The sequence below is a fragment of the Vombatus ursinus genome, unplaced genomic scaffold (assembly GCF_900497805.2).
Source record: "Vombatus ursinus unplaced genomic scaffold, bare-nosed wombat genome assembly UNPS02009205.1, whole genome shotgun sequence".
Taxonomy (NCBI): domain Eukaryota; kingdom Metazoa; phylum Chordata; class Mammalia; order Diprotodontia; family Vombatidae; genus Vombatus; species Vombatus ursinus.
In genome coordinates, this window is record NW_020948983.1 from 2,803,910 (window position 1) to 2,875,998 (window position 72,089).

At 39.6% G+C, this 72,089-nt stretch overlaps 1 long non-coding RNA gene across 1 annotated transcript; it reads left to right on the plus strand.

The window, feature by feature from the left end:
- Window positions 1-1,304: 1,304 nt before the first annotated feature.
- LOC114035494 lies at window positions 1,305-58,757 on the plus strand. The gene is made up of 3 exons (XR_003568227.1): window positions 1,305-1,437; window positions 10,752-10,970; window positions 58,345-58,757. It is a non-coding gene; the product is annotated as an uncharacterized LOC114035494 (long non-coding RNA).
- Window positions 58,758-72,089: the final 13,332 nt, after the last annotated feature.

The window sequence follows — 72,089 nt, forward strand, 5'->3', positions numbered from 1 at the left end:
AGAATTCTCCAGCTACCCTCCTCCACCGACAATTTAAAAAAATTGTCCAGTTTAAAAAAAAAAGAATGTAAACTTTTTTAAAGCAAGAACTGTCTCTTAAAATCATGCTTTTTCATTCAAATGTCACAGGCAGAAGTCGAACCTGAGTCTTCTAATTCCAGAGTCAGTGCTTTTCCTGTTCTTCTAGCCAATCCTGACATGGCATGCTTTTGAGTCCTCTCAGCATATTGACCCCCTTCCTCTAGGTTGTCAATATTTTTCCTACAGTGTGGGATGCCAAATGAAGCCTAGCCAGTCCAGAGCCCAGCACAACATGGAACTCCCTTGTGCTGGACACTAGGCCTCTATTAATGCAACCTAATACAACCTACCTTTCTTTGACTGACGCATTGCATTGTTGACTTACATTGAGACTAATGTCCATTAGAATTGTCACATCTCTTTCACATGAATTATTGTTTAGTTAGACAGCACAGTGGATAAAAATCAGGCCTAAAGTCCAATAATCCAATCCAATAAACATTTATTAAGCACCTACTATGTGGTACTGTGCTGAACAAGGGTGATATGATAATAAAGAAGAAAGACAGTCCCTGCCCTCAAGGAGCTTACAACCTAATGGAGTGAGGGAGACCTGAGTTTAAGCTGTGTGACCCTGGGCAAATCATTTAACCTCTATCTGCTTCAGTTTCTTCAAATGTAAAATGGGGATAATAATAGCACCTACCACACACAGTTGTTGTAAAGATAAAATGTGGGTAGCTAGGTAGTGCAGTGGATAGAATGTCAGGCCTGGAGTCAGAAAGACTCAGCTTCCTGAGTTAAAATCTGGTCTCAGATACTTACTAGCTGTGTGACCCTGGGCAAGTCACTTAATCCTGTTTGCTTCAATTACTCCATCTGTAAAATGAGCTGGAGAAGGAAATAGCAAACTATTCCATTATCTTTGCCAAGAAAAACCCCAAATGGAGTCATGAAGAGTTGGATTTGACTGAAAATAAATGTTTGTTCCCTTCCTCTCCCCCTTGTATTTGTTGCAGATGATTTCTTGAAGGCCAACATAAGACTTTACATAAATTTATCTTTATTAAATTCTTTCTTATTAGTTTCAGTCCATCTTTCTAGGGCTTGTTGAAATCTTTTTGGATTATGACTTGGCTATCCATCCCAGTTTGTGTCATCTGATGATTTGATGAATAGGAGGTGGCCTCCCAAAAGAACATTCTGTCCACACTTACAGAGCTTTTGCTGCCCTCTTAAAGAAGCCTCATTCCCCTTCTTTTCTTTCATATGAAACACTGGCGCTACTTATCATTTCTCAGTAATTCTAGGGCAGCATTTTAAGAGGCATCGTAGGACATTGGAATAAGTGCTGGATTTGTGGTCAAAAGACCTGAATCTTACTAGCCTTAGATCTTGATAGCCATTTGACCACAGGTAAGTCACTTAACTTCTCTCAGACTCAGTTTCCTTATCCTCAAAACAGAGATAATATTTGCACTACTACTTAAGTCACAGAGTTGTTTTCAGGGAAAGTGCTTTGTAAACTGTAAAACACTATGTGGATTTGATAAATATAATAATAATAATAATATTAAGAACATACTTACTGGCATTGCAAAAATCTAAGGAAAATAGGGGAAGCCAGTTTTCTTCCCTTTCTCTTCCTCCTCTGTCTTCTCATATAGTACTAGGCAAATATATTATACTTTTGATGAGTTCATCAGAACTCAAAGGAGTTAAATAATCTTCAAAAATGGTTGCTTGGAATTTCCCTCCTTTCAATAGAGAGGTGGGGGTCTACAGGTGCAAAATGATACATATATTGTCAGATAAAGTCACTATATCTTAAAGAGTTTTTCGTTTTTGTTTTGTTATTGTTGTTTTATAATGGAGGGCTCATTTGGGGCAAGGAAGAGGTATACCTTGAAAAGACTATGTAAAAACAAATGGCATGAATAAAAGTTTTTTTTAAGAAAAAATGTTTGCTTGGGATCTTTAGTTTAAATTTCTTTCACATTTGTTTACATTTCTCATACTGGTCATTTTAATAAAGAGATGGGGGTAGTAAGAGATGATTACTCTTTTCTGTAATGTTATTTGGATGTGTCTGTTTCTAGATAGGGCCCCCTTGGGATTGTGAATAGTGGGAGAAATGTTCCTGAACCGATCAAGTTCTTTCTTCACACAGCTACCATCCTTCACTCAATGGCATTATTAGTCCCTCTTTCAAGTCTCTCCCCTTTCTAGTCTCTCTTCCACTCAGCTGCCAAAGATATTTTTCTCAGGCATTGGTCTGACTATATCATCCCCTCCCTTCCCCACTCATTAATCTCTAGTGGTTCCCTATCACCTCTAGAATCAACTATAAAGCCCTCTCCTTGCCACTTAAAGCCTTTTAGAACATGTCTCCTTCCTACCTTTCCAGTCTTCTTAGATTTTACTTCCCTCCACACACTCTGTGATCGAGCTTTGTCCCCTAGGCCTGCCCCCTCCCTCACCTGCACATCCTTGTTTCCCTGGCTCCCTTCAAGACTGAGCTCAAACCCTACCTTCTGCAGAAAGCCTTTTCTGTTTCCTCAGCTCTTAGTGCCTTCCCCTCTGAGAGTGCTCTCCATCTGCTCTGTGTATATCGTTTTTTTATATATTCCAATACTTTTATTCAACTTTTAAAAGCGATTATTTAGTCCATAACTAATAATCTGTGGTATATTAACCATAAAATAATAATATTTAGGTAAATACCAGTCCTAGAAATACTTCTTTTTGGGTTCTTTTTTTTAAAATTTTTTTGTAAATGTGTATATCTTTTATGTACTTAGTTATTGACGGGTTGTCTCTTCTATTAGAATGTCAACTCTTCAAGGGCAGGGACTGTTTTTACCTTTCTTTATATCCACAGCACTTAGCACAGTATCTGGCACACAGCAATAATTTGTAAATGCTTGTTGACTTACTGGAAGTCAAGAGATCTGGCTTTAAATCTTGGTTTTGCTAGTATCTCATTTTCTGATCTTGGACAAGTCATTTAATTTCTCTGAGCCTCAGCTTCCTTATCTGTAAAATTAAAGGGCTTTACTAGATTACTGTTAACCAGGATATTGGGGCCACAGAAAATCATGGGGTTTAAAATGTGTTGAATGAATCCATAAGCATTGGCCCAAGGACTCTAAAAGTGTGGAGTCATCCTAGAACAGAAAGTGTAAAATACTATTAAGTGAGAAAAAAATAGAAGCCTTCCTTGGCCCTCCTTAATGCTAGTGCCTTCTTTCCAAGATTGTATGCAATTTATTCTGCATACTTTTGGTCTGTATGTAGTTGTTTGCATGATGTCCCCTTCATTAGGTTGTCAGCTCTTGGGCAGAAATTGCTTTCGCCTTTCTCTGTATCCCCAGGGCTTAGCACAATGCTTAATGCATAACAAATGCTTGTTGACTTGACCTGACTTGAGGAAAACATTCCCCCAAGAAAGGTATTGGGGCTATGGGATTCTGGGTGAGGAGGGAGAGGCTGAGAGATAGTAGTTGCACTGCCCAGCAGACCATTGTATAGCCAACTGTGGAATAAAATTCAAGCATGTCAGTAGCCATGGGGATAGAAGTGCTCACCTAGGAAGGAACCCCCATCCTGGATTCTGGAGCCCTGGACAAAGCCTAGTCTTCTAGTTATAGCTGTGATGAACTCTTACTGGGGGCTCATTAGGTGTGAGCGACACAGAGATGAATATGGTGCCATTACAGCCTTTACAAAGTACACAATCTAACATTCATTTTTTGGACATGGCTAATGAAGGAGTCTGTTTTGTAACTGTGGTTTGAGTTTTCCTTCTTTCTCAATAGGGTCAGGGAAAAGTGGTAGGAAGGGATTTTCATTGATAGGAAAAAAATATAAACTTAATTTTAAAAAGTTTATAGCCTAATAGCTGCAGTGTGCTGTCAGATTATTTGAATTTTCCTCCTTCTTTCTGCCAGTAAGAGTATGGGAAATTCCAGCATGATTTGTGCTGAAGAGGAGAAGCAACATCTTCAAGTTCAGGCTGAATCCCAGTTTACCAGCTGTGTGACCTCTGGCAAGTCTCTCTTGCCTTCAATTTGTTCATTTGTAAAGTAGGGATAATACCACACTTTTAGTGAGAAGAATAATTTGGATGTGACTATAAGAATGTATGAATGAATGAATAAACCAACGAATGAAAAGGCATTTATTCAACGCAAAAGGGCAGCTAGGTGACTCAGTAGATAAAGTGTGGGGCCTGAAGTCAGGAAGTTTCATCTTCCTGAGCTCAAATCTGGCCTCAGATACTTACTACCTGTGTGACCCTGGGCAAGTCATTCAACCCTGAATGCTTCACTTCTTCATCTGTAAAGTGAGCTGGAGAAGGAAATGCCAAACCACTCCAGTATCTTTGCCAAGAAAATCCCAAATGGGGTCACAAAGAATCAACCATTACTGAAATGATCGAACAACATATACAAAACATTGTGCTTGTAACAACACGTGACAGAGATTACCAGCCCCATCACGCCCTCTCTAGTCTTGCTAAGTGAAGTTCCAGGATAATGCGCTTGGATCTAGACTAGTAGACAGGCATGATGGGAGCTGAAAGTGATTTACAGACTCCCATTCAGATATCAGGATTCCTTAAAAGGAATGGCTGCTAGAAAGAAACAAAGGGAATTCAAGTAACAAATTTGCCCAGAGGAGACTCTCACTGGTTAGGTTCAGCTATGTCTAATAAAAAGGCTAAAAAAGCTCTGAGAGCAGTGGCAACACCTCTGAAGAGGGGACAGAAGATTGCATTGAAGCTACAATTCAGCCAAGAACCTGGGCGATCACGGGGCAACTCAATGGGAAACCACTAGATGGCAGAGCAAGAGTAGCCTAGCTGATGACATTAGCAAGTCACAGATGGCCGGGATTAAGCTGACTAGCAAATGACATCAGCAGCTCAGTGGAGAAGCAGCAAGTTGCGACTTCAGAACCAGCGAGGTGTTCCAGCTAGGACCCACGCCCTCGGAACACGGTTTATCCAGGGTAAGTGTGTTCCTTCTGTCATCAGTGATATAGGAGAATGTGCCTCTGTATGCAGAGGAGAGATTTTCCTTGTTATTCGCCTTGCTTTTGTTGTTGTTGTTGTGCAGCCTTTCAGTCGTATCTGACTCTTTGTGACCCCATTCGGAGTTTCCTTGGCAGAGATACTGGAATGGTTTGCCATTCTTCCTCCAGCTCATTTTATAGATGAGGAAACTGAGGCAAACAGGATTAAGTGACTTGCCCAGGGTCACACAGCTAGTGTCTGAGGTCAGATTTGAACTCATGAAGATGACTCCAAGCCACCTAGCTGCCCCCTATATCTTGCTATTCTGCTTCAATAAATGCCTTTGCTTTGAGGAAATGTCTTTTCATTTCATCTGGTCAAAAGAAGCATTGGACAAAGGTTTGTGAACTATTGTTCTGTATAGATACTTATCCAGTCTTTAATCTGGGTACAAATTTCAGGGACCTACAGTTAAGGAGGGTCCAGGCTACACACAATTTGTTTTACAGGATTTGTTGTCCAGAAACCTTATCATGCTAAACACCATACTCTGCTCTTCAAGGCATTTTCCTCTACCCAGTAAATTAGCAGGTAGACAAATATTATCCCCATTCTACAAATTAGGATATTAGACCCACAGGAATGAGAGGACTTAACCAGGGTCACAAAGCTGGCATCAAAACTGGACCTCGCACCTGGATCTTCCAATTGTAAGACAGGTTTTTTCAACACTGCCTTTGTATTCACCCCTCTTCTTTTTCCCTGGCAAGTTGCAGAGATGGGATATCTGACAGAGACTTTCTTTCAACCAAGCTAGGGTGTGGCTGAGTTTTGGAGAAAAGGTTGGTGTGTGGATGGAGGAAGTTGATCTGATGTAAGATGTCAGTTCCCAGTGGAAAAAAATCAGACTAGGACCTAGGGATTTGGGGCCTACCCCAGCGGGCCACTGTCACTGACTTGGTAAGTCATTTGATGTTGCTAAGCCACAGTTACTTCCTCTATAAAATGAAGGAGTTGGACTAGAGGATTCAAGGTGCTTTTCTATCTCTAAGATTCTATGGTTCTGGGATTTGGCAGCTACAGTCTCTTACTGAGCTGCTCATTTACAATTGTACTTCTGTTTGTTCTCCTTGGCATCTGTGCACACCCATTCCCTCTGCCAGGTCAAATTAACTTCTGCTGAAACTTTACCTATGGTTTGTCTGTGGATCAGGGAGGTGACCCCGCCCAGCCTGTGACTGGAGACGGAAGAACTTCAGGGTTTGCAAAATTTCTGAGCAAGTCTTACTGATAGGTCAGGCAACATACAAGGTGAGCTGAGGGACCCTGGGAAGGTGTTCTGGCTCCAAACGGTCCTTCACTGCTAGGAGTGGGGCCAAGAATGCCACCATTCAAAATTTATTACTTTAGGTTAGGGCACTGCTGCCTGTCATCTATTTCTGAATCAGGGTAAAATGGTCCACTTAAGAGGCATGACAAGGAGCAGAAGGAGGAGAATATTGTACACAATAAAAGCAATACTGTACAATGATCCACTGTATAGCTATTCTCAGTAATACAATGATCCAATAAAATTCTGAAGGATTTATAATGAAAAATGCTACCCACCTCCAGAGAAAGAACTGATAGAATGTGAATGCAGATCAAAACATACTTAAAAAAAAAAACTTGATTTATTCTTTTTTGTCTGTGTTTTTTTGCAACATAGCTAATATGGAAATGTTTTATATGACTACACATGTATAATCTATATCAAATTGCTTGCCTTCTCAAGGAGTGGGGAGGGGAGGGAAGGAGAGTGAATTTGGAACTCAAAAAATTTTTAAAAGAATGTTAAAATGTTTTTGTTTACATGTAATTGAGAAAAAATAAAATAAAAATTAAATTTAAAAAGAGGTATGAAAGGCATACCTGGCACAGACAAATAATGGAAGAGGCACTTAAATGGATGCCAATGTATTATGAGCTGCATGGCCTGATGGTCAGGATTTATTTAGGAGGGAACATGGCAGACCCTATCTATGACCATGTGAAGCTGTCACCATATCAGGGAAGGTAATGTCAGCAGCTACCAGAGACACATAAAAGCTCTGGGAGAAAAGGTTGAACAGGCAGTGTTAGGGACAGCTAGGTGGCACATTGGATTGAGTACTGGGCCTAGAATCAAAAAGACTTGAGTTCAAATCTAGCCTCAGACACTTAGTAACTGGGTGACCCTGGACAAGTCACTTAACCTTTGCCTCAGTCTCCTCAACTATAAAATGGGAATAATAATAGCACCTACTTTCCAGGCTTATTGTGAGGATCAAATGAAATAATAATTGTAAAGAACTTAGCACAATGTCTGGTATATAGAAGGTGCTTCATAAATGCTTATTTTCTTTTCTCTCCTTTCCTTCCCTCATACTACATATATCCCGGCACCTGATCTGGTCTTAGTCTGAATAGGTTTTCCCATTCATCTCAGTTCCTTGCATTTTGGTACTTAGAATAATGGCAACTCATATGTTTATAGTACCTTAGACAGATGAGAACAGGAACTGTGATTTCATTGCTATAGAAAACTCCCCCCACCAATGTGGCTTACAGTCTTAAAGAGTTGCCTAGAGCATTGAGAGGTCAAGTGACTTGCCCAGGGTTATGAAGCCAGCATGTGCCAAAGACAGAACATAAACTCAGAGATTCCTGTTTCCAAGGCTGACTCTCTATCCACTATGCCACATTACCTCACATAGCACCTTCAGACTTATAAATTAATTTCTCCACATCCCTATAAAGTATCTAGTGCAGGACCTACTTTTCTCATTTTTCCCAGAAGAAGAAAATGAAACCCAGAATGGTTAAGTTGTCTCAGGTCACTAAGCTGAAAAGTATTAGAATTAGGAATCAAACCCAGGTGTCCAGACTCCAAGCCCATCAGTGTTCCCATTACCCCAGGCTATCCCTTTTAAAAGACATTTTGGTCCCAGCCAGCCTAGCTTTTCCCTCTGTGTAGGTTTATCTCAGGGGTATGCTGGAGCCAGCTCAAACAGCCCAGAGACAGCAGATTGTTAAATGTTCAATGTGAGCATTTACATCTCAGAAATAAAATGCTGCAAAAGAGAGCTTGATTTATTGTTCTGTTGATTATCTAGACTTAAGAAAAGGTTAATAACAAAGATTAAACTTAAAAATATGCCTGGTCCTTGTTAAATATTTACCAGCTCACCCCTGGCTTTTCTTCCTTCTCTGGACCTCTCCTCCAGGACTCACAGATCAGAAGTGCCTTCTCTTCATACCATCCATTGCTAGCCTAACAACCAGCATGAATGGGACCTGCTTCTGATGGGATATAACAGTCTATCTCGCTCTCCTCAGCCCTCTGGAATTTCACTGTATAGTTGGTTTTCATTCCTAGGATATGATCTTGGTTTATAGACACCTTCATTTTTCCATCTCATTCTTAATTATCCCTGGCTGCCTTTCTTGACCTTTCAGCCCACCTTTGATATTGATGGCATCTATTCCTTGTACTATTTAGGCATTGGCATTCTCAATACTCAATGGTGGCTATGTCTGTGGCTCCTGCTGTCCCGGCCTTCTCCCTCATTCCAGAACTACCTGACAATACCTGAGGAAAATGGGAGGAGTACAGACCCATCCTTAGGTCTTGGCCTTGGCAATGGGGCCATTGACTCCCTACCACCTAATGAAAGGAAGTTTTACAGGTAGTGAATACTCAGGCAGTGACATGCCATATTAACTCAGTTTTGAGCACCTTAGTATGAATTACTTTATTATTTTGCAAAGACAGAGCTGAAGTTTTGACAGGCCTAGCTGAATTCAATGAACATTTATTAAATACTTCTGTGCAAGGTACTATGCTGGCTCTGGGAAAGATCTGACCACCTTACTCTCTCACTCTATAAACTCCAATGGCTTCCTATTACCTACAGTTTCAAATAGAAAGTCCTCTGTTTGATATTTAAAGGACTTCATCCTACTTTTCCAATGTTCTTATACTTTATTCTGCCCCATGAACTCTGTAATCCATCTCTACTGGCGTACTTGCCATTCCTTGAACCCAGCACACCCTCCTTTGTTTCTGTACCTTTTACTGGCTGTCCCCCAATATTCTCCCTCCTCACCTCTGCCTCTGGCTTCATTCATGACTCATTTATAGGCGTTTCTCAGCCCTTCTTAGCTTCTAGAGTCTTCCCCTTTCAGATTACCCTCCATCTACTCTCTATATACCTTGTATGTACCTAGTCATTGACATGTTATTTCCTCCATTAGAATGTGAGCTTCTTGAGGACAGGGATTATTTGTGCTTTTCTACAGCATTTAGCACAGTGCCTGGCACACAGGAAGCACTTAAATGTTAACTAACAATAACAACAACAACAACAAAAGGAATTTATCTTCTACTGGAAGAATCAACACATCCACAGATAAGTACATGCAAAGCAGTTTCAAGAGGGAAATGCATTAAGGCCTGGAGGGAATGAGAGAAAGCCTTGGGAATTGAAATGGGAAAGACAAATAATCAATACCTTGAGTGCTTTGTTTTATAGCTATTTATCAGCTATAATTATCTTGACAGAATAAGAAATAACTATGTGATTTATAGTAAGAATATAGACCCGGGAAAACCTGTGTAACCAAAACTATGATGTAGTCCCAGGGAAATTCCTGTGTTAGTTGACCTAAGGAATGTAACTATAATCACTATAAAGTGTGTGACCATATTAATCATCTTTATATTAAGATGTAATGAGCTGCCCTAAGCTTATGATGTAAAAAGGCCCTTGAGCCAAGAGCCTGCTTGAGTCAAAGGAAATGGACCATTTTCACCATAACTAGCTTGCTTGTACCATACATGAATCAAGAGACCTATAAATAACTGTGAATTTTGTATCTCCGGGTCTCAGACCGTAACTGGGCAGACTGTAGACCTTACCTTTGTTTCTCTTAATAAAAATCGGTTTCTTTGCCCTGAAAGGCTTCCCAGTTTCTTTTTTACAGTAGGAAGTAGCATCTAGGCTGTAGTTGGAAGGAAGCCAGGAATGCTACACATGCTAGAGGTAAGGTGAGAATGCATCCCAGACCTCTGGGAACACTCATGCAAAGTTATGAGGTGGAAGGTAGGAGGTGGGATATGTCAGGCAACTCTGGAACCAGAGCTGATTGTTAAATTTTCAGTGTGAACATTTATACTTTGGAAATCAGCAAATGCTATACATCAGAGCTCCATTTGTCGTTTTGTTGATTGTTTAGACTTAAGAAAGGGGTGAAGAAAATGTTAATAATATAGATTAATCTTAAAAATGTGTCAAGCAGGTTTTTTTTTTTCCTCAGAAAGTCATTTACCAGTACCTCATTGCATAAAAGGAAAAGCTGGCAAGCCAATTTGAATAGCATAGAAAATGTGATCAAATGTCATAGTAGTCCAGGAACTATGTCTCTAAGACCAGGAAGAGCAGTCTCAGGGGTGGGGTTTAAAGAAGGGTGTAGAAACATTAACTGTTATCACCTGAGCTGCTGAAAGCCACTGATGGGGAATTAAACCAACATGAGAAAGGAAAGAAGTACTTGCCTAATTTACTATTCCTCAGATTTCTGTAGATTATTTGAAACCAATCCAAACAGCCTATTCTTTTCGATGTTGTGTTCTTTAAAAAACAAAAACAAAAACAAAAACAAAAACCTGCCTATCTTTTTATTTTTTTTGAAGGAAAAAAATTCATCTACACAGAAGATGGAAAGGCAGACATCATCACCCACCAAAATTGGATTTATAATGGAAACAGAAACTTATTATGGTAGTGAACCCTGCCATTATGAAGTATTCTAAAATAAAATAACTCCATGCAAGAATAGTCAGCTGACATCTCATAAAGGAGTGAATCTATCTACCTCGACATCTTTTCAAACATGAAAACTCCATTTCAAGGTAAGGCAAGCTTAAGCTTGTTGCTCCAAATGAACACCAACAGCCCTTGCTGACCACTTGCTGCCTATAGTTTCAATCATCCCATCAGCAAATTGACACAACATCCTTCCCCCAGCATGGCCACGTGGCTTTTTAGGAAATTCAACAGAAATGTATTCGACCACTGGAATAAAATTCTCCAGGAATTGCAGGAAGAAGCCCAAAATGTCATCCTATTTCACATGGGTTTTCTGATCACTGAGGGCAAGAAACAGATGGCCAGAACCTTGCCACTTATGAGAATTAATGCCTCTCCCCACCAACTTGATATTTTAAGCCTCCTTTGCCTGTTCTCATCACCTTCCTTGCCGCCCCCCCAATAATACACTGATTCAAGACAATATCACATTAAACAATCTGGATGAAAGAGAAGCTGGGTCTAGGTAAGACAAAGAAGCAGGGAACTGAGCAATTCAACAAATTGATTTGCCTACCTCTGCTATCTCCCCTCCCAATCCATTTTATATACCATTGCTTGAGTAAATGTCCAAAAATAGTTACAATCATGACAATCAAAGGATAATGTATGTAACATGCTTTGCACACCTTGAATCCCCCTCATAAGAGGCAGGTGGCTTAAGTTGCCATTATTAAGAAAAGTGCTAGAAAAATTTTATTATTATTAGTGCCATCATTTATTACTTTACATCATCATAATAGCAGTAACTCACAGTCATATATGGCTTTATGATTTACATACATTTTCTCTTTTGATTTTCACAACAGCCCTAGGAGATCAGTAGTTCAAGTCATATTATTCCTATTTTATAAATGAGTAAACAGAGACTTGGAGAAGCCAAATAATTTGCCCAAAGTCATACAACTTGGGGAGAGAATTGAGTTCAAGCCCAGAACTCTTTCAAGTCCCTTACATTGCCTCCCATACTTAGCTTTTACATCTTGAGTTCAACCAACCAATAAGTATGTATTGAGCAACTTCTATTGGCCAGGCCCTCTACTGGGGAGTCACTGTGGCAGATTGCAAAGAAGTGTAAGTCTCAGCAATCAATCCATCAAAAAAATAAACATTTATTAAGCCCCTACTATGTGCCAGGCACTGTGCTAAGCTCTGCTGATACAAAAAGAGGAAAAAGATAGTCCCTGGCCTTGAGAAACTTACAGTCTAGTGGGGGAGACAACACGCAAGTAAATATATACAAAGCAAGCTATTTATAGGACAAATAAGAGATAATTAACAGAAGGAAGGCACTGTAATTAAGAGGGATTGGGGATGGCTTTCTGTAGAAGGTGGGATTTTAACAGCACTTAAAGGAAGCCAGGGAGGTCAACAGAGGCATAAGTAGGAATTTTTGTGCCCAGAAAGTACTGCAAACAAGCTAACAGCATGAAGTCCACCTTTGATTGAGAAGTGGCAGATGGAACACCATTCCACTGTTAGGAGGTGGAGACTCCTGGAATGAGGCTGCTTCTGCGAAGGCAAATTTTGAAAACTAATGGGAGATGAGATTGACCAGGTAAGGAGAGGTGGCAGATTATGGAGGTCCCTGAAAGCCAGCATGAGAAGTTGGGATTTGATATAGAAGGCAGGAGGGAACTATTGTAGCAAAGAGAGAAATTATGAGTAAGGGAGACATTTGAAAGTTTCAGTCAATAAACATTCATTAAGTACTTACTATGTGCCAAGCGCTGTGCTAAGGATTGGGGGGACAAAGAAAGGTAAAAGACAGTCCCTGCCCTGCTCACAATCTAATAATAGGGAAGGCACCATGCAAATAATTATGCACAAATAAGCTATGAATACTCTGAATTATAGAACACTGGTGCGTGCAGGATGGATTGAATAGGAGAGGCTGCAGGCAGAGAGAGCAATTAGGAAGCTGTGGAAGTCATCTGGACGTGAAATGAAGGGAGACATTACATACTGATGTTTAACTGTTAAATAGAGTTTTATGTCTTGTTCTCAATGTGTTAAGCTCTATAACTATAGCTCTCCTTCCTCACTCCACCTATTTCATATACTTGACTCTCAACCCTACCATCCTCTGTTAATAATTATAGCAGTTAGACAATGCTGTTGGTAGGGTTCTAAGTGTTTCCCTTGAGATGGTGGTGAAATCAGATGAGTGAGCAGCATCTCTTTGCAAATGCTAGTCATTTACCCAAATTGAGCTTATGTCATAAACAGGGGCTATAATTTGTGACCAGGAGATTGTCTCATTAAAAGATAAAAGTAATTGCTCCCTCCCTATGGAACCTGTCCACCATATTACCAACTACTTCCCTGCAGTAGCTTCTGCTGTTGTTTTACAAGGGGTCCGGGTATCTGAGCGGGTCAAAGAGAAGAGAACATCTGGAAATTAGCTGATTGACTAGAATAATGTAGACAGTCAAAGTTTTGTGCTCTAAAATCCACTTAGTATGGACTCATAGAATTTGAGACCTGGAAGTGACCTTAGAGATGATGGTGATGATGATGATTGCTAAAATGTCTATATCTGTTTAAGGTTTGCAAAGTATTTTACATATAGTATCTCATATGATCCACTCTGAGGGCAAGAGAGGGTTAGTGACTTGCCCAGGGTCACACAGATATTACGTGTCTTCGTCACTCCTAGCTCCAACATTCTATCACAATACCTTGCAGCCTCCAATAATGATGAATTCTTGATGATTATGATGAAATTAACAACTTATAGATTATATTTTATGATTATGAGCTATCTTACATATATTATTTTTTCAGAAATAACACCCTTAAAAGGAGAGTAAAGAAAACAGCATAATCCCACCACCACAATTTTTTTTTACACCTGCCTCCACTAACATTCAAATCTGATGCCTCATTAAGAAGTGACCTTGGGATCTCAAAAGCTATTCAGTCTCTGGTAGGGCTTTTTGAACAGGCCCTAAAAATAAGTTGTATGCCTGCCATTTGAATTCCAGCCCAGATAAGTTCAGAGAGGCTAATTACTGGATCAGTTTCAGGGTGATGAATTTTTCAGCCACATCATCTCTCAAAGACTAAATACTTAAATCACTGAGAAGTTGAGATTTGTGTTGATGGAGGAGGTACCAACTCAGGCATAGTATCTGGTGAAATCTTGGCTCCTCAAAGAATATTTTAGAGATAAAGAAACTAAGAGAAGTAATGACTCCCTGGGTCACCCAGATAGTTATGGGAGAAAAAAGAACCTAGGTCTTCTGACTCAAAGCCCATGGCTCTTTCTACTGGCCAGTGCCTTCTCTTAATCGTCTCACTTTCTAGATGAGAACACTGTCTTCTGTCTACCCAGTTAGGTGGAATACTGACAGATCTTCTCATTTTGTGTTATACAGCTGTCCCCTAAAGGACATCTAAACTTGACCTATTCTCTCTGCCAGTTTTTGCCACTTATCACTAACACAAGTTACAAGAGAAGTGGGATAGGTATCATTTGAATTTGACCATGTCAGAATTTTAATTAAAGAAGTAAGCATTAGTCTATTCCCTTCATAAGCACTGGGTATGTTTTGAAGAACAAGGAATCATAAGGCTTTACTCTTTTATCTTTTATGGGCCTCTTATCTAAGAATCTTGGTACTTTCCAAATAGTCATTAAGAAAGCTAGCAATCATTTTAGCACCAGTGATGTAGACACTTTGAAGCAAAGAAGTCAGATGCATTGGTCAAAGTTACCCAATGAACCAGTTTCTATGAAAACGTATTTCGTACCAATGCTAAAGTTGCTTTTAGCACCCTGCAGATTCCCTGGTACCTGCCCAACCTGGCTTTCCAGTTTAAGTTTGTTCAGCTCTCTTTGGACATTTCCCCTTCAACTCTTAAGCAGGGATGCCCTTCCCTTAATGTTTTTCTTATCACCCGAATCCATTGGCCTAACCTCAGAGCTAAGTGTCTGTGAATCTCCTGTATGTTAAACCTGTAGCCACCACCTAAATGTCTCTAGTTTCAGCATCTACCCTGTCTTGAAATGACAGGGTCAGCTAGATAGAGAGTGGATAGAGAGCTGGATTGACTTGGATTTGAATCTCACCTCAGAGTAGCTATGTGACTCAGAGAAAGTCACCCTTACCTCTCTAAGCCCAAGTTTCTTCCCCTCTGAAATGGGAGTAATAATAGCACTTACATCATTGGGTTATTGTGAATGTCAGGCAAGATAATATACATAAAGTGCTCTGGAAAACCTTAAAATGACCCATAAAAGTGAGGTATAATTATTCTCTCAATACCTCTGACACATTCAAGGCCAATATGAGTTTTAAAAGGATTCATTTACAAGGGAGGAGTAAAATTACAACATGCACAGCTAATCAGGATACAAGCATACTCAGCATGTTTCCAAAAATACCTGCCCTGTGTTGTCTGGCTGGACAGCTCTAATCTTTCTAACTCTAAGCAGGATTCATAGGAATCAAGGCTGGAAGGGACCTGAGAAATCATCTGATCCAACTTTGTCCTTTTATAGCTGAAGAAACTCAGGCCCAGACAGGTTGTTAGTTGCCCAGTGTTAGACGGGTAATAGTAAATAGCAGATCTGGGGTTTGATCCCAGGCCCTGATGACTCCACAGCTGGCTGTGCTTTCCATTATCCAACACTGCATCTCCTAAGGAGCCTCACCTTGGATTTGGGTCTGTCTCTCTAGGGTCATGGAATAACTTCACTGGGAACCAGAGTGTTTCCAAACCTGTTCTCCCTCTTGCACAGTCAACTTATAATGGCATCAGTCCCTCGTCAGAACCTGCTGACCCTGGCTATGCCCATCTTCTGTCTCACTAGAAGGCTATTGGTAGATTTAGAATCAACATTATACCCTTCAGCCAATCAGGAAGCCACTCTTCCTCTAGCCTGATTCTCAACTGTCTCATTTCCACAAGTGATCCCTGCCTCAGTCATATGTCATCAACTTCTTGCTCATCTAGGGGACATCACAGAAATAGGTATGTATCATTCCTCTACTTTAAACAATAGACCTCTTTTTAAAGTATCCCCAAAGCTCAAAAGGACTCTCCATTTCTAGTTGCTAAACTGCAACTAGAACCTCAACTTCTATTTCCTTAGGGTGATCTAGGAATGCCTCCCATGTCAAAAGTTCAAGAATAAATGTTAGTAAAGCTGAATTGAATTGCTGCTGATTTATTAGATTCTAGTCTTGACTTTACCACTATCTTGCTATGTCGATACCCCTTTTTTGAGGTTCATTCATCTGTACCTGAGTCAGGAAGACTCATTTTCCTGAGTTCAAGTTCAGCTTCAGACACTTCCTAGTTATGTGGCCCTGGGCAAGTCACTTCACCCTGTAAGCCTCAGTTTTCTCATCGATAAAATGAGCTGAAGAAGGAAATGACAAACCACTCCAGTATCTTTGACAAGAAAACCCCAAATGGGATCAATCCCCCAGTGCTCCTTTGGGAAAGTCAATACTCCTTTCTGGGCCTTAACTTTTGTCTCTATCACAGGCGAGGGTTGGTAAGGTCCCTTCCAGTTCTAACATGCCTCCTGTCCCTGAACTCCTTTAGTCAGCCAACTGTTGTTTCCTATCACCTGTTCCTACTTACACATGCCTTCTAGACCAGCATGGCTGACTTTGCCTCCAATTACACGGATACCCCCAGGAAATATCATGAGTGGGGGAAGGAAGGTGCTTCAGGGACCAAGCCTCCTTGAGTTCAGTCTCTTTTTGTTTACTATCATATTGCTCTTTTCATTCCCACAGACCCCCTAGCTCCTGACTTATTGCCTTGAATTTGAAATTGCTGTTGGACTTGACCCAACTATTATTATGCTTCAGGTTCCTAGTATCCTGCTGTTTGCTAGTCTATTCCACTGTTTCTCCTTGGAACACTCTTTAATGGATCTGGAATTTTTATGAATTTATGAAATGTTTTGGAGGTGATTATTTTTTCTGGTAATAAGAACACTTGCCTATATTTTATCCTGGAGCATGAAAATTAGGATTATTCCTTTTGTCCCCTTCCCTCTTGCTGAGTGCATAAAAATCACACTGTAATCAGGTGAAATGGTTGTTCTTGATTGGCTGAGGACATGACACAAATGTTTAAATCTCCAGTAGGATCATTTGAGGCAGAAGGAAATTGGTTGGAGCTAGCCTAGCACACAGATGGGGAGACGAGATAGTTAGAACAGAAAGAAAGATACACTATTTGAGCATCTTTCTGAAAGAAGGGCAACTGTACCACATGGTACAGGTATTCTGTTGTTGCTATTTAGCCATTTTCAGTCATGTCTGACTCTTCGTGACCCCATTTGGGGTTTTCTTGGCAAAGACATTGGAGTGGTTTGCCATTCCTTCTCCAGCTCATTTTACAGATGAGGAAACTGAGGCAAACAGGGTTAAGTGATTTACCAGGGTCACATAGATAGTAAGTGTCTGAGGCTGAATTTGAACTCAGGAAGATGAATCTTCCTGACTCAGGAACAGGTGAATGAACCTTAGATGAAAAGGACATGCTATACAGGTGAATCTTGCTGAATAGTGTTAGATAAAATGCTGCACAGGACAATTAATACAATAGGAATATTATTTTTAATGGACAATCCATAGAATTACATAATATCAAGGTATTGTGACTTTATCATATGGTTTGGTTATAATTATGAAAGGTGGCTGATCTGGAGAACTCTTGATTAAACTGAGAGGTTCCCCAATCAACTTGATGAAGCTACTGAGTGCAAGCCATGATTAGTTCCTGATCAAAATGATGGTTTTCCTCAATCCAACTACTGAGTTTGTAAGGTGCAAGCCACTGTTTGAAGCCAATTGACAAGTTCAGCTTCCTCTGCTCATAGATTATAAGAGCAAGCTGATCTCACTCTCTGTGGCTTTAAGCTTTTAAAGATTTTCTCCGCCTTTTCCCAATGTACGGCAAGGCGGAGGCAGAGGGGGAAAGAGTTTACCACCCTTTCTGCTCCCATCACCATGAGGTGACCAGGTAATGGTTGACTAACAGAAGCTCATAGCAGTAGGAAACATATATTCCCAGGCAGCCTGGGGGGAGTTCAAGGTCATTTCCTGATCTTCTATCACGGGCATAGAGGAAGGGGATTATGAATTCCCTAGGCAGCACAGTGCTGAAATCTAGGCTTCTAGTAGAGAGAATGGATTTCCTAGGTAGCACCAGCTTTGAGAATTGCCTGGTGGGTACTGCCAAATTTGAATTCCTGAGTTTGAGAAATAGGGCATGAGACCTTCTAGAGAGATTTCCTGATTCATCCTGCTTCTTGGAAAATGAAGAAAACAGTCCACATTGTTCCTACAGCATCCTACTTGAAGAGCTGAGCCAGTGTTACTCAGACGTTGCAGGTCATATAAACATCAGCATAAGGGGGAAAAAAAACATGATGGTAAGGTACATGAGGTATTTAAAATTTTGATTTGGGGGTGGGGAATCTCAACCATATGGTTTGAGTCTAGGGAAGATTGTGTATTTTTCTGTAGGAAGAAGACACTCACCTATAGGACAGAAAGTTGCCCTGATTGTAAGCCCAAGTTCAGTCCTCTTCTAGTAGGAGCGGGGGGTGGGCTCTTTGAGTATTTGATTTTTCTGTATCTGCTTAGTCTCTTGTGAGTCTTTAGAGTTTTAAGCATTTTCTATGGACCGAAATAAAAGCTGTTTCAATACTATAACTATATTGTACATTGAGTGCTTCTCTAGGATGAGTACCCTGTCACTCATGTTACCCATTTGCCACATCTGCCACTCCTTTAGTCAGCCAACTGTTGTTTCCTATCACTTGGTCCTACTTACATATACCTTCGAGACTAGCATGGCTGACTTTGCCTCCAATTACACGGATACCCCAGGAAATATCATGAATGGGGGAAGGAAGGTGCTTCAGGGATCAAGCCTCCTTGAGTTCAGTCTCTTTTTGTTTACTATCATATTGTTCTTTTCATTTCTACAGACCCCCTAGCTCCTGACTCTTTGCCTTGAATTTGAAATTGCTGTTGGACTTGACCCAACTATTATTATCCTCTGCTCATAGAATATGTGGATACAGTAGTGGACTTAAAGTCAGGAAGTCCTGGGTTCAGAATCTACCTCAGACATGTACTAGCTGTTTCACTGTGGGTAAGTCAGTCAGCATCTCTGTGCTTTAGTTTCTTCATCTGTTAAAGAGGAGTGAGTGCTGGACTTGATACCCTCTAAAGGTCCTTTCCAGTTCTAATTCTGTGATCCCACGAGGGAGATCTTTACAATATCCCTCTGCCTTCTCTCCCATGGGACAAACTATTAGTCTAGAAAAGGTACCTACTTTTTATTTTAAACAAATTTAAGTTTTATTGATATCTTTCCTGTACATCATAGGCATTTGAATGAAGGAAAATCCTACCTCCCTCCATCCTGTGTGACAAAAAAAAAATGACTAAGTGAAAACATCCCTTACAGTGACTGACCTCTCTTTCCTTTTGTGTGAAGTTTCTCCCATAAGAATGTAGGTTCCTTGAAAGAAATGTCCCTGACCACTCTTTCCTTTTGTGTGAAGTTTCTCCCATAAGAATGTAGGTTCCTTGAAGGAAGGAAGTGTCTTTGCTTTTTATATTTGTAACCCCAGCACTTAGTATAATTCTGGGGCTGGACTCTGAGTCAAATCTGGGTTCAAATCTAGACTCCGGTGCTTTACTAGCTGCATGACCCTGGGAAGTCACTTCATCTCTCTCAGTTTCAGTTTCCTCATCTATAAAATGGGGACAATAATAGGACCTACCTCTTTGGGTTGTTGTGAAGATCAAATGAGATAACTTTGCAAAGTAAAGTGCTTTGCAAACCTTACAGCACTATATGTATCTAAATGCTAGTAATAATTTTTCTTCTAAGAACAAGGGAGGTAAATGCTTTTTCATTCATTCATTCATTCACTTTTAGAAACACTATAGACACAAATTGTAGCAAAGTTTTATCTTAGAGACTTTCCTAAATTAATGGCAGGGCCAGGAGAAGGGGCCCCAATGGGCCAAAGAAAATAAGAATGTACCTTTTGTGTTAAGCTTCTAGGAGAGGACTTAGTTGGTTTGAACTTAAGAGTCCTTGGTGACAGGGTAGGGAGAAGGGATGGATGGAGAAGCCTGACCTATAGGGTACGTAGCAAGTTAATTCATATTGGGAAAGTGTTGTTTGGACTACCCTATGTGGTACAATGTATAGTTAATAGATTGAATACATCTAGGAATCATTCAGTTAACTTTGGCTAAATGTATTTTACATACTTTTGATTAGAACCCCCCTTCTGTAATTTCTGAAGTTTACTTTTTCCCCTCTTCCTTATAAATAAGCCCTTCAAACAGTGTCTGAAGTGTATGGTTGAGGATGTAGGTGGAGAAGGAAGAGGAGAAGCTTGGACCGACCACAGCCTGTGGTTTGGCCAAGCAAAGAGTGTGGGTAGAAGAGAATAGCTCCAGCCTGGGCATGATCTCTAGGAATTAAGATATCTAGAGCATCATAGAGTTTCAGAATTCACAGGGAAGACTCAGGTACCCAGGGTAGAGGCAACCCTTTAGGACAGAGCCATTAATGACCTGTGCCCCAGGAATGGCCTTGGAGATTCCTTCCCCAGCCACACTCTTTCCTGACTTCATGTTTCCTCTGCTGGCTGCCCATTCTCTCTGTCCTTGGCATGCACAGCAGCCTGACTTGATCCTGGCTCTGAGCCCTGACCCTCGCAGTCGTTTCTAGTGGTTTATACCCTGGCTCTCCCACAAGCTTTGGAAGGAAAGAGGCTGTCCCAAACCATGCCTGCAACACCCTCTACTACAGAAGGTGGCAGTGTTAGACCATCTGAAGGAAGGAAAGCTACTTTCTCCCCCTTTCGAGCTTTATCATTCCCAGATGCTACAAAAGGAGGATGATTCAGCTTGTTCTGATACTAAAGCACACAGGGTGAGTGGAATTTGAAAGGCAAAAACTACTCAGGCCACTGGCATTTTTCCCTGAGAGATATTTTTAAACTGAGTCAGGGGTGGGCGTTTTTGGTTGGCCAGACAATGATCGAGTGCCTCCATTTCTTTGTGTAGACACACTCTCGCTTGGCTTTAGATTTTCCTGCTCTCAGGAGCTGGTTTTGGCCTCTCTCTAGTGGTTTGGATGACTCTTCAGATGCTTATTTGTGAAACATTAAATCAAGTCTCTCTACTAAATTAAAATTAGTTCCATTTCTGGATTCCTGCCTAATCTCAATGAATAAGGTTTAAAAATAAGCACATCCTCCTGGAGAAGAGATAGTGAAACCTATCTCCCACCTCAGAAGCAGAGAGGTGGAGGACTACCAGGATGCAATGTTGCATACACTATTAGACACAGTCACTGTAAGGGATGTTTTCACTTAGTCATTTTTTTTTTGTCACACAGGATGGAGGGAGGTAGGATTTTCCTTCATTCAAATGCCTATGATGTAAAGGAAAGATATCAATAAAACTTAAATTTGTTTAAAACAAAAAGTAGGTACCTTTTCTAGACTAATAGTTTGTCCCATGGGAGAGAAGGCAGAGGGATATTGTAAAGGTCTCCCTCATGGGATCACAGAATTAGAACTGGAAAGGACCTTTAGAGGGTATCAAGTCCAGCACTCACTCCTCTTTAACAGATGAAGAAACTAAAGCACAGAGATGCTGACTGACTTACCCACAGTCAAACAGCTAGTACATGTCTGAGGTAGATTCTGAACCCAGGACTTCCTGACTTTAAGTCCACTACTGTATCCTCATATTCTATGAGCAGAGCATCTGTGAAAGTTATGATTTTCATGAAGACTGGCCTAAAAATTCCATTCCATTCCATTTCACAAACATTTAGCCAGTTCCTATTATGTACAATGGGGCAGCTAGGTGGCACAGTAGAGTGTGCTAGGTCTGGAGTCAGGAAGACTCATGTTCCTGAGTTCAAATCCAGCCTCAGACACCTATAGTTGTATGACCCTGGAGAAGTCACTTAACCCTGTTTGCCTTAGTTTCCTCATCTGTAAAATGGCCTGGAGAAAGAAATGGCAAACCACTCCAGGATCTTTGCCAAGAAAACCTCAAAGGGGGTCACAAAGAGTTGTTCATGACTGAAACGACTGAACAACAATTATGTACAATGTGTCATGTTACTTACCTGAAATGTAAACAGCATTTTCATTCCCAGTAGGGAAGGATAAATTGTGCATATAAATGGAGTGTACAAAACGCTGTGAGTAATTTTGAGGGAGAGATCACTTCCAGCTGGGGCAGGAAGGCTTCATGAACCAGGTGGCACTTGAGCTGGTTTTGAACAAAGGGAAGGATTTCAGCAGGTGGAAAGGAGAATAAGCCATTGGCTAGTGTCCCACCACATTTATTAATTCCACAAATAACCAAATGACCTCCACCAGGTCCCCTGCTTGAAGGGCTGTTTAGGGGACAGGGTACTATCTCATTACTAATTTCGTTTGTCAAACAGCTTGTAATCAATAAAATAATGTCTGTAAGAGCACTTGGAAAATAAGGTAATATACAAGTGTAATTTTTTAAACCAATTGTTAGTTGAGAGGCAGACTAGTGAAGTAAAAGGTCCACTGAGGCTTTAGCCTAGAAGACCTGAATTTGAATCCTGGCTCTGCAACTTATTAGCTGTGTAGCCCTGGGGAAGTCACTTGATCTCTCTGAAACTCAGTTTGCTCATCTTTAAAATGGGAATGATAATATTTGTACTACTTACCTCATAGGATTGTTATTAGAATCAAATGAAAATTATATGAAAGCACTTTGAAAGAGGAAATGAACCATATAAATGTCAGATATTATGATTAAATTTATCTCATGTTCAGTCCCACTTATTTTAAGAGGGCAGAATACTACTAGGGGAGGAGAGTTTTATACCAAATCAATCTTTCTTGAGGGCCTCCCACCACCACTAAGGTAGGATACATAGTTAGCAATGAAATGTTTCCAAACTTAAAGCTATAAGATTTGGCATCTTACAAATGCCCCCCCCCACACACACACATCCTGTCCTTCCTGGATGGCCTATTTCTGGTCCACCCAGGAGTCCTATACATCAGTGGATTCTCAGATTTTTTGGTCTCGAGTCATTTACACTTTTAAAAATTACTGGGGATCCCCCCAAAAACTCTTTATGTGGGCTATGTTATATCCATTGTTGTCAAATTAAAATTAAACTCTCTTAGTATTATTTTGAAAATACTTTTTACCTCAAGGACCTCATGAAAGGATCTTGGGGACCCCAAGGGGATCCCTGGATAGTAGTTTGAGAACCAGTTGCAAATTCAAATTTCATGTATACCTCAAAGCAATAAGGCCCTCAGCAACTGGTGCTGATTACTAGATCTGAGTTTGCATCTGACTTCTGATACTATGGAACAACTTCTCTGAGCCTCAGTTTTCTCATCTGTAAAATGGGTATAATGGTACCTGTAGCATGTACCTTACAAGGTGTTTGTGAGCCTTCAACAAAGCTATGTATGTAAAATTCTTTGTAAATCTTAAAGCACAATATGAATGTCAGCTCTGATAATGATGATGGCTTTCTGAAATATTTATTGCTCTTTACAAAGTCTTATGAATCCTGTTTCTTTTTTTTAAATCCTATTTCTTTCTTTCTACTGCTGTGTAGAGCAATGTGTTGTAGTGGATAGGAGCTGGCTTGAGAACCAAGACCACCTAAGTTCAGGCCTCCCTCTGACACATCCTAGCAGTGTGACCTTGGGCTTCTTAGTGCTCTAGGAAGGTGACCTGCATTGGTGGAGAGAGTCCCCTCACCTGGGAATATCCTATAATAATAAAAGCAAAGTCTAGTCACTATCCCCTAAAGGATTACATAATATATAAAAGGGGATGGCAAGCAACCCAACGGGAGAAAGTTTGAACTCTCTATTCCAGATAATAGCATTTCAGATGTGAATGTAGAGAGTTATTCCATTCCCTCACACTTAAATACAGCTTGGATCACAGTTTCTAAAAGGTCAAATTTCTTTAACACTTGTAAGTTTACCAAGTGCTTTCCTCTCAACAAGGGTAGCTAGGTGGCAAAGTGAATAAATGCTGAGTCTGGAGTCAGGAAGACTCATATTTCTGAGTTCAAATCTGACTTCAGACACTTCCTAGCTGTGTGACTCTAGGCAAGTCACTTCACCCTGTTTGCCTCAGTTCTTCATCTATAAAATGAGCTGGAGAAAGAAATGGCAAACCACTCCAGTATCTTTGCCAAGAAAACCCCAAATGGGGTCACAAATAGTTGACACCATTGAAAAATTACTGAACTTCTTTCTTAACTACTTCATGGCAAATAGCAAGTATTATTATATTTGTATTGTAGATGAGGAAACAGAGATCAGAGAGATTAAGTGACCTACCCAGGCTCACACAGCAAATAAGCACCAGAGTCAGGTATGTGAGCCAGCTCCCTCCTAACTCTAAGCCAATGCTCTTTCCAAGACAGCAGACTATGCTCTCAGAAAATGATCAGTTTTAAAGTCCTAACTTGGGTCAAAGGAGGCATCTGCAGGATTTTTTTTAATCACCATTTTTATTAAACTCAGCAACTATTTTTAATGAAGATTTTAATAGAATTATAAGAATATTTAAAACAGGAAATGTAACAAGTATATTTGAATAGTTACAGTATAAATTTACATTCATGTGAAATGAAATCATATGTCTGTGCATCCTTTGTATTGGTATTTATTATCTCATGCATTTAGTAGTTTTCATACCCACCTGCTCCCTTATACATGAAATTTTGAAAAAATCATAGAATGTTAAAGTTGCAGAGATCTTAAAGGTCATCTCACCCATTCCCCTCATTTTACAGATGAGGAAGCTGTGTCCCAGAGAGTTTGTAACTTGCCTGTGGTCACACAATTAACAAATAGCAGAGGCAAGGGCAGCTACATGGTGCAGTAGATAGAGCACCAGCCCTGGGGTCAGGAGGACTGAGTTAAAATCCAGCCTCAGACACTTATTAGCTGTGTGACCCTAGGCAAGTCACTTAACCCTGAATGCCCTTGTTTTTTTACTCCAAGTTTGGTGCTTTGTATTGCCTCAGTCTGGGTCATTAATAAGAATACTGTTGATGTGGAATCCTTATTGGGGGAAGCCTCCTTTGAAAGCAGAATAGCTCTTAGCTCCAAGAGCCCTACGGTTCAAGGAGGGAGAAAGAAAGCAAAAAACATTTGCCAACTAGAGAAGCCAGTAAATCAATGGTCTTGGGATTACAAAAAGCAGGGAGTAGGACCAGAAAGCAATTGAAACCTGTTTGGGTAGTTCATAGCAATGCTGGAGGCTGGACTTTTGACACTGTCTTCCTTCCTCACAGGAAGTGCCACTTGTTAAGCCTGGCATCAGATTTGGTGCAGACAAGAAAACAAAGCACTTTGCTCCACTGTAAGCCATTTCTTAAGATATAAGTGGGATATGCATATGTGAGAGATGTATCTGGTCCCTTGTGTGATTTCAGGATAATAATGAGCAATTTTTATTTAGGGGACTCAAGTCCCACTGATAATTCAGTTGTGTTGTGGGGGATGACCTTAAGGACTCAAAGGTTGTGCAGGGGAGAATAAGCTCAGGTAAGTCCTTGCAAGCTCGGAAGGGCAGGGGCCCAATAACGGCCTATGCTGCTGCTCTCTGAAGACCAGGCTAGCTTGGTCTAGAAAGGCTCCTCAAAAGAAGACTGGCCATCAAGTAATGGAGTTTGGCAACTCTTGAAACAGGCTGCTGAGACATGAAGAAATTGCAACTCATGTCAATACAGGAGGTACCTGGACCCCTGAAATTATAAATTTTTATGGAAGTATGGAAGCAAGAAACAAATGTAATGAAAAGGGCATGAGGAAAGGTTTTTTGTCATAGTAGAAAGAACATTAGACTGCTAGCCAAGACACCTCAGTTCTAGTCCTGGCTCAGTCACTAACAAGTCACTCAATCTCTCTGTGCCTCAGTTTTCTTTTTTTGTTTTTTTCAATAAACAAGCATTTATTTTCTCTTCCTCCCACCTCTTCCCATTCAAATCAATTAGCATCCCCACCCCACCCCCAAAAGGAAAAAACAAAAAATCCTGTAATAAATATACATAGTTTAAAGCAAATTTACACATTGGACATGTCCAAAAATGCATGTCTCATTCTTGAGTGTGTCAGCTCCCTCTCAGGAGGTGAGTAGCATGCATCATAATTGGTTCTCTGGAATTATAGGTGACTGCATTGATCAGAGTTTTCAAATTTTCAAAGTTGTTTTTCTTTATTACATTGGCATTACTGTAAAAATTCTCCTGGTTCTGTTTACTTCACCCTGCATCATTTCATATAGGTTTTCCCTGAAATTGTTCATTTTGCCAGTTCTTGTGGCACAGCAACATTCTATTACATGTCTGTAATTATACTATATTACATATATAATTATATTACAGACATTGAAGACGCCAAGATCATCCATCTACTACATCCTGGGCTGTTGCCAGCCCTCCTGACTTTTGTTCTGCCACTGGACTTCAGTGAGTCTGGAAAAGAGAGTGAGGCTGATGACTTTGTGCAAGTGTCCCTCATTTAAATCTAATTCATAAGCAAGTCAAGCCATCATCTATCATGCTCTGGTGTCACTGGTCCTCTTTGGAAATGAAGGGTGAACAATGGCAACATTCCATTACATCGATACGCCATAATCCTTTAGTCATTGCCCAGTAGATGGGGACCTAGAGCTTCAGGTTTCTCATCTGTCAAATGAGAAGGAAGGATTAGATCACCTCAGACATCCCTTCTAGCTCTCATATTCCAGTCTAGAGTCAGAAGCTCCTAAGACTGTGAGTCGGAAGAAATGGATTCCAGTCTAGATTTAGTCAGTATGTTAGATGAGCCCTAAGGTTCCTTCCAACTCAGATGTTCTGTCCCTATGACACCTCTAAATTGCCCCTCCCTCAATGACACCAAGATCATACAGCAAATTAGTGGCTGAGCCAGGAGGAGACTGCAGGTCCAAAACATGTGTCACAATAGAACTACCTGGCCCACACTATCAGGCAAAGGGAAAATGGCCTGTGGAAGATAAGGGTGAGAAACTGAGATTATGTAACTAAGTAAAACTTTTCACAAACACTTTGTTTTGAGCAACATCCTCTGTAGCCTCCAAAAAAAAATCATCTTAGATATAGATGGGTTCCTCAAGAAATACTTTGTTTATCTGACATAGATCAGTACTGACATCCAGTGGTCACAGAAAAACACTAGGCTTCTATGTGAACCTCATGTATTTTTCTCACATTTTTTATACGCAGTGCTTCAGATTATACTGGGCCTGTTTTGCTAACAAAGCTTTTAAAAAAGATATTCGGCCAAAAGAATTACTCTTGGGCTCAAATCAACTTGTGGGGGGCAAGATGGAGGGGGACACAGGCTGATTATTTGGGTCAGTCTTCAAAATAAAATTACTATTAACAAATGTCATATTGCACTTTAAAGCTTGCGAAATCTTTACATACACAATCTCATTTAATCCTCACAAAAATGCTGTGGATTCAATACTGCAGCTATTATTATCCCCATTTTCGATATTGGGAAACTAACTTGCCTGTGGGTCACAGAGTTGGTAAAGCAGAATTTGAAGTTGTCTGCCCAGACTCCCAAGTCCAGCACATCTAGGTCGAGAGTTTGTTTGCAGTGTTGTCTCTCATCATTTTGAATACAAACTGGGGAATGTCTGGAGTGAGCTCTGCTCTCCACCTATAGCGGAAGCTGAGCTAAGGTGAGGACCAGAAGGAGGTCTGCATATTGTGCAGATCTAAAGCCCATTTCATTCTCCCTTGTTGTCTGTGATGGGAAGGGATGCCAGGCAGTAGATGGAGGAATAACCACCTCTCCACCCCAGGACCAAGGCACTTGTTACAGGGATCTCTGAGTTCCTTCTTAGGGAGTTTAGGCCCTTCCAGTACCCATTGTAATACAAACTTCCAAAAACTAGCTTCAAAAAAAAAGTGCTTATCTATTTCTTCAGGTGATTTCACCTCCATTAAACCTTTGTAAAAATATAAAACAGAGATGGACATTATTTTTAGGTTGTTCTGGAGGAAGGGGTCAGCATGGAAGGAGGACCTAGAAAATTAGAGAATCTCAGAGTTGGAAGGGACCTTTAATGCCATCTAGTCCAACCCATACCCAAACAGGAATACTCTCTAGAGTATCCCTGACAAATGGCCCTCCTGTCTCTATATAATGATTTCTAGTGATGGGCAACTTACTATCTCCTGAAATAGCCCATTCCACTTTCAGGTAACTCTAATTGTTAGAAAAAAAAAGGATTTTCCTCCTCTGGAGCTGAAATATGCTGCTCAGCAACTTCCACCCAGTGATGGGAACGAACAATGCAGTGCTGTGTGTCTAACACTGAAGGATTGGGGCACCAAGGAGAGCATTATTATTAAATAAACAATGAAATCTCAAGAGCAATGGATTGGAAGACAGAAGACCTGTGTTTGAATCTTCCCTCTGTACTTACTGGCTATGAAATTCTTAGCAGAACTCTGGGGCTTTCAGGGAATGCCAAGTGAAGGAATAATCACTTTCCCTAGGGCACCAATATCACATTCTACTTGGAGGAAACACCATGTACCCATATAAGTCAAAACAAAAAAAAATGTACAAAATGAATACAAATTAGTTTGGGGGCTTAAAGAGCACTAACAAGGTAATCAGTTAGTCAATAAGCATTTATTAAGCACCTACTATGTGCCAGGTGCTGTGCTAAACACTGGAAATACAAAAAAAAAGCTTTTAAAATTCTGATAGCATCTTGAAAGCTTTCAAAGCTAGTGGCATTTTGGCAAATCTAATTTACTCAATCAGTTAGGCCAGTCTCAGTTGTAAGGGCCAACTTTTTGGAGTTTCCTGCTGCTTTCATCTTCAAAATAGAAGGCTTCTATGAATGCTAATTAGGCCTTTTTCCCCTGGTGAGATTTTTACCTGTTGGAAGGACAGTTCCAGTCTTGAGAACTTGCTCTGGAACAGCCTTGTCTGGCATAACAAGTAGAGACAGCTGCTTTATCTGTAGAGAGTGCTAAGAAGAACAGAATCAAGGCTATTTACGTACTATTTCAAACAGAAGAATAAGAAAACTGACTGGCATTCATCCAAAGCCTACTTCTGTCCCATTAAAAGATGGTATGGCTTCAGGCCCTTCTGGAGTGAAACGTCATTCTGTGTCTTTCTATCATGCTTCAAGCACTGCATACCTTGAGGGTAGTTAACAGAGTAAGGAAATCTTTGAGCTAGAAGGGGCTTTGGAGTTCATCTAGACCAGAGAAGTTCTTAACCTGGAGTCTATGAACTTTTAAAAGTATTTTGACATTCGTATTTCACTATAATTGGTGCAACCTCATTTTGATGGGAAAGAAAACGGAAGGTCAGAAAGGGGAAGTGATTTTCTCAGATCATGTTGCTACATCTGCGTCTGTGGGCAGAGTTGGAGAAAGTCAGAATCATCAAAGTGTTATTTAGGTCAAGTTAGTTTTTTTCCTTTTAGGCCTACGTTTAACACTGAGTCATTTGTTTAGAAAGTTGCAGAGTAAAAGACACATTTTGTATAGAGGGGCAGCTGTTTAGATACATAGCTATGGCACCTCTAATAGTGGGTTCATCACATGACTTGGGTTAGGGTTGGAAGAAAAAAAGGAAAAGATTGGGGGGAGGTTTCAAGAAAGAAGAGAAAAGAGCTCTTTCTTCTAGTGCTAAAAACCTTTTTTTTTTTTGGTCGAACAAATACAAAATAGGTACTCTGCGAGCACCTCAACTTGCTCATGACCTCAGATAATTGTTTAAAGACACATTTAGGCGCATGTCAGATTCCCAGATGAAAGTCTCTCTCTTTATATTTAAGTACCCCAAAACTATTTCAGGGGTCACATTAATAATCAATTTTAATACATGCCTAGAAGGCAATACTTGTCCAAGTCTTAGGAGGCAGTATGGAATAGAGGCAAGACCATGTGGATGGGACACAGGACCCAGCACATTCAACACAACATATAAATTAGGTTTCAACTTCAAGTCAGATGGAAAGACCCAGTAGTCTTTAGGGCAGTGGTATGGCAGATAGAAATATACATATATCTTTTAGTGTCACTAACATTGATTAAAAAAAAAATCTTTTGAACCATTTGATGGTACCAAGGAGTATGGGGAGAAGTGGAGGGGGTGGCTTGACCCACCTGTCATATGCTGTCTTCTGTCTCTCCCTCCAGCCTAATTTTCTCTGACCAGATTTCAGACATATAATGTTATAGTTGGAAGGAAACTTATATTTCAATTAATTCAACTCTTTCATTTTACAGATAAATAAACTAAGGCCTATGAAATGAAAGATGAGGAGAAGCAATGTACTCAAGGGCACACAGCAAGTGAGTGGCCAAATCAGGACTTAACTCAAGGTCTATTGGCTCTTCCTAGTCTACATGCTATCACACATGAGGCATGTCTGATGTTTTAAGGACAAACACAGCTATGATATTTTTGAGGCTTTATGTAAACATTTATTTTAATTCTGATAGTTGCGATGGGCACATCAGTCTTTGTTCTCTTCCATGGGACTATAATGTCTACTTTCTGAATGAAGGTTATAAGGTTAAAAACTGCACCCTGTCAAGAGAAATAAACGACTAAAAAGTATTTTTCTAAAATCAGCAAATTAAATCCAAATTGTTTCATTTTGTTTCGATTTTTAATGTTTCTCTGTGTGTGAAAGTTACTTTTGTAGAATGTGTGGTGAAGTGGAAAGCGTACTATACTAAGCACCAGCTAGGGAGGACCTTCCTTCCCCTCTCTTCTCCCTTAGGAATAGGCCAAGGTGACCTGGCTGTTCACACTACTTGGATGAGCTGGGAGTCACCAACTACAATCCTTCTGGTAAAATGGAGGAACACCAGGCCTTCCCATCTGTTCGGACACACTACATCCTAATTAAGGTCCTCTAGGCCTTACCTTCTGCCCTGACTTTACACCCTTCAAACCTCTGGGCATTCCCATTGGCTCTCCTGCCGCACCCTTAGGACCTCTGGGTCTTTTCTTCCATCCTACAGCTGAATTCTCTTCTATGTGACATTTTTTCCAATAAGAGTACGAGTTCTTGAGAGAAAAAATGGTCTTGCTCTTTGTAGTTATACCCATAACTGTTAGCATGATTCAAGGGTTCTTGGTACTTTAAGTACTTAAGTATTTTTTCATTCATTTTTTTCATTTACCAGAAGACTTAGGTTCTAGCTCCACTCCTGCCTCAGACTAACTGTGTGACCCTGGGCAAGTCACTTAGTTTCTGGTTCTTAATCTGTAAAATGGGGATGCTAATTCTTGCCCTAGTCTCCCAGAGTCATTGTACAGATAAACTGAGATAAGATATGTGAAAATACTGGAAAGCTGTATAATGCTTTCCAACTTTAAGATATTCTTCCTATAGAAGACATCTGTGTTTATCTCAGTAACTGAAACTATTTCAATGTCTTTCCAAGTTGTATCTATGGATGGCAGTGTGTTTCACGTTAATGCTACAGGTAGCCTGTTGACCTAGCACTGTGGTATTGACCTTACAATCTGGACTCTGGAGTTACTTTAGCAAGAAGGGTCCATCTAACACTTGTATGCACAAAGTATATTCTAATATAGCTCTTATCGATTTTTTGCTGTAGTTTGCCTTTAACAGAGCAGCATGCAACTTAAGAGCTTCTATCCTATTTTAGTGAAAAATACCATGAATCAAAATTAAGGGCAAAGTAGAACCTAGGCATCCTAGCTCCCACCCTGATTCTCCCTGACATTGAGTTGTCTATGACAGATTCTCCCTCTACAGATAAAGATTGCGTTCACATCCCACATAGTAGGCACTTAATAAGTGCTTGTTTAATAAATTAACATTGTTTTAAGCACAACTTTGAGCGACTAAGTCATTTTGACTATTATAAATACCCAAATTAACTACCAAGGACATATGAAGGAAAACGCTATCTGCATCCAGAGAAAGAACTGATAAATAAAAGTATGTATAGGATGATTTTATATATATATATATATGTATATGCGCATACATATGTATATACACATATTTGTGTTTAATAGTAGTCATCTCTGGAGGGAGGGAAGAAAAAAAGAAATTTGTATGATAGCTTTATTATATCTTTAAAAGGAATAGAAAGCTGTACATAATAGATTTGTAGTTTCATATGCAATCATCTTTTTTTATTCTACTATATTATGGAAATGCTTGTTACATTTCATAAATTAAAAATAAAATAAATAAAAATTTAAAAATAAATAATAAATTAATGAAGTGGTGTCTTCAACTTCAAGTTGAAGATCTTCAACTAGAGTCCTGGGAAACTCCTGATTCACTGTTTGCAAATCAGAGTTAAAAGGGCCCTCACATAACTGGAGAGAAGAGTAAACATTTATTAGTCCTTTAAGGTATGCAAAGAGTTGCATTTGCATTATCTCATTTGATCCTCACAACAAACTGGCAATTTGGCCCTATTATGATCTCCATTTACTGATTAAGAAAAGCAGGCAGACAAAAATTAAGTGACTGCCCAAGGTCACAGAGATAGTAAATATCTGAGGGTAAGCTTCAAACCCTGGTTTTTCTAACCAAGATGCCTTTTCCTGGAGACTATCCAGTCTAATCCATGCCCAACTGGGCATCCCCTAGGAAACAGCCCTGAGAAGTGATTATCTAGTTTCCATTTAAAGACCTCTAGAGATAGGCAACTCCTATCTGTAGGGATAGCCCATTCCACTTTCAATAGCTCTGTTAGGAAGGTTTCTATAACCTTCAGCAGAACCTGTCTCCTCCTATTTCCGCCCTCTAGAATCAAATAGAACAAGCTTAATCACTTCCATCTCTTTGGATCCCTCCTTTCTTTCACAGCTCAGGTCAAAACATCTCTGTTTATATGAGGCCTTTATTGATCCTCCCCAGTTGCTATTCATAGCTATTTTTTCCTCCACATTACTTTGTATTTATTTTGTTTTTATTGATCTCCCCTAACATGATGTAAGTTCCTTAGAGATGAGACTGTTTTATTATTGTCCTCAGATCCTCAGATCTTGACACTGTGCCAAGCACATACAAGATGTTTAATAAATGTGATTGATTGTTTTAACATGACAAATATTCATGATGTCCAGTCTACCCAATGTTAGTCAGCCTGACTTCAGGGTTTGGGCCAGGAGAAGGGTCAGCAGAGTGAGATGGCTGAGGGTCTTCCAGTATGCCACTGGAGTTAACTTGGTGTGTGGTTCAAGGGTCCAGGAAGAGTGGGCTGACAGTAAGTAGGAGAGAGGTCAGAGCTAGGGTTCTCTCTAGTAAAAAGGGGCAACCAAAACAGAGTATGAAAACAAAGACAACAAAATGGAAAACAGAGCCATAGATGAAGGAGTAAGGCAGCAAGAAAGGAAAATGGGCTGGCCAAAAGAAGGAGTCCTGGGCAACTGTAGAGAAGCTGGCAATGTGTCCTGGCCAGTTAACTGGGAGCATCTGTAGGCTTTTAAGTCAGGTCTGCTTCTCCGCCTCTGTGATGGGCTACCACAGGGCAGGAGGGTGCAGTGTAAAGTACACAAGATTGGGAGTTTTAAGGATGTAAAGCTCTTCCTTAATATGCAACTTATTACCCAGATGACCTTCAGCAAGTTACTTCCCCTCACTTCTGGCCTGGGTTTTCTCATCTGCAAGATGACAGTGTTAACCTAGAAAATCCCTAAAGTATTTGGGGGTAGGGAGGGGATGGTGCTGAAGTCAGCTCTAAATGGCTCCTGCTCATTATTAAATTTTGAGAATGAGCATTTATACCTCAAAATCAGCCATTGCTACAAATCTGGGCTTGATTTATTGTTATTGATTGTCTAGACTTATCTCCTGCCAAAAAATGACCTGGTTCCTGCCTTCAATGATTCTGATATGCATCTGCAAGTGACAAAAGTCTCCTATGTAGGGCAGCTAGGTGGAGCAGTGGATAGAGCACTGGTCCTAGATTCAGGAGGACCTGAGTTCAGATGCGGCCTCAGACACATAACACTAGCTGTGTGACCCTGGGCAAGTCACTTAACCCCATTGCCCAGCCCCACCTCCAAAAACAAGAAAGAAAAAAAGTCTCCTATGTGCTAGCTTCCCTGTTCCACACCAGAGGCAAGCTCATACCCAGCCAGAGCCTGTGGATTTGTCTTTATAACTTTTTTGGGGGATCTCTCTTTATGACTTTACTTTTGAAGGGTGTTACATTCTATATTTAAGGTGATAGGAACACTATATATATATTTATATTTTCTTATCTTTCTCTTGAGTCTAGGACCTGGATGGGGATCCCACCTGCTGCCTCTAGGCCAGATTCTATGAAGTTTGGATTCAGCCAAAGGGCTGCACTTGAGAACCTAGAGGTGGCCTCGAGGCCACAGGTTTCCCACCCCTGGTGTAGGAACTATATACTATAGTCAGTAAGTAGGAATGTGAGCTAAAAACCCATCAGAAAATTAGAAAATTCTGATTAGCAGAGATTGAGCCTGAGATTGTAGAAAGAGAAATGATTTCCACTGAAAGAACTCAGGTTGGTAAACCCCAAATTGGTGTGGGAGTGTTCTGGAGAAAAATCCACTATTCACTTTTAGAGCCATGAGAAAACTACATGTTCTACACATAGAGGCAATTATAAGACAAGTTATCCCTCTGGAAATTTAAAGATTAGATTTGAAAGCTCAAGGACCATCCAGTGTGAGGCTGAGTATTTTCCCTTTATACAGGCTGTCCCCAAAGTCTTAGCGCATGTTTAAGCTATTAACGCTTTAAACTGCACTAAGACTTTGGGGGCAGCCTGTATATGTAAGGGAGGCTTGGGCTTTACCCTGACAGCAGGAATGCTGTCAAGTCAATTTATTAAGCACATACTATGTGTCAGACACTACTAAGTGCTGAAAATACAAAGATAAGCAAAAAAAAAAAAATAGTACCTGCTCTCAAGGGACCAGCTTTGCATATTCCCTTTCAGTTTTTGTAGTGTCTTTTTGAAGTTTATAAGAGCTTCAAATCAATTTACATGTCTGGGTGCTAGTTACTGGAAAGAATAGAGACAAATGGAAAGGGGTACAAATCTTTACCTTCACCCTCAGAGAAGTTCAGCAACAGATATGTGGGAAGTACTTTGTGTATATTCTGAGGCAGGGAAGAGGTGAATGCAAATCAATTAACCTAAACCTGATAAAAGTAAGAGCTAGGGACCTTCCAGGGAGAAAGGCAAGTCAATGAAGTTTGATAGCTGCCTGAGAGGCTCTTTCCTATGCTAGCTAGAGAGAGCCTGTGAGATTGATCAACAATAGAGATAAGAATATGTTGACTTGCTCCTAGGCATATTGACCTGGTAGTTCTTACTCTTAAAGAGACATGACACTTTCCTGAGCAAGCAGCAGGAAAAACCTGGTGTTGGGGGAGTGTTAGCTCATGGTAGCTACACAGAAGGGAGCAATAGCACCTTCAGCTGATGACAGCTACAGAGATGGAGTGCTGCAGCTGAGTGACAAACTACTGAGCCTCCACCAGCTTGGATGAAGGACATAGCAGCTGACGGAAGCAAAGACACGAGTCATTAAGACATAGTTAGAGTCTGGGAGATAGAGCTTTAAGGACTTATACAAATCTCCCTTTGCCTCAGAGCCTGAATTTTCTGGAGATTTGCTTAGAAAGGAGGCCCTAAACCCTTTTCCATTGACACAAGTGTCTGTGGTACATTGTACTCATTTAATTAATAGGTGGAAATAATTCTATTGCTTGGCTTACCCCTGTTACTGACTTAGTTGTTCTGTCACAATTAAATACTTTGTGATTTGATTTGTAGTTTCTGACTGTTCTGTTAGTATAATAAAGCACAAGACAATGGCTCAAGTCACATACTAACAATGGGAACTCCAGAGTGTAACATTTGCATGTCTAATTACTTTGCTTTATTGTATTATTTCTGAATTTGTATATATATTTTTTCTCTTGTGAACAAATCTTAGAAAATGTGCTCTTGGGGTGTGAAGTATCTAACAGTTAAGGTAAGAAGGAAATAAGGAAAGTAAAGTGCTAGAACTTGGTACCTAGGTAATTGTTCAGTCTAACTCTCTGTGACCTCATTTGGGGTTTTCTTGGCAAAGATACTGGAGTGGTTTGCCATTTCCTTCTCCAGCTCATTTTACAGATGAGGAAACTGAGGCAAACAAGGTTAAGTGACTTGCCCAGGGTCACACTGCTATCTGTCTGAGGCCAGATTTGAACTCTGGAAGACAAATGCAGGCCCTACACTCTATCCACTGTGCCATGTAGCTGCCCACCAAGGTAAAAGTAAAAAGCAAAGTGTTTTACAAATATTATCTTATTTGATTCTCACAATAACTCCAGGAGGTAGGCATTATTGTTTTTCCTGTTTTAGAGATGAGGAAACTGGGGTAAACAGAAGTTTTTTTCCCAGGATCACAGAGTTAATAAGAGTCTGAGGCAGGCTTTGAACTTGTCTTCCTGACTCCAGGTCCAGTGCTTGATCAGTAGACCTCTTAGCTATCTCACTTAAGGTATGATGACAGTAATAAAAGAAAGGAGTCAGGTCAGGCATCCAGGAGTCAGATCAGTTGCACCAAATCATAAGATCACAGGAGCACAGAGATGAAAAGGACAGCTGTGTAACTTTGGTCATGTCAACGAATTTCTCTAAGGCTTAGTTCTATCACCTGTACATTGAGTGGTTTAGACTAGATGAGCTCTAAGGTTCCTTCCAGTTGTAAATCTATAATTCTATTCTTAAAAAGTCCACAAACGTCAGTGTCTTGAGTAGAGATCCAGTGATCAGTTGTACGTAACAGATTCGCATTTTCATGTTCTTTTTAAAAATTCTACTATGTTATGGAAATGTTTGTATTATTTCATAAATTAAAAATAAAATAAATAATTTTTTTTAAAGTTAGCATTTAGAAAATAATGAAAAAGAACATTCTTGGAACCCAAGACAAGGTCTGTGCTAATGCCTAAACAGATCTGGGATTGGGATATTAACAAGGCCTAATTCTTAAGGATGGCTTCTTCACAGCCAATAAGGCTTATATGCTGCCCTTCTCCATCCCAACAGATAGGTACCAATGTATTTGGTGTAAGAATGTGCAATTCAGCACTATGTAAAGGACAGTGGGGGAGCCGACCTGTAAAAACAGTGCCCAGATGAGTTAGTAAATTCCTACCACTTAAAACATTTTATTTGTTTATTTATTATTTGCTAATTCATTTGGTTCTTCCTTGTTAAAGACTAAAGGTTTGTCCTTTGTTGATCTGTTTTTATTTATATCAAGTTTATAACTTTTGGAAATTTTTTTAATTCCTACTGTTCCTCTCCTCCAAAGTGGCCAGTGCTGAGGTCCAGAAAGCTCCAGTGGCCACACATCCCTGGCCAGGGAGTACAACAGGCAGTGTAAATGCCACCTAGTGAAAGGTAAATTGTGAGCCTTAAGTATTACATAAAATGTCAGAGCTGAAAAGGTCCAGGGTACCAGCAGAGATCCAGGTCCTTGATTCTACTCACAAGGAAACTGAGGACTACAGAAATCATAAGTTTAAAGCTGGAAAGGATCTTAGAAGTCATCTACTCTATTTCACAAATAAGGACACACAGGTAGTAAATTTAAGAGCCAGGATTTGGGCAGTTGGATAACGCAGTAGATAGGAAGCCAGGCCTAGAGTCAGGAAGACCTGAGTTCAAATCCAGCCTCAGACACTTACTAGCTGTGTGACCCTGGGTAAGTTACTTAAGCCTGTTTGCCTCAGTTTCCTCACCTGTAAAATAAGATGGAGAAAGAAATGGCAAACTACTCTGTGTTTTTGCCAAGAACATCCCAAAAAGGGGTCACAAAGAGTTGGATGTGACTGAACAACGACAGGATTTGAACCCAGAGATGAGGGCCGGTGTTCTTTCCATCAGATCCCATGGCATTTCAGGTTATACAGCTGACTCTGTCCTCCCCAGCTGACTTTCGAGGCTGCTGTCAGACTTGCTGTATACCATCTATCTACTTCCTTACAAGAGTTTAGCTGCCTAATAGCCTCTGAGATGAACAGGAAGAGATTAAAGATAGAATTTCAAAGATTGGCTCTCATGGTGTAGATATGCCATGAGCTGTAAGGTTCTGGCAGCTGGAGTTTGGGGAAGATCTGCTGATCCAGCACCATTGTGGGGAGGGGATAAAGGCAGAGCAGGGGCAGCTGCACTAACAGAGCAAAGCTGTGGGTTTGCTGCACACGCCACAGAACAGAGGGTAGCAGAGGCACTGTCACATGGAGCAGGAAGCTGTTTTATTAATTACCCTCACAGAGTGAGCTGAGGAACAAAGAGACTCATGTGGTTGAGAATGTAAGCACTTAGGTAACTCAGCAGAATAATATTCCCCCTTCCTTTATGTCCAGAAAAAAAAAAAAAGATAAACAGGAAAATCAACAGAAATTTGTTTTAAGTGCTGTGAAAGGGTCTCTTTTTTCTCATTTAGTAAAATACAGCTTTTCTTATTAATACTTGGCTGGCCATCATTGTTTCTAACTTGTAATCAATTTCTAAGTGTGTGGGAAACCTCAAATTGATTTGGAATCACTTGTCTAGGCCTGCTGCGTTGGAGATCCTATTAGCAGCCACTCATTTTCAGCATATTTTATTTATTGCATTTTGTGAAATGAAATAAAATAAAATAAAAAGAGTGGCATCCTTGTCAGAGTGTCACCCTTTCCCCTGTTTCCGGCATAAAACCCTACCTCAAGGCCATAGCAAGAAAAGATGTAGCTTCCATTGTTTATAGACCCTGGCTTCTTCTGCTGAGATTCCTCTCAAATATCTGGTTTGTGGTTGGGGTTCTGCAAACCAGTGATCTCTTTGACAGGTCAGCCAAAGTGCTCCTTGTTGCCCACCAGCTGGGCTTTGACATTTTGTCTTGAAAAAGTTCTGGGATTAAACTTCTTCAAAAAAGGCTACAATCAACCCATTGGATGAAATCACTAAGGAGAAATGATCAAAGTAGAGAGCCTTGGTATGGCTGATGAAAATGGAATAATATGACAAATACTCAATTAATTAACAAGAATTTATTAAGTGCCTAGAATGCACCAGTAATGATCATGTACTAGGAGATGATAAAAAGACCCCCCAAAAAAAGGAAAAAAAAGAAACAACCCCTATGCTCAAGGGACTTACATTCTATCACAAGGCACTTAGGTAGGATAGTGGATTTGGAATCATTGGAATTGGATCAGGGCAATTTGAGTTTGAATACTGCCTTAGACATTTCCCGGCTAAATGATCTTGCACAAATCATTTAATCTCTCTCAGCCTCAGTTTCATCATCTGTAAAATGAGGATAATAATAGCACCTACCTCGCAGGGCTTGGTGAAGATCAAATAGGTTAATATACACACACACATATGTATACACATAAATAATATATATACATATATGTAAAGCAGTTTATAAACTTTAAAATGCTATATAAATATTAGATATTATTCATTTTATTTATTATCAGTCTGTAAACTTTTTATTAAGTACCGAGTATGGGCTAAGTAGTAGAAAAATTATTTTTAGCAGCTTGAATTAGGAAAGGGCAGATATGGGTAATGGTTCACCAATGGTCATAGAGAGCCTGAAGAACAGGTTCTGGCTGTCTCCAGGGGGCAGAAGGACATTTGTTAGTGAGTTATACAAGGAACCCACACTTTTGACAGTAATATACAGGTCAGGTAGAAGAACAGGCCAGCTTGAGAAATTAGAATGGGAATTTGCCCAGCCTCCCTTGGTGAGGGCACTATTATTATTCAGTGGGAGAACTGGCCCTTTGCCTGAGAACCCAGAGGGAAACCCTTAGATATAAAAGCTAATCTCATAATGATCTTTAGGAGAACAGTTATTGATTGGGAGAAATTAAAATAGGGATAGAGTAGAGGGAAAGATGAACAAAAGAATAACTAGGTCTCTTTCAGCTCTAACATTTTGTTATGTCAAAATCTGTGAACTGGAGTTTGGTTTCTAATATACTGGGCAATCTTTATTTGGGCCCTGGAAGGGAAATTATGATCTGTTTGGAAAAGGCACTGAGTAACGGAAATATACACAAGGGGAAATGAGCTGAGATTGTAGCAATCTCTCCAGGCACTCTAAAGTAATGATTTATTTCAAAGAAACCAGAGAGCCAAGATACTCGAACTATATTCATCCATTCACGCAACAAACTATTAAGCACGTACAAGATACTGGATAAAGCAGCTAGGAAACAAAGACAAAAATTAAAACAATAACTTAAAGGTAATCGTTAGAGTTTTCCCACATCACAAACAACACAATTACACATTCCACTTTTGCTGTGAATAGGTTTTGTGTTAGAATTAGGAATAAGCCTGTTTTGCACAGGCCTGATCCTTTATGCTGAATATACTAACAAAATAGCCTGAAATGATCCATTACTGGATTCATGATTCATTGGTTTCCCCAGTATAGGAAAACATTAAAACACATAAAAAATGTGGGCCTAGGGAAGTTTGAAGGAACCTTTGATAATTCACTCCTTTAGATTTGGTCAGTGTTCTAATCCAATAAACATTTATTAAGTGCCTACTATGTGCTGGGCATTGTACTAAGCACCAGGGATACAATTAGTAAAAAGACAGTCCCTTCCCTCAAGAGGCTCACAATGTAAAGGAAGAGACAACACATAAAAGGAAGGAAAGGCATATGCCACCTCCACTCTATGCCCCCTCCATCTTGTTTCATGTAGTTGAAACCAGGCAGGGGAACAGATGCAAAGTGGACTGAGCTGAGTCAATTTCCTACCCTCTATAAATGTGTGGAGAGGAGGGTACTAATCTACCCTCCAGCCTTCTACACCAACTGGAGAAGAGGTGGTGTCAATGGAGGCCTCCATGAGATGCCCCTCCCAGGTAAAGCTCATTACCTCTAAACCTCATCACTATGCTGTTAACTCAACCCTAGACAGACACCATCTCTTTCAACCTGGTTCCTCTGGAGATGTTTTAGAAAATGAGTTTTTAAAAATGTTATCATTTTTTTCCTAAACTACCACTTCTTGTAAAAGCCCCATGAAAATGCACTAGCATTGAATAAGTAGCATAACACTGTGCCTAGTACTCATTCTGGTCTTGCAGCCTTCTCATTTTCTTCTTGGTTATAGGGCTCATCTTGCATTCTCTCCCCTTACATAGTTTGCATAGGTGACACCATTCCACTCCTCTTCAATTGAGCAAAATGATTTCTTGTCATTTATAAGAAAAATTTTGGCTATGATCTGATGCTTCTCACTTCCATTGAAAGGCTTTATGTAGAAGATGTTTGAGCTATAACTAGCCTTGGAGCAATTAATATTGCATTCTCTTCCCAGACCACTGAAATAATAGATCTTCCGTAACCATTGGGAAAGATGAAAATATAATGTTCTTTAAAATCTAGATAAGAGACACAACCTTGCTCACCAATGTATTTTCCCAGGAATTTGTACTTGGTCCACATGTGCAAACTACTATGTGTCAAGACTGAGGCCAATACAGAGGAATCTATTGCTTTGAGGATGAGTTGCTTTGATGGAATTGGCATCATAGAACTCATCTTTACTTCTGGAACAAGAGAGCTCTGGAACTACATTTAGAGACAAAGTAACATGACTTACAGAAGTTGTACTACTACTAGGTGCTGAACACTTTATATCTCCTGACTCCCAGTATTTTCACTAGCTGTCCTTCATCTCCCTCTTCATCTTCTCACCTCTTGGCTTCCTTCGAGTCCCAGCTAACATGACACCTTCAATAGGAAGCCCTTCCTCATTCCCTTCATGCTAGGGCCTTCCCTCTGTTCATTATCTCCAGTTTATCCAGGAGATAGCTTGTTTGTGCACAACTGTTTGCATGTTCCCTCCCCTATTAGACTGTGAGCTAAGAGAACTGGGATGGGTTGCCTTTCTTTGTATCCACATGTTTGGCACATAGTAAGTGCTTAATATTTATTGCCTGACTGATTGGTAGACTTTCTATTAATTACTGGTTTCAAGGCACTAGATGGATATTTAGTATCTACAAAATTAATAGTATTTTTCCATAAGCTGCAGCAATACAATGCAATGTTAAAAACAGATTATGCCATAGTATTTGTGTTATCTTTGAAACTCTCAGTTTTATTTCTCTATTCATCATTTTTTGCAGTTTGGAAGCTTGTTATCAGAGAACTTTAGTTAATCTAGCAAGATTTATAAGTCTGTATTAGTCTCTGTAAGCTTCTTATTAAAGTCTTAAACTCTAGGAACAAATCAAGAATCTATACCTCTACATGGGACCCTAAGGAGAAATCCCATGGAGGTTGCACTTGGATCACCACAGTCCTTGGAGGCCAGCAGGAGGCAGAAGAGAGCAAAGGCCAGGGGCCAGAATATTCTAGTGCTTTTTTAAAAAAGGGGAGAGGGGCAAATAGGGATTTTTCTTTTCTTTGGGGGGGGGGGTGCAGTGGTCAGTGATATGACAGTGACCTTTTCAACTTATTCCTGGGAGGATATGAGGATCAATACACAAATCTGTTGAGCTAAAGAGACCCCATAATTATGAGATGATGTGATAGCCAGCATCAGTAGTGGTTAATTCCAGTTACAAATTAATATTTGCACTAGATGAGAACTCATTTCTTTTGAGTTTCTTGGATATGGGGGGAGGGACAACAAGGAACTACTGATTAGAGAAGAGCAGGATACTTGCTTGGGCTTTTTAAAGTGCATTTTTGGAACATATTTGTAGAAATGCCCTAAATTATGTGAGATATTTATCTTGTTCCCATCTTAATTCGCTAACTCTTTCATCTCCGGAGATCTTACTCTGGAAGCCAACTGGCCTAACTAGCAAGTTCCTCACCTTGTCCACTATTTCAAGAAAGGCCTAGCCATGCTTCACTTTACTTTCCTACATCTTTCTATCAGCTGCCCTGCTATGCCCATATGGTCCACCTCCTTCCTTTCCATCCCTCCTTCTGCCCTTCTACTTCTGGAATCATGATCAAATCATTTCTGTCACTGGAAAAGGCATGAGGCAGCTTGATAGCACAGTGGATAAAGCTCTGGATCTGGAGTCAGGAAGACCTGAGCTCAAATTCAGCCACAGATCCTCTCTAGATGTACATCTAACCTGTCTGCCTCAGTTTCTTCATCTGTAAAGTGAGACAAAAATAGCACTACCACCCGAGGGTACTATGAGGATAAAATGAGACATTTGTAAAGTGCCTTGTAAACCTTAAAGCACTGCATAAAAGCTTATTTTTGTTGTTATTATTAGATGGTACAGTGGATAGAGTGCTGGATCTGGAGTCGTGAAGACCTGAGTACAAATTCAACCTCAGATATTTACTTAGCTATGTGACCCTGAGCAAGTCACTTAGCTTCTATCTGCGTTAGTTTCCTCAACTGTAAAATGGAAATAATAATAGCACCTACCTCCCAGGGTTGTAGTGAGGATCTAATGTGATAATATTTGTAAAGCACTTGGCACATAGTAGGTACTATATAAATGTTGTTGTAATTATTATTATTATTATCTACTATTCTAAGTCTCTACTCCTGAATACTAACTTTCTAAACCAGTTATCCCTACTTGACTACAACTTTCCTATATTTGCTGTATTCCTTTGGAATGTAAGCTCTTTGTAGACAGGGACTGTCTTTGTTTTTGTATTTGTTTTCTAAGGATTTAGTATAGTGCTTGACACATAGCAAGTCCTAATAAAAGTATTTTAATTCATTCTCTCATTCACTGCAGCCCTGAAAATCAGGAACATCTATACTACTAATGAATAGATTTATCTGGCAATTCCAGTTTTAATGTTTGCAGATCTCCATCTGTTTAATTGTTCACCATGGTAGGGGATGTGTGGGTTAGAAAGTCTGTTCTTGTTTTGATTTTTAAAGAGAAATAGAGAGACTTCAGGGGAAAGGGGGTCAGGCAGGGAAATATTGGCAGTGCATGGACTCCCTTTTCACAAGCAGCACCTATAATGTTGATGGCCCCATAGAAGGACAATTCCAAATACATTCCAAGGTGGGGGGGGGGAAGGTGCTGGGAAGAAAAGATATGAGAATCTAGGATTTGAATGTGGAGGAGTCTGACAAACTTTGCTTGGGGCTCAAGACTTTAAAGTCAGGGAACCTCTAAAGGGAGATGCTCTGTGTCTCTGTGGCTTTTAGGGATGCCAACAAGAACATGTGACCACCTCCGCCTTGTGTACAGGGACATGCTGGTAAATGTTTAACAACAGCTCTTTGGTGGTGGTAGTGAAATATATATATATATATATATATATATATATATATATATACACATACACACACACACACACATATATATGATGTGTATGTGTATATATGTACATATATACATATATACATTATATATAATATATATAATATATATATATATATATACTTTTTATGGCACACTTTTAAGTTTAATCTGCATATTAACATTTTCTCCATCATTTCCTTAAGTATAGACCATCAACAAAATAAAAAATCAAGCCCTAATTTAGAGCATTTGCCAATTTCCAAAGTATAAATGCTCATGCTGAACATTTAACAGTCAGACTGATATGGCTCCAGCACTGCCATCCCCCACTCCAAACCTTGTGTCCCAGAAAGACAAAGGGATGCCCTCTGCTGAGCAGTCCCACATAAAAGGCCTGCTTTCGATGCTAGCTTGCTGACCTCTCTAGAGAATATTAATAGAAATTCTACACACTCCTGGACTGCTGACTCCTGGCGGATCCTCTGCTGAGAGCAAAGGAGACAACAGTCTACTTAAAAAAAAAAAAAAGCAAGCTGAGCAACTTTACTCTGTCCTTGAACAAATGACCCAGGGAAATGAACACCAGGCCAATGTTGTGGGATATTTTGAAATGGATACTTTTGGCTTTCTTTTCTTAACTTCTTCTTCATCAGACCTATTTACAATGCTGATGTGTTTAAGCTCCAGAGAAGCTCAGTGACTGATGGGGCATCTCCAATTAATTTTAGCTTTTAATACATCCACTTGGCACCTGGAAAGGTGTGGAAGGAAAGTTGGCAGTGAGACTCCTGGAGTCTGGAATCAGCTATGAAGGGTGGCACATTTCATTACTATTATACATTATCACTATTATTAGTATAACTAATGATGATGAAAATGTCAATAATAACCTTAATGGAGAAAGTGCATTATTGATTACAAAGCACTTTATACATATTATCTCATTCTATTCTTGCCATAAACCTTGGCGCAAGGAAAAGAGCACTGAATATTTTGTCAGCAGACTTGGGTTGAGTCCAGATTGTGTGACCTTGGGCAAATCACTTTCCTACTTATTTAAATTTTAAAAAGATATTATAAAATATGGAAGTAAATGCAGGAAGAGGGGATATGAGGATCTAGGGTACAGGCATAGAAGTTGTTGGGGGGTAAAGACTCAGAGAACCTATGAAGGGAGATACTTGCTGGTTCTGCAGCTTCCAGGGATTCCAGCAAGAACATATGACATCTGCTTTGTGTCCAGGGGTATGCTGGTAAATGTTTAACAACTGGCTCTTGGTGGGGTGGGAGGATATACATACTTTTTATTGCACACTTTTAAGTTTAATCTGCACAGAAGTACCACAAGGTTCTGCCAAGTCAGCAAGAGATTATTAAATACCTCCTATGTTCCAGGCACTGTGCTAAGTACTGGGGATACAAAGGAAGGCAAAAGGAAGGCAAAAAGCTAACATTCTCAAGGAGCCCACAGTTAAAAGGGGGAGACAACCTATGAACAACTACATACAAACAAGATAAATACAGGACAAACTGGGGACAGTCTCAGAAGGAAGGCTTATGGAGGACTGGGAAAGAGTTCTTGTGGAGGTGGAATGTTAGCTGAGACTTGAAGGAAGCCAGAGGAGGCAGAAGGCAGAGATCAAGGAGAGAATTCCAGGCACTGGGGACAGCCAGTGAAAATGTTAGGAGTTGGGAAACTGAGTCTTGTTCAAGGAACAGCCAGGAGACCAGTGTCCCTGGATGGAAGGGGAGTGAGGTATAAAAAAGGTAGGAAAGGTAGGAAAAGAAAGATTTTAGAAACCAAACAGGGGATTTTATATTTGAGCTTGGAGACAATGGGCAGCTGTTGGAGTTTATTGAATGAGGGCAAGAGGGAGAGTGTAATGTGGTAGCACTTTAGGAAGATCAATCTGACAGCTAAGTGGAGGAGTGAAAAGAGACCTGTGGCAGGAAAACCAATCAGCAGGCTACTGAAAGAGTCTATATGCATCACCTATATGTAAGGTGATGGGGATATGAACCAGAGTGTGAAAAGAGAAAATGAGGCCTATAAGAAAGATGTTATGAAAGTAGAAACAACAGTACTTGACCACAGATTGGATATGGGGAATGAGAGTGAGAAGATAATAATAATAGCTAATATTCATATAGCACTTAGTATATGGCAGGCACTGTTCTAAACACTTTACAATTATTATTTCATTTATCCTCACAACAACCCTGGGAGTTAGGTGCTCCTCATTTTACAGATGAGGAAATTGAGGACCAGAGAGGTTAATTGGTTTGTTCAGGGCCACACAACTAGCAAGTGTCTGAAGTTGGATTTGAACTCAAGTCTTCCTGACTCCAGACTGAGTCCTCTATCCATTTATCCACTTAGCTGCCTCTATGATAGTATAACAACTAGTTGAGAGCCTGGGTGTCTTGGAGAATGTAGGTATCTTCAATAGTAATAGGGAAGCTAGGAAGATACTATACAGTGAGCATATCAGGAGTGCTAGCTAATGCACAAACGGAGCTGAACTCAACAAAAGGAGTTTTTAAAAATCAAATTGGGTGAAAGTAGAGGAGCAAAGAAGGGATAGGGCCGCTGTTCAGGGTGGATAGGAAGATGATGGGGTGGGTGGGGAAAGGGGATATGTGCACAGAAGAAAGAACTATTCAACTCTTATTTGGTTTTGGTTTTCTCTGCAAAGGAAAATGATTTTTGGACTGGAAAGAACAGCACAATGATGATTAATCAAGAGATGAAACCCAAAATAAGAGAGGAGATATTAAGAGAATAATTTGTCACCTTTGATGAGTTCAAGGAAAGGCAATATGGCACACTGGCAAGAGTGGCAGACATAAAGTTAAGAAAGACATAGGTTCAAATCCCATCTCTGACACATACTTGTTGTGTGAGGATGGGAAAGTCATTCAATTTCTTTGAGTTTCTGTTTTCTCATTGGTCGATACCTTGACAGATCTGTGAACTGATCGCCGTGGGCACTCCTCCAAAGGTGAAAACTGCAACCCATCCATTCTCTCATGCTGTACAACTCTTATCCAAGGCCTCCTATAAATTCTCTATATTGTGCCTGTCCAACATACTGGTGACCTGCTTCTGGTTCTCTTGATGTTGAATGGAAAACAATGGAGCACTTGGGGCATGCTTGACCCATTTTTAAAATGCTGTTTATCTTGTGTAACTGTTGGTGGGTAATGTGTTAAAGACTACTCATTCTTACCATGCACCCCTCCATTGCCCTTGCAATGAACTTCAACTTAAATTCTTTGGAAACTATAGTATTCCCTTTCTTGCAGCTAATTGGCCTCAATAGAAGAATACCAATGAGAAAAAGAAGAGCCTTTGTTTCAGGGAGAAGCTTAGGATCATTAAAAGTACTGAACAATTTTCCAAAGACAATCAGTCTATTCTCTTACTCCTTTGTGTTATTGGGCCAAGTTTATTGCTCATACTTAATGTTTGTCCAAGATATATGAACTGATAGATTCACTCTTTGCCATCATTCTTCCAACTCCATATCACAGGCTGAGCAATGTGCCTTCTTCTTCCATTTGTTTTTCTTGTTTGGATAATTAGTCCAGACTCTTTTGAAACATTATGGGTCTTACTTAAGAGGCTCTGCAATGTTTTTAGATTTGATGCAATCAACAACTGTGTCATTTGCAAATAGGAGCATTGGGGGAGTTTATTTTCTATAAGAAGTCCCTCTTTCAACTCCAAAGTCATGTCTCTTGACTCCAAGTGCAGACCTTTTTCTACTATGGTGATGCTTCATTCTTAAAAGATGAAACTATTCGTGTCTTGACTATTTCTTTCAGTGGATTTCTCGTCCTCCTCTACAACTGTTTTTCCACCCTGGAGAAACTTCTCCCCTAAAAGTCTTCTCTCCTGACTCATAACTCAGCTCTCTGATTGGTCAGGAGTCCGAGCCATGTTCTTTCACTCCCTGACTGACTTACTCTCCAGACATATCCATAACCCCACCCATCACTTTCCCACTCTAGAGAAATCTCTATCCTAAGGTCTTGTTCTCCTGATAGGTGACTCCTTTGCTTAGCAATTTGATTTATATGTATCTTATATTTACCTATAGTTGTACATGTAGCTATTATTATTTCTCCTATTATAATGTAAACACTTTAAGGGTAAGGTATATTTTGTTTTTGTCTTTGTGTAATGTAATTGTGTGATACAGACCACCTAAAATGGTCTCACCCATTTGAAGAAGCTGGGGGACTCGCTTCTTGGAAACAAAAGAACTGGCATACGTATCAACATTCTGCATTGGTCCACCACATGGTTTTTGTTTTGTTTTGTTTTGGTTTTTTAGGCAATTGCGGTTAAGTGACTTGCCCAGGGTCACACAGTAAATAAGTGTCAAGTGTTTGGTCTGAGGCCAGATTTGAACTCAGGTCCTCCTGACTTACGGGCCAGTGCTCTATCCGCTGCACCACCTAGCTGCCCCCCACCACATGGTTTTAAGCAAGTTTTTTCCATTGTCTATGTAGTCAGAACTATCTGTGTCATTAAAACTAACTGACTAAGCATAGCCTGGACTTTCCCTGCATTACCATTCAAGGGTAAAGGACTTTGTTACCCACAGAAGTTGATACTAAGTGGTGAGGAGGAAGGCCAGAGGGCTATCATCCCCTCCTTTGGCCATATATCCCTGAGATTCTGAGGGTGGTCTCTGACTCAGAACCTCTAGCCATGAAGGAGTCCAGGAATTCAGGTTAAGTACTGGAGTCAGCCTGGCAGGGAAGTCTTGAGAAGCATTGTACTTGAACTTGGGGGGACTAATCCTATGTAGAAATTATGAGCTAAACTGTGGGCCTAATCCCTCTCCTCCCCAGAAAAGAGGTGGTATAGGGAGGATTACGTCACCAAGGTATCAAGGAACATGTATGTTTATTCTTGCTTTATCTTTGAAGTAGATATCTCTTTACAAAAGTTAATCCAAAGTTAAGTAGTTAAATAGCACTGGGGTGCTAGTCAATGAATCCCTAAAGAGAAGACAACACAATCAGTGTAGGCTCAAGTCAATGGCAGAGAAAAGAGAGGACTACCCAATGCCTTCAGCACACTAGAGAAGGCAAAGGGACAGAGAGCAGAGGTAAAATGTAATGGACTTGCCCCTCATACGGTGGGGCCAGAGCAACCATATTACTTTTGTATTTCCAGCATTTTAGCACAGTTCCTGGAATACAGCAGGCACTTATTAAGTGCATGTTGATTGATTCTGTTCTGTTACTATTGAATAGGAGATTTATTGCAGTTTGGATTTAAGCATGTGCTTTTGACCATGCTGCTAGTCAGATTCAGGATTTCAAGGTACATTGGCAAACCCTCACATTAACTTGATATAACTACAGTTTACTGAGTGATGTACAAACCTCATGGACACAGCTGGACTGGAAGTATGCCAGAAGATGTGGATACAGACCTTTGGTCTGGTCCACCTCACTGACACACTGGCTGGATCTCCTTCTAATCTGATCTGGGAAAACGAGACTTCATATAGAACCGTTCTCACAAAGTTGACTCTATTCAGACAAAAATACTGCCAAACACCAGGTGGCATGCAGATTCTAGGGGCTGTGCAGTTTTACACAGGGAGCTAAAATCTCTGACAAATGGACTGGTTCTGAGTAGGGCAGATAAGGTTAAATTTAAAGGTTGGTAGAATTCCCTTGAAATTAGATACTCATGGATATTCATCAGTCACTTTAGCTATCACTGCATGCCTCTCTTCCTCTAGGCAAAAGGGGACTGGTCTAATTGGTCTCCAGCAGGATATGCTGACTTGTAAAAACAGCTTTAAGTACCATGTAGTGAACATTACATGAAAACAGAAAAGTCATCTGAGAGGCAGCTCCATCCCCTTCTTCAAACTCACTTGTGATGAATTAGAATTCATAGACACAACATGTTGCCTTATGTAGGCCACTCCTAAGATAGCAGTCATACTTTTGACCGCATAAGAAAAACTGTTTTCACAGCTTGGGTGAGAATTTTGGAATCTCTCAAGATTGTGTGAACAGAAAAATCATTGTCAAAGTAAGGGATTCTAAACATTTGTCTAAGTTATATCTTTGCAGAATAATATAATTGTTTACATACAGAAATCAGGATTATTTGTGCTTTTTTTCTTGAGTTTTTCTGGCACAATTCATTACCAAATTATTAAATTTTGATCCTATTTTGATGAGTTATATGTTGAGGGAGAAAAAGGAAAGAAAGAAGGAAGGAAGGAGAAAGGAAGGAGGAATTTCTTTATACGGAAATGGGATTTTAATGAGTATATATGACTACTATTGTTATCACAGACAGAAAGCTAAACCCGAAACAACATGTAGAAATTGCAAAGAGGTCACTTTAGGCTTCATAGTCCCTAATAACTCAAAGTACCTAGTAAGTAGAATGGAGTGCCTCAAGAGGCTGTGAGCTTTTCCTCACAGGAGGTTTACAAACAGGTTGTTTTATTAGAGATTCTTTTTTCTGATACAGTTTGAACCAGATGATCGTTAAAAAACCCTTTCAACTCTAAAAATTCTGTGATAGCATCTTTAATTAAGCTAATTACACAAAGTGATTTGGATCTTAGTTCACAGTGGCATTTTCTCACAAATAGCTAAATGATGATGGTATTATTTCCAGAAACAGATAGATTATCCTCATCAGACTTTTATTAGAAGCCTAAGGACATGTCTGAATCAGCAAATAACCCAGAAAGTGAAGCACCATCTTAGTGGCACCTAGAACTGTCTTCCCTAGCAAAAGCATTTAGTGGCAAAAGCATAGAATTGAGAAATGGGAGACTCGTCTTGATTCTGCCACTGTGTGACTTTGGTCAATTCCTTTCCTGTCTCTGAGCCTGTTTCTTCTGTAAAAGAAGAGGACTGGATTATAAGATCCATCTAGCTCTTCCAAGGAGTTATTCTATGATTATTTACTACTAGATGCAGTCAAGAGATGTAGAGATCTCTGTGCAGGAAAAGCTGGAGTAGTATGACTATGTTTGCTCCATTTTCCATATTGTAAGTTACTCAGAATATGGTACAAGGGCTATCAGTGTGTGATGCTTTGAGGTGATAGTAGCTCAGGAGGTTCACAACCACTGTAGCATTTTAAAAGGTTTTCTCCAAAATGTGTTGCAGTCCAGGGTGGTGCAAAGAGTCCTGGACTTTAGATCAGAAGATCTGGGTTCAAGTGCTTATTCTATCACATTCTAGCTGTATGACCACAGGAAAAATCAATGCCTTATCTCAGCTTTAGCTGCCTCAGATGTAGATTGAGGATTTTTTGCAGGTAAGCATGTTTTGGAGGAAAACACTGTGTAAATTATAAAGTTATTGTTGTTCAGTTGTGTCCAACTCTTCATGACCCTATTTGGGGTTTTCTTGGTAAAGACACTGGAGTAGTTTGTCATTTCCTTCTCCAGCTCATTTCACAAATGAGGAAGCTGTGGCAAATAGGGTTAAGTGGTTTGCCCAGGGTCACACAGGTAATAAGTGTCTAAGATCAAATTTGAACTCAGAAGGATGCCTTCCTGCCTCTAGGCCTAGTGCTGTATCCCCTGTGCCACTTCCGCCCCTTAAGCCATAAAGTGCTACCTAAATATGTGTTAATATCAAGACTAAATTGGCCTCTTTGCAATTTCCACATATTGCTTCCAGTTCTGCTTTTCCTCTGTAATGACTATACATATATACTCATTAAAATTCTCTTTCCATTTAAAGGAATTTCTTCCTCTTTCCTTCCTTCCCTCCTTCTCTCCTTTCTTCCCTTCTTTCTTTCCTTCTTCCCTCCTTTCTTCCTAAATCTTTTTTCCTCTCTCCCTGCTTCCTTCCCTCTCTCTCTCCTTCTTTCCTTCCTTTTTTTGACTGGGGAATCAGGCAATTCAGCACTGTTAAATTGGCAATTCAACAATTTAAAATTTAAATGTTCAGTTTGAAATTGTAAATATTACTTTATAATCACCACTACAGTTATCAATTTCTTTTAGGAAGCCTTTGCTGAATGTCCTTACCTACTTATCTGCCTAAAGGAAATACTGCCACAAGCCTCTGACCATAGTTCTTTTCAGCTGAAATCTTTTATCAAGGAAATTTTTGAAGGCCTGTAAGTGTTTAAGTGTTATTCTTCTGCCTTTAAAAAAAAATGCTAAGGTTTTCTGGAAAGCTAACTGGAAGAACCAAACCCATGTCCCTTCAGTTTAAGTATTTTATATATGTATGTATTACTGCTCAACTGCCCTGTTCTTGCAGTGTTTGATCTGAGAAGTTTGATGAAATGTTGATTGGTACGTTCTAATATATGATTTATTCTTTCTTGAGGCTTGGATGATTTTTTTCTTTATCTCTGTAGTTTTGGAGTTTGATGCACCCTGGAGACTTGAATTTTAGGTTTCTTCTTGTTAGAACTCTGTTTTTTTCTGACTGCAGTGTGTTATTAATTCTGGGAAAATTTCTTGAACTATTTCTTTGGGTCCTTTTCTTAACATTGCCCTCTTAGAAAGGATTTGAAAGGATCACGAGAAATGAGAGATATTTAAAAATCCTTCTAAATGTGAAGCACTATGTAAATGTAAGCTATATTTTCTTAGTAGTACAGTACAGGTATTAGGGATTATCATATGACAATAATCATACTAGACTTTAAAATCTTAGAGAGTTATGACTTTTTCTTCTTGATAGCCTTCATAAGGTATTGCATGGTACCCAGAACATGGCAGGCATTTAATAAATGCTTGTGGACTTGGGTCTGGCATTTGCTAGGCATACAATAAATGGGTAGACAAAATGATGCAATTATTATTAATTATTATTGTTATTATTATTAATAATAGATGGAGTGATATAATAAAGTTATTCAGATATTACTGTCAACTAAGGTCCACATTACTTCAAAACTTTGAAGAACTATGGTCTTATCCACTGAGGGTACTCCCTCTACTCATGTTAGTCACAACCTCTCCGTGACTTTGTGAAGTTTTCAGGGATTTCTGTGGCCAGGACATTTGTCATTCTGAGGGCAACAGGCCTGTTCAAATTTATCTAGGTAGGTTCTCACATAACAAACATATACAGTTATCCCTTCCACATTGCAACTTTCCCCATTGAGATTTGAATATATCACTGGTAAACATAAGAAATTAAATGGGAAATTTTGGGGAATTTTGTGGAAGCTACAGACAATACATGAAGGCCAACAGACAATACAGAAAAAGTTTAGAAACTCAGAAATACATAAAATATATGTATAGTATTGTATAATATCAATATATTTTATCTTTAATACCATAATAATTCAGATTTCTTCTCTGGTATGAAGAGAAGGCCAAAAAGTTTTATATGGATTTGCCAGATGGGGAAGAGGGGGAAGAAGCAGTGCCCCTAACACAGTGATGTGGAAGGGGTAATTATAGCTCATCAACAGACCCATATTTTTGCAGCTCAGGAGGATATGTCAGGGCTTAGCTTCATTGGTATAGCCTTCGAGAATGAATGAATGAATGAATGAAAAAGGATCCGTTAAGCACCTACTAGGTGCTTGGTATTGTTCTAGGTATTGGGGATACAAATATAAAAGTAAGATAATCTCTTTACTCAAGAAACTTGCATTCTAACAGGGACAGTTGACACATCTAATAGAGTAGTAGCCAGAGAATGGAGTTTGGGTCTGAGAGTTCCAGGGGATGGATGATATATAGACCAGACCCATAGAACAGTGGATTGTCATGCTCTTTCCAAAAGCAATCCTAGTATTGATTTAATTACTATTTCTAAAACAAAAGGTGAGAAGAATCGGAGGTAGTTTGGGGATGTGAGGGAATAATGCACACAACAACAACTCAGTGGCTAGTTGGATAGAACATGAAATAAAATAACAAGTCAAATATTTGTAGTGAATTGGGTGAATGGGCAGCTAGGTGGTACAGTGGACAGTGTACAAGGCTTGGAGACAGGAAGACTCCTTTTCCTGAGTTCAAATCAATTACAGTGTGTGTGACCCTGGGCAAGCCACTTAACCACTTGTGCCTTAGCTTCCTCACCTGTAAAATGAGCTGGAGAAGGAAATGACAAACCACTCCAAGATCTTTGCCAAGAAAAAGTCCAACTAGGGTCACAAAGAGTCTGAGAGTCAGTGAACATCTCAGAACAACAACAAAAGGTGAACATTTCTCCCTTCTTTTCCCTGCCTCTCTTACCAATCTGGATGGCTCAGCCCCTGGGTGAAACACTATAGCTGAGTGGATTAACTCCCTTGGTAAAGGGAGGTCAGAGTCTTTGGAGGTCCATTTAAGAAGGTGTTGTTCCAGATGGAGAGAAGAAAGGCAGAAGGGCAGATGGTAAGATACCCAATGTGGAAAGATGGATGGGATGTGAGAAGAAAGGCTAATCTCTATGTCTCATAAAGACCTTGGTTTAATCCTGGGAAGCCTGATCCCAGGGGAATCGTGTTTTTCTTTCTAGCTCCGCCAATATCCTAGAGTAACCTCAGACAAATCTTTAAAACAAAACTTAGGAAGGGCTCCTGAGCAGGGCCTATCCAAAATGTGGGTAAAAAGGGCACCTTCTGAAAAATGTACTCAGTGTATACAGGCTTCAGGTAAAGGATAGTTATTTATTTTCTCTACCACAGAAACTGCAAAAACTGCAAAAAAAGATTCATAGACATGCCCCAACAAATAGAGAAAACACAAAACATTTCAACTAGCCCATTATACACAATAAGCAGATAGTTGTCATTTATCTTAGACTTGTACTGTCAGAGCAATTTACAAGGTTCTCATTCCCTGCTCAGCCAGGGCATGGTTTTCTTTATAAGCTTTTATAAGCTTATAGACTGAGAGTTGAAAGGGACCTTAGAATACATCAAGAGCAACTCTATCATTTTATAGATTTACAGAGGAAAGTGAGGCACAGAGGTGAAAGCATTTTTCAGGGGTCCTTTGGAATTGTCTTGGATCATTGACTTGATCAGAGTAGCTATGTTTGTTTTTTGTTTGTTTGGAGTTTTTTTTGTCAGGTTTTTTTTTTTTTTGGTTAGGCAATGGGGTTAAGTGACATGCCCAGGGTCACACAGCTAGTAAGTGTTATGTGTCTGAGGCTGGATTTGAACTCAGGTCCTCCTGAATCCAGGGCTGGTGCTTTATCCACTTTACCACCTAGCTGTCCCCAGAGTAGCTAAGTTTGTATCTACTCATACATATACTCAGTTAAAAGTGAGCTCCCTAAGGGCAGAGACTGCTTCCTTTTTGTCTTTATATCCCCAGAGTTTTACATGGTGCTGAACACTTTGTAAGCATTACATAAATGCTTGTTGATTGATTGTTTAATTAACTGATTCTATGAATGCTCACAATAGGGAAAAATAGCAAATTCACCAATTAGGAAGACATTACATTATAAATTTTGCTGTTTATCTTTTCCTTTAATTAACATAAGTTTTACCTGTGGTCATTAGTGCCCACAAATAATTATGGTAATGTATTTGATAATGTGAATGGCCAAAGTATGTTTGATTTTCACACATGCCACAGAAGGGACTCTGGCTCAGTCACTGCATTCCTCTGCTAGCAACAATAATCAAAACATAAGGAGTTTGCAGAAGCTAAGCATTTATCCCTGAAAGTGGACTATTAGCAGAACCCTGACTCTTGCATTTACTAATCATACAGTTTAGGAGATAAAAAATAAAGGGTTTCAAAGAAATGACCCTGTTCATAGCCAAAAAAAAAAAAAGTCATTGAGGAAGATAAGGGAAACTCAATGTTTTCTGAGCAGCTTAGGGCTAGGTTTGGGTTTTTCCTGCCAACTGACTGTGCTCCTAATTAAATTAGTCAGCTGACATTTCTCCCTTCTTTTCTAAAGCAGCTGACCTCTGAAGGGGGCTTAGAGACTGGCACAGACCAGACCTGCCTTCACACCTTCCAATGTTGTCTTAAAAGCTTGCATTTGTGACCCCAAATTTCTCAAGGGAACAAAGGGAGGGTGTGTGGGTGTGTGGGTGTGTGTGTGGGTGTGGGTGTGTGCGCGTGCATGCTGTCGAGTAGTATATACAGGAAGTATAGACTACAGATACTTTGTGTTGCTTTTGCTGAAGATTGTTTCTGCATGGAAAAAACAGCGCTGTCAGGCTATGTTTAAAGCTAATGAGTCCTAGATTAGCATCTCAGAAGTCAATTCACTAGGCAGTTTCTTCCACTGACTTGTATTTATATATTATTAATGAACTACAAGACCTCCTTGTGTGGTAAATAGCCCAAGTTACTCAGGAGCAGAGTACAAATATATATATTTTTTGTTCCAGTTAATGGCCTGAAACTTTTATCTCACAAAGAGATGACTATAAAAGCATACAAAGTGCTATATGTACCTTAGCAGAGAAATTAAAGTGTCTATTCTGATAAATATTGATGTTAGCTTATCTGAATTCCCCATACCTGGCAGGTTGCCAGACTCCTCCTCTCCCTTCTATTCCCACCAGCATTAACTTGGGTGTTTCCTGTGCAAGGAAGAGATAGAGAGGCATCATTTCCTAGGGCTGGCTCCTTACTCAAATGAGAGGCAGGGTGGCAAGGTGGGTGCCCAATTTAGGAAAAAACTTGATTCAAATCTCACATCAGACATTTACTAGCAGTGTGGCCTGAGCAAGTACCAATCATATCTCAGTTCCCACGTCTATTAAATGGGAAGAATGCATGTAAATACCTATCTCTTTAGGTTGTCATGAAATTCAAGTGAGACAGTGTATATAAAGTGCTTTGTAAACCTTAAGGTGGTGTTATATAAATATCAATGACTATTATTCACTAGAACATAAGCTCCTTGAGGGTATGGACTGTTATTTTTGTCTTTATCTCCAGCACCTAACACAAGTCAAGTCTTCAAGCATTTATTAAGTGCCTTCCATTTACCAGACACTGTGCTAAGAACTAGGGATGCTAAGTAAGGAAAAAGACAATCTTTACTCTTTAGGAGCTCACATTCTGATGGAGACAACACGCAAACAACTATGTACAGACAAGATACAGACAGAATAAATGGGAGATAAACAGCAGAGAGAAGGCATAAGCACAAGGTGCAGCATTTAGGAACTTAAATGTTTATTGAGTTTAGTTGAATGTACTCTCTTCATATAATGGTCTATAGGTGGTGTGGTCGATAGAGTGCTGGGCCTGGGGCTAGAAAGACTCATCTTCCTGAGTTCAAATCTGTCCTCAGACACTTACTAGTCATGTGACCCTGGGCAAGTCACTTAACCCTGTTTGCCTCAGTTTCCTCACCTGTAAAATGAGCTGAAGAAGAAATGGTAAGCTACTCTAGTATCTATGCCAAGAAAATCCCAAATGGGATCATGAAGAGTCACATACAATTGAAAACAACTGAACGCTGATAAAATTTGAGTGAACAACAATGAATACCAAGTGCATGGAGTCAAGTGGAGAACTGACTGTTTTGCTTCAGGAAAGAGGTAAATTTGGGTATCTTTTATTTATTAAAGGCACGAAGGAACTTCATGCTCTCTGCCCTTACTAAAATAAACAACCTTAGAAATGTGTTAATAGCATAACAGTATATATAACATACTGAAGTACTATTTTACTTTGTATAATTAATGCCATAAAGAAATAAAGATTAATACCCTTGTACCAATATATCAAAATGGAGAAGTGTACTGTGCCTACAGAATGAAAGTTTAGTCTAAAATGTTCAAATAACTATTTTCATCAATTTCAAAATGACAGGCTCAGTGTCAGCAGTCCTAAGTTAATCTTCCCAGATTTGTCATGAATAAGCTATGTTATCTGGAGCAGATCACTTTAACTTGTCTGAGTCTCAGTTTCCTCTCCTGGAAAATGAAGGTGTTGAACCAGATGATTTTCAAAATCCCTTGCTCCTCTGATATAGTATTATTCTCTGATTTTAAGCCAAAATCCTTCCTTTATTCCTTTTTGCTTCCCATGTTGATCATTTTGTTTAGAACAGTTATCACCACCCATACTACTAGGGTATCCATCTTTCTTTTAGGGTCTTAGGAAGATTCTGAAGATCACCTGGCAAGATAAGGTACCAGACCACACTGAGGTCCTCTTAAGGTGAACTGCCAAGCATTCTAACTCTACTGTAGAGAGTGCAACTCTGATGGGCTGGCCGTGGAGCCTGAATGCCAAGGCAAGTGCTCACTCAGAAAGCTTTACAAGGACACTCTCAAAGTCTCTCTAAAGAATTTAGTATTGATTATGAGACATGGGAGACCCTGGCACAGGATCTCCCAGCATGGTGTGCACTAGATCTATGGTACAACCTTCCAAGCTTCTAGTGGACTGATCAGCCACAGTCAAATACACTGTACGCTGACCCCAATATCGTGATGTCATTGGTCCTCTTCAAGTACAATGGATGAACAACAACAACAACAGAGTATGGAAGAAAACCTTCCCCTTCTGGAAAGCAATTTGGAATTATGAAAAGAAAATCAATAAAATGGTCCTACCTTTTGATCCAAACATTCCAAGTCAGGTAAACAAGCACTTGTTAAATATCTACTATGTGTCAGTTACTGTGCTAAGAACTGAGGATACAAAGACAAAAGGCAGTCCCAGCTGTCAAGGAGCTCACAGTCTAATGGGGAGATAATATGAAAAAAAATATGCACAAACAAGATACAGATAGTTTGCTAGCTAGCTAGATAGCACAGAATAAATTAGAGATAACCTCAGAGGGAAAGCACTAAGGTTAAAGAGGACCAGGAAAGGCTTCTTGTGAAAGGCAGGACTTTAGCTGAGACTTGAAAGAAGTCAAGAGATCCAGGAGGTAGAGATGAGGGAAAGAATTTCAGACATTGGGGACAGCCAGCGAAAATGTTTAGAGTAGGAGATGGAGTGTCTCCTATGAAGAACAGCAAAGAGACCAGTGTCTCTGGTTCACAGAATACGTGGAGAGGTGAAGGTATAATAAAACTAGAAAGCTCGGAAGAGGCTAAACTATGGAGGATTTTAAAAGTCAAACAGAAGACTTCATATTTGATCCTGGAGGTAACAGTAATTCATTGAATAGGAGGTAACATGGTCAAACCTGTGCTTTAGGAAGGTCACTTTGACAGCTGGAAAGGGTCCATAGAAGGTCATAAATGTAATATGCTTGTCATACATGTGTGTTTGCTCTATTGTTAATTTACTTCCTCTTATTTTAAAACTTTTTCCTTCTCACTCTTTCCATCTTCTGGCATTCATTGAGATCGGGCTCCCTCAGGATCACACCGCTTTCCTTGTCACTCTTTCCAGCACTGGTTGGAGAAGAGTTGAGAACACGTACCTCCCTCCCTTCTTTGCAAAAGGGTGGAACTGTGGGTATGGAATATTGCCTAAACTATTAGATGTGGTTGATGGGTTTGGTTGATTTTATTGTGCTGCTTTTTTCTTCCTTTTTTTTACTTTGCTACAAGGGATGGCTCAATGGGTAGGACATGGAGGAAAATATTCATAAATGAAAATGATCCAAAATATATATACCCATAAAAATAAGGTTAAAATAAAGAAAATGCTCTTCTTTCATAGAGATCAATTAATTAGATATAAACTCTTATGAACTTATGACAATTAGCAAACAACTGCTTCCACTCATCCTGGCACTTAGAGAAAAGGGGAAAAAACGACTCATTTTGGAGTCAGTTTTATGTCTGTCTAAATTTAGCATCTTCTACTGAGAATCTGTACTCCTTTCATAACTTTCACAGAACCACAGAGTTTCAGAGTTGGAAGAGACCACAGAAGCCACTGAGCTCAAACTACACCCAAAAAAGAGTTCCTCAACTACATGCTCTACAAATGACTAGGTCATTCGGCCTTTGCTTGAAGACCTCCCCTGAGGCAGCATTCACTACTTCCCAAGATACCCCATTCTACTTCTGAACGCTCCATGTATTAGGATATTTTTCCTGATATAGGACCTTCATTTGCCTCTCTGTGACTTCCACCTATCACTCCTGGATCTGGGACCAAACAGAACAAGTCTAAACACTCTTCTTGGTGACAACTTTTCAAACACTTGAAGACAAGTACCATTTCCTTCTAAAGTCTTCACTTCTCCAGGCTAAACATCCCCCAGTTCTTCAATCAAGAATCATATGCCTTAAATCTGAGGCACTACCTGCTCCTGACACTGCTTGGCTACTAACCCTCCCCAGCTGCTTGAGTCCTGGGGAAGAGAAAGATGCCAGCTGCTCTGCTGACCTTCCAGTGCTCATAATGTCATTATAAAGAAAGGGTATACATAAGAGAGGCCAAGGCAGCCAAGGTCCCCAGCTAGTCAAGTTCATGCTTTATCTGGGGGAGTTGATAGCCCCCATGTTCTCCTTATGTGAAGTGTAAAAGGGCTATCTTTCTCCACCCCTTGATGAAATCACAACTTGTCACCCAGATGACTGCTCTGAAGAGGATACTGGCCAGGAGCTACCTCTTCTTTTACCAAAAATAGCATCTCACATCAACAACCCTACTGACCCTACTGACTTACACATGGCCAGAAGGAAACCGCCCCCACATGGTCCAAGGGGCAAGTAGAGAATATCTGGGAATGTTAGAGGAGGTGGAAGAGATAGGTACCATTAGGAGAGCTCTCTCTCTCTCTCTCTGTCTCTCTCTCTCTCTCTCTCTCTCTCTCTCTCTCTCTCTCTCTCTCTCCCCTCCTCCTCCTTCTCCTCCTCCTCCTCCTCCCCCTCCTCCCCCTCTCTCTCCTTCTCCTATTCCTCCTTTGTAAAATTGTGCTTCAATACCCAGTTCCTAGCTGGGTATAATACTGCATGCAGGTAGATTCAAATAGTCTGGAAATCCAGTTTTTCTGTTTTGTAGTTTATGAACAGTTTGAAGCAATATTTCATCAATCAAATACAATAGTTAAGTTCCATGTATTTTAAAAGGCATATAACTTACTAACAATAACAACAGCAGATAAAACAAACCCCTACACCTTGCAGAATGTTTTTTCTTAGCAAAAAGTTTGAGTTTGAAATAAGCTGAATATCATAATAATGACAAAACATATTAGGTGTTTCAGGGAAGAGATGATAATAGGTAAAAATCAATAGCAATTTTGTTCCAGTGGATTAATTTCATGTTAAAAACAGAGTCAGTATATGTATTTTTCTTCTATCTTTTCTTCCTGTCTATAGCAACATAGGTTTGTGTCTGAGAGGAGTATTTGGGAAAATGGGCAGAGTAATATGAGAGGATCAAGGACGCTTGAATATTACCCAGAAAGATTTGAAAAGAGTTGGACTATTTATGTCTCCTGCTGAAGCTATATTTATATACATCAGCTACCTTCAGCCCACTAAATATAATTCTTGAATAGCCTCACATCATCTAAAGAAGCAAGTGATGTTGAATACACACACACATACACACACACACATATTTATACACATACACACAACTGAAATGTGGGGAATAAAGAATATTTTACATCATTTTTGCTGGCAATAGTATTTTGTTTTGGAAAGATAATCATAGAATAATCAACTTACTCTAGATTTTGTTGTGTCTCAAGCTGCACCATACAATGTAGATGGGCTCTTTGGAATGATTTGTACCTTTCTTGGTAGGGTTGCCTAGAGAAGAGTGCATAAGAAACAAGATTTTGTGGATGAGAGATTTGTTTGACCCATAAATCAGAATTTTATTGCTGCTGACTGAGTCTGAAACTTTGAAGTGGAAATATAATTTATTTATGTAATTTTTCAATAGGCTTTGTATTTTGAACCTTGCTTGTGGGAAAATATGAAATGGGGAAACATCCTTATGAAGAATTCTACTTTTTTTAACCTTAAGCATCCATATTACAAACTAAGGTTTTTCTCCAATGAGATAACATATGTAAAATACTTTATAAACTTTGAAGCAGATGTGACACCCTTCTGGGAATATCTCTATCATGCCCCACGACTTAACATTCAAAGGTTTGAAGGTTACATCTTCAGGGGTGCAACTATTCCCAGGTTCAAAGGTTCTGTGAGTCTATACAAATAAAACTACAGCTTATGAGCGTCAGTCAGGGTGATTTACCTTTAATAATTAGCCAGTAGTTACAATTAGCTCAAAGCAAAAGCATTTACTCAGATGACAGAGTAAGTATAGTAGCTATACAACATTCCTCCCATAAACCTGGAGAATATCCTCCCACATAGAGGATCAGTGGGAACAGTGAGCACAGAGTAAGTACACTGGAAGAGAGGGACTCAAGTTGGGAATCCATGTAACTAAAGCAACCATTCCTCTTGTACTACAGGTCCCCCAAGTGACCTCTCTTTCTTGCAGCACACTCATTCTGTGCCCTGGTGGATGCAGTGCCTCTGCTGGGTGGATTGCTCATCTGAGTTCCCTGGGTTAGCTCCTCATCTCAGCTCAGAGCTAGTTCTTTCTGGGATTCATTGGTGGCTTTGTACTTCACTACCTGGATTCACGCTCCCTGACTTTCCTACTCTCTGTGTCTATGGAGTCTCCATCTCTGTGTCCTGATAAATGTGGTGCCCCCATGCTGTCCCACAACGAGTCACATTCCATAAATCACAAGAGATATGTTCATTCTTTGGCCAGCCAACAGCCAGTTGTCCTTCCAATTTTATCAGGGAAACATATTTTATAAAGGGTTGCCAGGGTGTAGACACAATTTCCACTTAGTTTAATATATTAATTTTTTTGTTACCTCTATTATCTGCCCCATTTGTGTGTGTGTGATTACATCAAATGAGCTGAAGAAGGGAGGGGAGGGGTGCTAACTCTCTCCTCCTTACACCATACATAGTATATACGGCACTTCTTATTATAGTTTTTTGTATTCCTCAAAAGGTGCTCAATAACCATTTTTTTAATTAAGTAGAGAGTATTTTGTAGCAGAAGGAGTGTTGGCATGGAGTCAGGGACACTCAAATTTAAAGACTGCCCCTTAGCACCTACTAGCGATGTGAATGTGGACATGCTCATTTAACTTTTATAAGCCTCAATTTTTTCATCTCTAAAATGGGAATTGGCTGGGTGTGGTAGTGCACATTTGTCATCTCACCTGGCAGAGAGGTTGAGGGTGGTGGATCTCTTGAGCTTGGTAGTTCTCAGCTGCAGTGGGATAAAGCCAGTCAGGTATCTCCACTGTCTGGTATTAATCTGTTGAGCCCCCAGGGCTACCAGATTTCCTAACTAGGGGTAAACTGACCCAGGTCAGAAACAGGGCAATTGAAAGCTCCACGATGATACGTAGAAAGATTTGCCTTTGAGTAGTTCCTGCCCTGCCAGGCAGGAAGAGATTTGGAAACCCAGTTCTAAGAGGTTTTTTGTTTTGTTTTGTTTTGTTTTGTTTTGTTTTTAAATGAGAATCAATCAACCAACATGAATTTGTTAAATACCTACTACCTATCTGCCTATTTTATGGCATGACAAATACCATTTTAAAAAATCAGAGATTCCATTTTCTACCACCTTTGTCCTATGTTTTCTATAGAAATATTTATAAGTTTTATATTTTACTGAGATAATGGATTCATTCAGGTTTAAAACTAGTTAAACATAGGGCAGATTTAATAGGAATGAAGTGTGTACCATCAAATATAGAAAGAAATTGGGCACATTTGAGTACCTGGGATTTCGAAAATGAAACTGTCCCTGTCTTCAAGGAATTTACATTCTATCAGAATAATCTTTAGGGAATAATAATAGCACCGAGGCCCAGGGTTGTCATGAGTCTCAAAAGAGATCCTGGGCAAAATAGAACCTTTCAAACTTTAAGGTACTATTCTCATTTTCTACCTCTTTTTAAACTCTGTATAACACCAGTTAGTCAATAAGCTTTTTTATTAAATGCCTACTGTAGGCCAGACAATGTATAAGTGCCAGGGATACAGAGAAAGGTAAGAGACAGTCCCTGCTCTCAAGGAACTCACAGTCTAATGCAGGAAACAACATGCAAACAATTATGTACAAACAAGCTATTTAAAAATCAAATTGGAAATAACGGAAAAAGGGCAATAGAATTAAGCTTTAAGCAGGATTAGGAAAATCTTCTCTTAAAAGGTGGGATTTTAGCTGGGAATTGAAGGGAAGCCAGGAGAGGGAAATGAGAAAGGAGAGCATTCCATGCATGGGAGACAGACAGTAAAAATGCCTAGAGTTGGGAGACGTAATGTCTTATGTGAAGAATAGCAAGGAGGCCACTAGATTTTCTTACCTTCACGGTATCTGCAAGGTATGAGGCAACAGGAAAGGTGGGGAGGGGATAGGTTATGAAGGGTTTTGAACACCAAACTGAGAATTTTGTATTTAATCTGAAGATGATAAAGAGTCACCAGAGTTTATTGTGTAGGGGAGGTGACACGGTCAGACCTGAGCTTTAGGAAGTTCACTTCCATAACTGAATGGAGGATGGATTGTGGTGGGGAGATACTTGAGGTAGGCAGACCCACCAGCAGGCTATAAGGTATCAGGGTCTATACCAGGGTAGTGACATCATCAGAAAACAGATTTTTATGTGAGAGATGTTAGGAAGATAAAATTAACAGGCCTTGGCAAAAGATTGGACCTAAAAGTTGAGAGAGAGGAGTCAAGGATAACAACTAGGTTTCAAGCCTAAGTGACTAGTGGCACCCTCAACAGTAATAGGGAGGTTAATGGGAAGGGAAGATTAATGAGTTCAGTTTTGGCCATGTCAACTTTAAGATGCTTACATTCAATTCGAGGTGTCTAATAGGCAATCAGAGAAACCAGACTAGAGGTCAGCATAGAGTTTAGAGCTGGATAGGTGGATTTGATGATCATCAGCATAGAAATGGTAATTGAATCCATGGGATCTGATGAGATAGCAAGTCAAATAGTATGCAACAAGAAGAAGACTGGGCCAATCTGCACCTCTAAGGTTTCATGTGACTCTTCTTGTGTCTTACCAGTGACTATTGAAGCCAGGGTGTGGAGAAAAAAATGGTATTACCAATTGGGTTGATGTTGTGATTAAAAGTAGTAGTGTGTCCTTTGAAAGAGGGATAGTATAAAATACGGGGCATATAAGGGTCTGTTTTGTTCAGCATAATAAGTAAATTAGGGAAGTTTCTGAAAAGACAAATTTTATGAAACAACCACCTTTCCCTCCCTCTAAATAAAAAAACAAAATACTATAATACCTCTGTTAATGGCATTGATTACTTACTTCTAGCTCTGTCACTTTGCCTGGATGAACTTAGGTAATTCGAGAAGAGATGAAGAAGCATTTTACAGCTAAGCAGATTTCCTGGAAATGCAAAGAAAATAATCAATCTATAGATGATCTTAATTATTCCACTGCTGATTGGGATAACTATAAAAAGGAACATATTCTAAAAAAGGGCAGGATTGATTTCTTAGGCCATCATTTTTTCAATGGTCCAAAAATATTATGGTCTAAACCAGGAAATGAGTCAATTGTGATAGATACATCTGAAGTAGTTAAGGTTTGGATCTATTGATTCAACTACTATTAGAGGAAGCCATGAGTCTTATCATGATTTTAAGAAAATAGTTTTTACATGTATGAGTGTGTAATGTCCTGGAGGTTGAATGAGAGACCATATACTTTTCTACAGTGAACAATGTAAAGATGGAATCTGGCAGTGATGGGTTTATTGGATCAATGCCAGTGGTAATTCCAGATAATTCAAGCCCCCAAATGCTTAAGTAATATGCATTGCTTTACTAAAAAAATACCTTCCAAATCCCTCTTTCATCTTGTATACCATAGATTCACAGATGTAGCCTCATAATGTTGTAGGAAGCTCACTGGACATGAGTGAGATCAACATCTCTCTGAGCTTTGTCTCCTCAAGTATAAAATTAGTGGGGTGATTAGATCATCTCTGAAGTTCCCTCTAGTTCTAATTTTTCATGGTTTTTCTGAAGGCTAAAATTAAAGAATTGTTCCTCATAGAGCACAACAGATACAAATTACATTAAAATCAAATAAGCATTCATCTTAATTTACTTTGACATTTCAAAGGTAATGCCCATGAAATTTTTCTTTTTAGAATTATAATCCCATTATAGACCTTGAAAATGTAGTACCCTCTCTGGGGCCACTTCCCCAATGATCATTTTCATTGGCAGTCTGTGACCCCAAAGGTGTTCTAGGGGTAAGCCTGATGTGTTTCTACTATCATCACTCATGAACATCCACTGATGTATTCCTCATAACCTGTCAATTAGTTGATTCCATTAGCTTTTTTAAAGATGGATTAACTGAGAATATACAGTTGGTATAAAATATTCCTTTCAAACAGTGGGACATACTCTTCCTTTCATACACAAGGTCCCTGGGTAGAGTGGGCTCAAATTTATGATATAATGGTAGTGAGAAAACTGTATGGAGAACACGCGTGGCCAAGAAATACCTCTCACCTCCTGGCCCTGGAAGTCCTTTTCTCCCTTTGTGGGGTCTGCCTAAAATTTCCAATTAGGTCAGTCAGTCAATAAATATGTATTAAGTACCTACTATAACCCTAGGCTGGGTAGGTCATCTGTTCCTGGGCCAGGCTGATCTTCTGAATAGGTCATTGGGTCTAGTCACTTCACTGCTGCTGGTTTTCTGTCTCTCTCTGCTTTCTGCTTGGGAGCTGAAGAAGGGAAAGATGCCAGGCTTAGCTTCTGCTGGTCATCCTTCAATGTCTCCAGACTTTTTTATGCCCACATGGCTGCTGACTGGTCATGTCCTTCTCATAATTGCTGTTCACTTACTTCCTGACTTCTGTGTCTACTATTAACCAGACTGCTGGATTCTGCTACAATTTTAGTCACCAGTGGTGGGACCTATAAAGGCTCCCGAACTCACCATGTAGCCTGGATACATCTGTCTCAGAACACTTTTTTCACTTAAGATCAGGAAGGGATAACTACAATAGAAAGAGAGATACCATATGCTTCTTGACACATGGTGGCTGGGTAGAGGAATGCAGCTAGCTGCCTTTCCTTCCCCACAGCTTAAAGTAGTCCTCACTCAAAGCTGCTAAGGAAAGAGAATGAGAGCTGAATGGGTCACATCTCTTGTATATATTCGAAGTTCTGGCTCAGCAACTCTTGAGCCATCAGTTCTTCTAGTTGTGAAGCCAATTAGAAGTTTTTTGTCCTTATAGGGTACTCACCCCTGAGGCACACCTGGTTAGATATAAGCTTCTCAAAGTTTCTAGGTGGCTGGATTAGAAATGGACACAAAATATCTGTGCAAACTTCCACCCATCCTACAATAATAACAAAACTCTTTAGTCTTACCCAATTTTTTTTTCTTCAAGGTCCTCTATGATTTCCCTAAACTAACGAAATCATAAGTCTAATCTCTAGGCCTAGTTCCAAAATAAGAAAAAAAAAGGGGTCAAATTCAGAAGTCAAATTCTGATGCAAGAGAAAGGATAGGTCAGTAAATAACATTTTGTATCATGAAAAATTTAACACATCAAGACTTGCTTATCAACTATGTTATATAAAAAGATAATATTTCTCTTCTTTCATATATATGTATGTGTATATATATAAAATATATGTGTATATATATGCACATATACATATATATGTTTTAGGGGTAAGTTTGAGGTATTCATACATATATATAATTCTGTGTATAACATATGTATCCACACACACATATATATATATACACACACCTATATATGTATATACACATATATATATGTGTATGGGTATAAAATATATATATCCTCACACATATATTTGCTGGGAATATGAACCACTATCAAAAGAATGATACTCTCCAAGTAACTGCAATAGTATTTTTTCTAATCATCAATATTAGAATTAGCTAATTATATATTTTCATTATCCTCTAGAATTAAATTTTTTTTGTCAGTACTTGTGGATGTCTTTTGTCATTTTTTTTAAAACAGCTTTTGTGTTTTCTTTTTCCCCCAAATTTTAATATTTTATTTTTTTCAAAAATACATATTAAAAACAATTTTTAACTTCCATTTTTTACAACTTTGAGTTCCAAATTCTCTCCCATTCTCCTTCCCCTCCCCCTTAATTGAGAAGACAAGCAATTTGATAAAGGTTATACATGTACTGTCATGAAAAATATATTTCCATATTAGTCATGTTGTAAAACACAGACCCCATTCCCCCTCCCCCCCCAAAAACCCGAGGAGAATAAAGAAAGTACAATAACAGCACACTTCAATCTGCATTCAGATACCATCAGTTCTTTCTCTGGAGGTGGATGGCATTTTTCATTATAGGCTTTTGTGTTTTCTGAAAGCAGTTTCATCATTTCCCATTAGCTTCACTTAACTTCTATTCTGATGTATTTATTAATTGATCATTAAAGATTATTTGTCAAATGCTTTCCTAATTTAATGCTATCTAGAAATTGAGAACAAAGAGATAGGAACTTTTACATGTTTTTCTTAATAAAATGTAGGTCGATTATGCTTAATGGGAATATATATCCATGGTCGTCCACCTCTCAGAAATTCGGTATGAAGTTGACATGTCTAATTCTGGTATGTTTATGGCTTTAAAAAGGAAGCAAGTGGGTAGAGGAGAGGAAGGGAAAGAGAAGCTGCTCTAGCTCAGAAACATCTACTACACTTCACCAATGATGGGTTCATTAAGATCCTCTTTTAAGTTGGAAATGCACATTGACATGAGCACTTCAGTCACATTAGCATCTGATTACTCTAATCAGATTCTTTTTTTCTATCTCACAATTTAGTTCAGAGGCTGTGGAGTGGAGAGATCACCACGTGAAGATAATACAGAGCTGAAAAGAGATGAGAGATGTAGAACCAGCAAATGAAATTGAGAAGAAATGGTCAGACATGTAGAAGGATAACCAAGAAGGAGCAGTTTCAGAGAATACTAGGGAGAAGAGAATATCTAGGAGGAGGTTATCAATGGCATCAAATGCCACAGAGAGGTCAGGAAAGATAACACATGAGAAAAACCCATTAGATTTAGCAATTAAGAAATACATTGGTAACTTTGGAAGGAACATTTTGGTGGAGAACTTGGTTGGTGGTTGTTCTTTGTTTTCAAAGAGGATCAAAATGGCATCACCATGGTAGGGGTCAAGGTACAGTGTGTCCTACTGTGGCTCAGAAGACCCAACCACAGGTTGGGCACAAATAGTTCATATGAACAATGGAAGTAGAAAGTCACTTAATTTGGAATGGAAGTAGAAAGTCTCTTAATTTGTCCATCTCACCTTTCTTTTGAGCTACTGCAATTCTGCTTTGCTCATAGAGCACAGCACCTTATTTGATGCAAAAATGCCACGTTGTGTGGTCCTGTGCCAGCAAAGAGAAAGAGGAATTTGGAAGGTGGGAGGACTACCAAATGCAAATTTTGCCCTGGTCTCTATTGGCTACCTGCACTATAAACTGCCTCTGGAGCCGCTTTTGGCATGAATACTGGAAGTGCTAGTGCCTGATATAGATTATGAAAGAAAGTTTATCTGCAACACCAAAGGAAAGACTGGCAGTTTTATTTGCTTTCTTTGTCTTATTTTGCATTATGGGTAGGTAGTTAAAGCCTGGTAACTTTTCATAAAATGTGCAATCATTTAACAGATAGTTGATTCTTTGGCTAGGACATATATTATCATATATATAGCATATATAATTTCATTGTCTGAGTCAACCTGCCATTTCAGGTTCTCCAAATACCATTCTGGAAATTTTGGTATGAGTTCTCATACAGTTTAACTTCTTCCGCTGCCCTTCAAAGGAAGAATGTTGCTGTGGAAGGATTTCATATAACTCAGAAATAGAGGAAATGTACTGATACCAAAGTAAGAATTTGTTTAAACATAAAGAACAACTTTCAGGCTGGTAGAATGACTAAATACTAGAATCTAGTCCAATCCAATAAGCATTTATTGAGTGCCTATCACGTGCAAAGCCCAGAGACAGCATGGGATAACAGCAGGGATGTCAAATCAGATAGAAACAGGGCTATTAACCTTACATAAGAACTCTGGGGGCCACATATTGACACAGAAAACCACATGTTAACATTATCGATGTTTTATTGTATTATTTTCCTATTACATTTTAATCTGGTTCAGGATACCAATCTCACTCAGGAGTGAGGCTGACATAAGGAAGTCTGGGGGTTTCATATCTCTGGTGAAGTGGAGAGAGAAATGGCCTTAGACTCAGGGCAAACAGGGTTCAAGTTCTCACTTTTCTGACTTATGCTGTTTATATGACCCTGAGCAAGTCAATTAATCTCTCAGTGCCTCCAAGGCAATTCTCTAGGACTATAAATTACAAAACGGTTGCTGATCTGCATTGGTAGATGAATCTTTCCCACCAGGAGTTCCCTGTAGCAAAAATTAGAGATCTAGTGATTTCTTTTTTTTTTTTCCTTTGGCTAGGCAATGGGGTTAAGTGACTTGCCCAGGGTCACACAGTTAATGCGGATCATGTGTCTGAGGTCACATCTGAACTCAAGTCCTCCTGACTCCAGGCCCAGTGCTCTATCCACTGCGCCACCTAGCTGCCCCAAGATCTAGTGATTTCTAATATGGGTCTGAGTCCTGGGAACACAAAGACAAAAACAGCCCTTGCTTTCAAGGAGTTTATATTCTGTTTTTTGGGGGGTGGGTGGGGGGATTACCCAGAGAGCCCCAGCATCAGGACAATGGGACTGCTTCTCCAAAATGGCCTCGTGCCAAATCCTATCCCAATAGAATCTTTCCTTCCCAACAGTGCAGTTCTGTCCACTGTCACTGCCTTTACTGGCCACCTCATGCTCCTTTGTGGAATGTATTCCTTCCTCACCTTCACTTCAAAGAATCCCTCACTTCAAAAACAGATCAATTCCTCATCAAGTCTTTTCTGATTTCCCAACTGCTAGTGCCCTAGTTTGTACTGATTTTGATTCTATTCTATATACATTTGTTCTGCATATTCACATATGTGTATACAAAAATCACATAAACAGGGTTGTGCTGGCAAATGTTTAACAATCACTTCTCAAAAAAATTATAAACTTTTAAGTGTAATCTTCATAATTAACATTTTCTCCATCACTTTCTTAAGGCTAGAGACAATCAACAAAACAATAAATCAAACCTTGATTCGTAGCATTTGGTTTTATCTAAGGTATAAACGCTCACAGTGAAAATTTAACAATCAGGTCTCCCCTGTTTGGCTTGGCTCTAGTGTACTTCTGTGTGCATACATATAAATATATATTTATATACATTCAGACACACCTTGTCTCCTGAGTTAAGAGCAAGCAATTGCTTTATTTTATGTCTTTGTTTCCCTACTACCTAACACAGTGTCTGGCATACAGTAGTTGCTTAATAAACGCTTAATGATTGATTGGATTTACCAACAGACTACTTTTTTTTTTTTTTGGAGGCAATGGGGGTTAAGTGACTTGCCCAGGGTCATATAGCTAGCTAGTAAGTGTCTGAGTCGGAATTCGAACTCGGGTCCTCCTGACTTCACCGCCAGTGCTCTATCCACTGAGCCACCTAGCTGCCCCCCAATAGACAATTTCTAAGGTTCTTTCTAGCTCTGTGATTCTACGATGATGTCAAGATTCCAAAAAATGTAGGGGTATTATATGAAGTATTATGCAAAATGTTAAAAATCTATCTTACTTCTGTTATTATTACCATTATTATTATTCTATTATAAAAGGGTACTTACCATGTAGCTTTTCTTTGTAGTTCCAATCTTACTTTGCCTATAACATTCATGTTTGTTTTTTAGTTGTACTGGTGTAGTTTGTACTTGAGAAGGT